The following is a 72,089-nucleotide window of genomic DNA, read 5'->3' as shown; positions in this document are numbered from 1 at the left end:
AACTGGTGGTTGTGGAGGATGGCAATGGATTGTGTTTTTAAAGATGGCCGCCAGCCCATTTCCCGTTCCTGCGCGATGACGTAATTTCCGGGTCCGTTTTTGGCAAACACGGTAATACCGTGCCGGTATTACCGTGCTGGTATTTAGGGGTTGTTATGAGGCGGTAACGCCATGGGCAGGCCCCGCAATGCCGGTATAGGGGGGTTGGTGGCCCTTTACCGGCATGGCGGTATTGCCACTACCGGCATGGGGGAACAAGCATGCTCAAACACTCGTAATCACCCGCTGTTAGCGGGCTTATACGAGCACGGACCCGCTCATTCCGGCATGCCGATAATGGACCCGCTTTTACCGGGCAACTCGTAATGAGGCCCTCAAGAGGCGGTGAGCTTGTAACGGGGTCTACAATGAGCACACACAATAGGAATCACAGATTACACTGAGACAGTGGCCCTCATTACGACCCTGGCGGAAAGCGACTGACCGGAGCGCCACAGCGTAAATAGCGTTTCCGCCATTGCACGAAGGAGCAAAGTGCGGCCCATTCCGACCCATCGGGCACGAGCACCACGGCATGGCGGAAGTGCAAAGTCCGCGATGGCGGAAATGACCCCAAAACGGCCCACACCGCCGCCGTACGGCGCCCCAGGTGCAATACCGCCACCCCTCTTAGCGGTCACCGCAGTGTGCGCCTACCGGAAAGTACGGTGCCCGGAAATATACGGAAACGGAAGTCAAAACATGGGCCCGGAACGGGAAACATCCCGGCGTACACCTATAAATACACTAAAACCACACAACCACTAAAATCACTACCCTGAAACACACCCCAACCCGTCAACCACCCTAGCGAAACCAAGAATAATGGGAAAAGCAGCGAAGAAAGCGTGCGAACGCAAGCGGCAGGTCCACTTCTCCCGTGAGGAACTCACCGTGCTAACAGAGACCCTCCAGGAGAATGCTGCCGTCGTCTTCTGCACGCAAATGACCAGGACGGCACTTGCAAACAAGAAGGCCATATGGGCTCTGGTGGCACAGCGGGTAAGTGCGGTGGGGACCGCACCCCGCACCCCACAGCAATGCCGCAAGCGATGGGACGACCTGCGGATACGCGTCCGCAGCATACTCTCTGCCAACCGCAACATTGCCACAGCCACCGGGGGAGGTCCTGAATCACCCATCAAGTTGACCCCCTGGGAAGAAATCTGTGCCTCCACCATCGGAATGGAGAGCATAGAGGGAGTCGGAGGGATGGAGAAAGGAGTGCAGACATCCGAAGATACAGGTAGGTGGGCCAGAAAAAACAATGCCAAATCCACACAGTCCATCCATGTGAAGTACCATGCGTCCACATAGTGCAACAGAAACACATGTCCAGGAGAACGTCCACACACATCGGCCTGATAGCGCACGTTAAAACCCACAATAAATACTTAAATAATTAAAAACCCATAATACACGCACTACACGTGCAGCAGGCACACCCTAACTGCAGGCTGCCAAACAACTGCACCCTCACTCCACACACAAATCAAAGCACCTCCAAGGGCCCGGCCCAAATCACCCTCAGGTACCACCCCAATGCATGTGATACAATGCCATTCCAATTCCCACAGACCCACCAATAACCCTCGCCCTCCTCTACTCCACCACAGGGTCCGATCCAAACGACGAGCTACAGGACACCCCTACCAGCACACCTGCAAAGAGGGCCAAGACCAACGGCCAGAGACCCTCCACCTCAGCTGCACGCATCAAGACACGGCAGCACAGCACAAATCAGGTGGCAGCACAGAGGAGGGAACATCAACAGGCACCCCAGCAGCCAGCATGCCCACAACACCACCACCACAGGTCCCCCCAATGGATGCCACAGAAGGCACTGCCTCCGGTGGCAGCAGCACCATAGGTGACACCCCATTGATGGCGGCATGCTCCGACACAGAAAACGGGGATGCCGAAGTCAGATCCATCCATGACCTGTCCCAATCCCCCTGTCTGTCCCATCCCGTACAACATGAGGATACCATGCAGGGGCACCCACAAGACGACGACTGGCCATCCCCCACAAGCCCTGTGGCAATGCAACATGAGGACAACAGCCCCTCTGTGACACCCCCGCAAATGGCCTTGGCCCAGCAGAGGCAACAGTCCCTCGACCAGTTGATCGAACAACAGCAGCAACTGGCCACGCTCCTCAAGGACCATGCTGATGAATGTGGGGGCACTAAGGCAGACATAGAAACATCAACTGAGACACTTAGGGCACAAATCGAGAGTAGCACCGAGAGCCTGAGAGTCCAAATGGAGAGAAGCACCGAGAACCTGAGAGTCCAAATGGAGAGAAGCACCGAGAGCCTGAGGGGGGAACTGCATGCAACGGCCAAGGACGTATGTGCCGAACTTGCCGCAGTGCGCCGTGTGCTCACTGAGCTCTCGCAAACCCTTAGGGACATGCATGGACGTGAGCAGGCAGACACATCATCCGTTGCAAGCTCCGTCCAGGGCAGCCCCCAACGTAGATCTGGAAGGAACCTGCGCTCCACAGGCAGGGGTGCCCCTGATACCCGCAGAGGGGGCTTGCAATAGCGACAGCCCACTGACAATGAGCATCTTTGGACACTGGTGTTCGGGGGGGAGGTAGGGGGGTGGAGGGGGTGTGTTGGGCTCACTTGGGTGGCGGGTCGATAGGGTGTTCAACATGACATCACATATGCCATAAAAAGTGCACGATCAACCAATGAGATGTGTGGACATTGATCTTTGTGTACTAGGCCATCATAGGCGTACAGTCCATATTGTGCATGTCCCAGACACACGCAGTGCCACGAGTCCCGTGTCCATGTATCAGCCACCAGGCGTGAGTGCTAGAAGCATACATCAATGAGATGCTGACGAATGTCACGGGCCTCCGGTGCCTCGCAGACTCCATGAGGTGCTGCCACATCCCCACCCTCATCATGACCATCTTCAGGTGCTTGCAGTTCTGCGTCAGGGGGCATGGGCACATTTCTACGTACGCACATGTTGTGGAGCATGACACATGCCATCACCATCTTTGCAACCTTCTCATGGCGGTACAGGAGTGCCCCGCCAGACCTGCTGAGGCAGCGGAAACGGCCCTTCAGTAGGCCGAATGCCTGTTCTATGACTACACGGGTACGTGAGTGGGCATGGTTGTAGTCCTCCTCATGCTGGTCCCGTGGGTTCCGGACTGGTGTGAGGAGCCATCTCTTCAGTGGATATCCAGCATCACCTGTATGTGGACGAGAAACGTATGATGTGGAATGCCATTGATACGTACGCACACCCCCCCCCCCTTCCTGCCAGGTCATTGCCAATTCACATACCCCACATCATCATGCATGTAATGAGACTCACCGAGTAGCCAGGATCTGTTCCCTGCGTGTCGCTCCATGTAGCGTGGTATTGTAGAGTTCCTCAAGACCATAGAATCATGGGTTGATCCAGGGAATCGGGCGCAACAATGTGTAATGATCCTGTTGGAGTCACACACCATTTGTACATTCAGGGAATGGAATTGTTTTCGGTTGCGGTACTGGGCCTCCATGGCATGTGGGACGACCAATTCCACATGGGTGCAGTCGATGGCACCAATGCAACCCGGTATGCCGGCAAGTGCATGGAATCCCACTTTCGTGTTTGTAATTTCCTGCTCCGAGCGTGGTAGGGAGATGTAGTCGTCTGCGTGCTGCAGGAGGGCATCGAGCACTTGCAATAGTGTCCGTGAGAACAGTGGCTGAGAAATGCCATGCAACTGTCCGACTGTGTGCTGGTAGGTGCCTGTGGCCAGGAAGTGGAGTACAGACACCACCTTCAGTAGGGGTGGGATGGCGGTTGGGCTATCTATCATGCTGACAAGGTCAGCCTGTGTCATGTCCACAATGGCGGCTATGGTGTCCCGGTCCAAACGGTAGAGGGTGTGGATCTGCTCATCAGTGAGGTTGAACGGATGTGCTCGGAGGCGTGGGATTGCGGGCTGCCTGCGTGGTGGTAGTGGCTGTGCTGGTGGGCCTTGCTGGCCCTGCCTTGCCCTCCTCCTCCTCCTGCGTCTCCTCCGTGCGGCCGGTTGTAGTTGGTGTTCGTCTTCCTCTTGGAGTTGGAGCACTTGCAGTGCTAACAGGTCCCCCAGGGCCAACATCGCGAGTCCTGCCGGTAGCATTTCGGTGTGGTTGTGGGAGGAGACTGGCTGTGCAATTCATGTGTTTTCAGGCTGTATGGCCTCCACCTGTGGTGATTCATTCCACCTGTGCAAACTGCCCTCCCCTTTGGCCGAGCACGTCACGCGCACAACGCTGCAATTCGGGGAATGGTATCTTGCTATTGCTATCATGTATTTGTACCCGATGGCCGTGTTGGATTGGTTGTTATGTTCATTCGGCTATGGTCCCATTGTTTCCCATTCTATCTGTGCAGTCGCGAACAGACTTGTGAAGGGTCAGTGGAACGTAGTACTCGAGTAACGGTGGGCCCTCATGCATCACTGTACCGAGTTGCAACGACGGGCGGGGCGTCCCATTCGTGGGTGAAGGCAGTTGCCATTTTCACACACAGCCGCACTCGATGGAATAATTAGTGATTTCAAACGGCCACAGATGCCTTTCCGACGTGGTGTTGCAAATGAGGAATTCGAAGGGCGGCGCTTTCGGTCTTCAGCTGGCGGCGAGGAGATGCCCACAGGTCTGACTGCAAATATAACGTTCTATTGTTCAATGTCCTTGAGACAGGGCCCATGGCGAGGGAGCAATGATTGATATGAATAGTTTGGGATGCGCATTAGCTACGTGGGCGATGAGGCCGGCCGTTCCCAAATACATGTTACTTCACAACACTGGAATTACGGGCTGGGGCACTGTGGATTTTGCAGGCTGCATAACGCACAGACTCAATGGATGTTTCTAATGTCATGTGAGTAAATATTCAGGCGTTTTGATCCCGGGATGAGGGAATGATGAATGGATGCATGGGCAGGTGATTTGATACAGAGTTTGCCATGTACAGGGCTTCTTGGGATCTATCCGCCTCCCCTACGCTATGTGATGCAGGGCTGCCATAGTGGGACCATCGTCTATCTGGCCTTGTTGAGCCCTCCCTGTCTCGAGGCGCCCTCAGACACTTGTGTCCATGCACATTGACATTTCCATCTGATGGATTCTGTTTTGACAGACGCATGCACAGGTACACTCGTTTGTGATGGTGTTTGCACCTCGATATAGATGGTTATGAGTCGCAAGTGGTTTTGGGGTGGTGATGATCCTTTTGAGTGGGCTAGCATGCATATGGCTGTGGATTTCGTGTGATCATTGAAGTGAGTTGTTCGAATGTAGTTCTGATGGCCATTCTGTTCTTTTTCTTTTCTTTTGGTTGACAGGTATCTCCTCCCCTTTTGCCACTGCCATCTGTATGCCACTCCTGCAGATGGATTTTACTCCCGACACCTGCTGCTTCGTGTTAATCGGTGGAGCAGCATTACGATCTTATGGGACGATCGCCAATGGCCCACATGCCCTTACGCAGTACTGGTGTCTCGGAGCAACATTTCGGCCTTTCAGCTGGACTAGTGCCTCCCCATTGGGACAGCCCTGCGGTTCTGTGCGCTTCCATGTTGCCTTTTCGTACGTGAATGTGGCTCTGTGTACCATGGGGGTACAGGGCGACACACAAGTAGTGGCTGGTCATTTCTTGCGGATGCAGCCCACAATGGTGATTAGTGTTTTGGAGTTCATGGCCTGATGGCTGTATGGGCTTGGTGTCTTTGATGTGCATAAATTGCTATTCTGATTTGGCCCGTGTAGCGTTTTTCTTTGCAAGTGATGTGGCATATGCCTATTTGGGGGGCGATGTATTGTGAGGAGATCTGCATTGGGTTCCAGCTTCGGGGTTTAGTTGCGTGGTACTGTACTGGGCGCGTTTGCCTACTAAGCCCGTGAGGTCAGGGATGGGGGCTGCCTATATGACAGTTTGAATGTTGTCATGCTCAGGGGCGGGGGATTGGGTTTTGTGTAACAGATGCCGGTCAGCCAGGTGGACTGGTGGAATGATGTGATTTTCGGAATATTGCTGGGCACAGGTGCCTGTGTTTGCGTGCGTTTCTTGGTGGGGGACTGTGGTCATGTCCATTGGGATGGCTTCTGTATTCGTGCCATCTGTGACCTGCAGCTCCCATTGGCCCCTCTTGTGTTGCTTTTGTTCGTTGGCATGCATGGGTGCTTTGTACATTTCAATGGTTGCATTGTGACTTCATTGCACCTACCGGCAGTTGTACTTTGTGGGCAGGGAGCGGTGTACAGGCACTCAGTGGGGCCGTTTACGGTTGATTCGCGATGCCGTACTTCTCGCCATGGCGGAATGGTACATTCCGCCATGCCTGATGGCGTTAGGTACATGTCCGCTAGGGTCGGAATTGGCGTACCGTTGCACCATGGTGGTGTTTGCGGTTTGGCATGGCGCGCGCGCGCGTGCTTGGTGCAGTTAGCGTTGGCGTTCACTACGGTGTCGCTAATGGCTTCGTACTTTGCGGTGACGGGTCATAGTCGCACCGAGCGCTATTCGATGGCGGTATTGCATTTCCGCCATCGTTTTTCGATTTCCGCCAGGGTCGTAATGAGGGCCAGTATGTATAAAAATACAATATTTATTTATGGCCAAATAACACTATGAAAATACTACTAACAGGTAGACGTATCACACAACACTAATAATAGAGTACATATATACAGTTGCTAGAGTAGGGCATAATACACATAAAACCCCTGTAAAAGAAAGTTCAGATTAGTTTATGCACTAAAGGTCCACAGAGAATTAACCTAACTTCAAAAGTCCTTCCGTAAATTGCTTGGGGCCTTATGCCCTTATGCCCAAAAGTTCAGGAAAAGTTCAGACACAAATGAAGGTAGGGTATCTGTGGTGCAGTGAATGGTTCCAAGGGTTAGAGGACAGTTTATTTTAACTAACAAAAGTGTCCCAAACTTTTGGAAGGCTTGCGCGATCAAGCAATGGCAAAGCCAAAGTATAGCCATGGTCTAATAAAAGTTATCAAAACTTTGAAAGGGAGATTAGGGGCAGGTAAGAACCACTGTAACTCACCCCCCATACTCTGATTCTTCCCAGGACTTGGCAGGTAAATGGAAGAAGGTCTGAGGTAGCTTTTTCCGCCATCAGCCTCAGTGCTTGATTTGCAGGGGTTGAAGTTTCGAGCAGATTGCTGGTCAGTGCCTTTGGCTGGTGCAAGGACTCTCGGACGAAGAATGCAGAAAAACATGATGCAGGACCCCCCTCAGGACTTAACTGGACTCAGTTAAGCAGGTTCAGACGGTGGTCACCGCAACACGGCGCTGGCAAGGGACTCACTTGTTGCAGTCGGACTTTACCTCCTATTTCCTGTCCCCTTGATTCTAGGACTCCGACATTCCGCGGACGTAAGTCTTGTAGGACAAGCTGAGGATCCCCCATGTTCCAGGTCTCAACACGCAATGGCAAAGTCAGCAGCACGGTAGCCCAAACTCAGAGCTAGTCAGCCACAGGATGGCCCCGGGACACTTCTGACGACCCTTCTTCGGATGAGGTTTCCTCCACTCCACAGGTTGCAGCTCTCTCGCAAGACTGCTGAAGATCAATAGCAAGACAGGGCTCCTCCAGGACAGCAGCAAAAGTTGATCACCAGGCCTCCTTCAGACGGGTCTCAGGTGTCTTCACAGGTCTCACAGCCAGACAGGAGTCTTGGCTCATTCACGTTACTTGGGGATCTCTCTAGATTGGGTGCAAGGGTCCTCTTATATCCTAAACACTATAAGAGCTAAACCTCCCACTAGCCAATAGCAGAACTAGTCCCACAAATACGCCAGCAGTGGTCCAAACAGGACCACTGGCGGGAACACTCATGCATAACACTCAGACACAGTGAAACCAGTTTGTGGATTTGGACCAGACAGTCCCAGCCACATCCGGCCAGCAAACACACATAGCCCTCCAGTAGCCTGCTAACAGCCTCTGCCTTCTATATAAGAATTTTCCTGGCCCACACACGCCAGAAAGAAGGGTAACAACCAAGATGACCAAAGGACAGTCGAAAAACCTTGTGGCATGACCATGTTTGGTCACTAGCCACAGTTAGTAGCCATACAGGGTAAACACGGTAAGGCTAAAACAAAAAGCACCAACAAATGGTGAAAAGTCGCTGCTGCCACCAGCTTGTCCCTTTAGCACACCTAGAGTAATAGAAAATCATTTCAGTGTTAGTCTAGGGCATAAAACAAAAGTGTACTCCATTGCACTGCATTGTAAGATGCATTGTACAATGATAAAAACTTACCACAAGTGATAACAAGTTACTAAAAGTACTAACAAAGTAACTAGACTAAGGGAACAATGTTTCCCAGTACTGACAGACTAAAGGCCATGTCAGTTGGCCCATAACAGATGAGCAAAAGACACTGTAGTGAAGCTTAAGGCTACACTGCACTGCAAAAAGTACAGGTCAGGATAAAAAATAAAAGCAAAACGTTTGGGGGTCCATATAAATGGAAGGAAAGGTGCAGTGAAGAGAAATCTTTCCTAACAGTCCCGTCCATCCAAACTACTCAGACGGCCCTGAGGGTGCAAAGGTCAGCACGAGGCAGGTGTGCAGCTCCTCTCATTGCCACCCTCCAGCAGGTGTGGCTACCTGGTTGGTCCTGCCAGTAGCATATGCTTGTCTCAAAGATTAAGTCATACAGGTGTAAGTACACACGGCTGGTACAGTGAAACTGTGAATGGCTCATCAAATCAGTTATGGTTCTATTCACCACTTCATCTGTCACTTAGCTAACTGTGGTACAGAGCTCATACATGCTGAGGAGAGGGATGAGTGCATTCAACAGACCAAGACCAATCCAGGCTTGCCTGCCCGCTTTGGTGACTCTATATGACATTTGGCCGATCACACGTCCACGTGACAGGTAAAATACATAAGGATATCCGCCTAATCAACTTTTGATGGTACTTTCCGTGCCTTCCATGGTGACCACGGGTAACAGGGAATGGAGAGGGAGCTTGAGAAACAGCTACCACCTCCAAGGAAGGTGGCAGGAGTGGAAATCACCTACTCCTAACCCGGGGAGGTAGTGATGAAAAATGACAGTACAGGACTGTTTGAGGCCCAGTAATTGGAATTAGTCCACATTAAATCCCTTAAGGAGGGTCCATTGGAGGGCAGGTCTGTGCCAACAGCCACAGTAGTTCCAGTTCCAATAGTGTATGTTAAAGTTGCTGCAGTGAAAAAGGTCTTAGTTGGATCTTCGGATGAAGCTGGCGGTCTCCTACGAGGCGAGCTACCGCCTCCTCAGCCCCTGCCTCTCTGCACCCCTTGATGCTCTTCAGTGAGTGCCCTGGGGGTCCAACGCATTTAAATTAGTGTGTTCAAAGCAGGCAGGCCACCTAAATACATCAGCTAGGTATAATGAAATGGGACTCTGATTCTATTTTGTTGTTTTTCAGAACTGGGGCCATGATTGAGATGGATGGCCCAGGGCATTTGTATTGTGCAGCTAGAGATTAAATTCTTGGACCGGCACAAGATGAAACAAAGCAAAGCATTTGCCAAGAATGTTTTCTTTGATTAAGAACAAAAGTCAGAGGGTCAAAGACAATCAGTTACTGTTGTAGTTCAGACCATAAACTTTGCCGGCCAGCAATTCGACAGAGCTGTTCCTGTGACTCTCCGAGCAGCTTTCTAGAAACCAATGTCTTTGGTTTCCGAGGGGAGTATGGTTGCAAAGGTGGAACTTAAAGGAATTGGCAGAAGCTCACCACCAGGAGTGGAGCCTGCAGCTTAATTTGACTAAACACAGGACACCTCACCAGGTCCAGACACATAAAGGATTGACAAATGGATAGCTCTTTCTCGATTCAGTGGGTGTCGGTGCATGGCCGTTCTTAGTTGGTGGAGCAATTTGTCTGGTTAATTCCAATAAGAAACTAGACTCCTCTATGCTTACTGGTTTCATGACCCCCAGCAAGCAGCGTTCAACTTCTTAGAGAGCCAAGTGGCCTTCGCCCATACGAAACCGAGCAATCGCAGGTCTGCGATGCCCTTAGATGTCCAGGGCTTTGTGCACGCTACACAGAACGGATCAGTGTGTGTCAACCTGTGGGTAACCTGCTGAATTCTCAGTAAGTGCAGGTCATAAGCTTGTGTTGATTAGTCCCTGCCCTTTGAACACACCGACCGTCGCTACTACCAATTTGATGGGCTACTGAGGTCCTCGAATCGGACCTGCCGGGATCTGCAACAGCCCTTGTGGAGCACCAAAAAGGTGATCAAATTTGACTATCTTGACGAAGTAAAAGTCTAAACAAGGTTTCCGTAGGGGCACCTGAGGAAGGATCATGACCAGTGGAGCAGCCAGAGGAAGAACCAGAAACCTGACCTCGGTTTCATCCCAGACGTGCACACCCACAGCCCAGTGCACCCCTTGCGCTACGGGTACGCCAGTAGAGCAGTCCACAGCCAGAGCGCATGGGGCACCAGGTGCCAGGGAGCAAGATCCCTTCCACCGGAAGGGTCCGTGACTCAGCAGACAGACGGGGGCATCCAGCAGAGTTGAGTTAACCTGCACAGCTGGGCCTACTCGACGGGCGGGCATTGAGGTTCTGGCCCCCCACTGCCATGGGTGAGTGATGACCAGGCTCACCGGCACAGTGAGCAACCTTCCCTCATGTCCAGGTATCTGGAATTCAGCCCTGAATTCAGCTGGTGTTTGAAGACTCTATTGGTCCTCCCCGACCCCAACACTGCCTCCTTCGGCCCTCTTCTCTCCCCCCCAAAAGTGGAACAGGAAGTCACGATCAGGCAAAGATGAGAGGATCAGCTGGGATGGCCGGTAGAGGAGCCACCTGCCATCATCGCTGTGGGAAGGCCTGTGGCGCTGCACCTGGAACCCAATTGTTTGGAACCCTAATGGTCTTGGCCACACAGACAGAACAGGTGCACTACCTCCCCCAGCCTCTCCAGGTTTGGGCTGACATTTGGGAAATAAAGTCGCCTGTGTCTCTTGGCGGTGGGTCTCTCGGTTTACATGTCGATGAAGAATGAGGCAAGCTGTGTGAATTAATGTGAATTGCAGGACATTGATCATCGACTCTTCGTATGCACCGTGCGACCCTGTGGTCCTCCCGGGGCTATGCCCGTCTGAGGGTCTCTTAAACATCAATTGACTCAGGGATTCTCCCTGAGGGGCAGCTGCGGCCATCACAAGAACCCCATTCTCTTTGTCACACTAAGTTCAGACCCTGATCCCGATCAGCACCTTCAAAGGATCCCTGCATCTGGCACAGAAGTTTGTTGCCAGCGCATCCTGGCCTCCCTATTTACCCAAGTTGTGGGGTTTGTGAGAGCCAGATGCTCGGCATGGCCCAGTGGTGGTGGTGGTAGTGGTCTAAAAACCTGATGCACCTTCCCCTACCCCAGGGCAGCTGGCAGTGCTGTGTGTGGCTGCCTGTGGTGTCCCACAGCTGCCGGTGTAGGACGGCCCTGGAATGCAGGCCTCATGACTGCGTCCGGTGGGCAACCTCTCCCCAGGAGCACTTCTGTGCAGATCAGGATAGCGCATACTCAGCGGCGCCGGAGGTGTGGACAAGGTAAACCCCCCAAAAGCCCTCGGCCTGTGGCCAACCGCCCTGAGCCTTGGCTCCCCGACTGTGAGCTCAGATCAGACGTGCTGACCTGCTGCATTGAGGCATATTTCTAAGCTTAGCAAATAAAACTAACCAGAATTCCTTCAGTAACTGTGAGTAAAGAGGGAAGAGCCCATTGTTGAATCTCCATCCAGCGGTAGGTGCAGGAAATATGGTGTACAGAAGACTAACTCCCTGGTGCTGCTCAGGGGGCCCAAGTCCTTCTGATCAAGACTCACCCTGCGCATGGTGTTAGGCCAGTAGCAGCCACTGGCATGCCAGAATCAAGTCTTCTCGGAGTCAGGATCCTTGGGAATGCAACCCAAAGCGGGTGATGAACTCCATCTAAGGCTATATACGAGTGCAAGACCGATAGCCAAAAAGTACCGTACGAGAAAGTTGTAATGTACTTTGAAAAGAGAGTTCAAGTTGGTGTGAAACCGTTGATAGGTAAACAGGTGGTGTCCATGCAGTCAGGCTGGAGGATTCAAAATGGCGGGCAGGTTGGTCACCCGGAATGGCAGATCCCCTCCCAGGACCACTGCCTGGGTGCACCCAGACCCTGCAGGGCACATTTCCTCTGTGGCAGTGTACCGCAACCGGCTCAAGGTCCGCTAGGAAGGCCCAGGGGGGCAAATGACTGTCCGCTCCAGCAGAGATTGTTACCACTCCCTGACAGCAGTTTAGCCATGTCTGCTGGGCCATGGGCGATTGACTGCCACTGTGCCCTCCTACAGCAACTGTCCTGGCCCCTCTTGGTGGTCATGGAGCAGAGATGGGAAACAGGGCCCCCTGCTCCCGTTGTGACCGTTGCCTGGGGTGGACTGTTCTCAATGCCCCCCAACCATCTTGCGCTGCTGGGCGAGGAGTTGCACAAATGGCACCAGGGGTCTGCAGTGAGGTTGTTTATGCTTCCGACCTGTCTTGAAAAACAGACGATGGTCTAACAGGTGAGTTGGAGGGCCAAACAATAGCAAGTGGCACAATGGAGGAGAGGACCGGCGCGTGCCAGCTGAGGTGGTATTACATCAAGGCGTCACGGCGGTCGCACCGCCAGCTCGCCTCGCCTGCTTTGTCTAGGAGGTGCATGAGCGTGTGTGATAGGACCCAAAAAATTGTGAAGAATGGCTGGGCAGGGTGGAGCCAGAGGTAACTTTGGTGGAGGTCCATAGAAGTCGTGACGTGCAAATCGGTTGTCCAACCTGGGTATTGGGGCGAAAGGCCAATCAAACCATCTAGTATCTGGTTCCCTCCATAGTTCCCCTCGGGATAGCTGGCACTCGGAAACCCCAGTTTTATCTGGTAAAGCAGGTGATCAGAGGTCTTGGGGCCAAAACAATCTCAACCTATTTTCAAACTTTTCATGGGTGAGAACCTAGTTCATTGGCATGGAATTGGCCATAGAATGTGAGTGCTCAGTGGGCCATTTTTGGTGGATAGAACTGGCACTGTGGAGTGAACCGAACGCTGGGTTAAGGCACCCAATGCCAACGTTCATCTGACCCCATAAAAGGTGTTGGTGGATATAAACAGCAGGACAGTGGCCATGGAAGTCGGAATCTGTGTGTTACGACTCACCTGCTGAATCAACTTTCCCTGAAAATGGAATGTGCTGGAGCGTCGGGCCCATACCCAGCCATCACCAGCCGTGACAGGTAGGAGGGACACTGCAGTGTCTATGGGAAACTCACACCAACCCTGGGTGCACCCGCAGGGTTGCGGGCTGTGCAGGGAGCACTCATCTCCCTTTCCAGTCAGCCTAGTAGACCAGACGGCGTAGGCTCAGCCAACGGAGGCAGAGTGGCTTGGCCCAGCTCGTGGGAGGCAGGGAAGAGAGGCTGGGCTTCGGTTCATGGATGGCAACTTAAGCCCATGCCGCAGGACACATAGGTGGCAGTTTTAGCCCCAGACCCTGGGCAAGGAGGTGGCAGCTTAAGCCCCAAACCCTGGACAGTTGCCTTAAGGCAGGCACAACCTGATGGTCGCCCACCCATCTAGTCATGGATGTTGGACTTGATGGCCTGAGTCGTAGCTGGCGCAGCTGTATCCCACATTTGTCTGCAGCCAGGATCCATGAGTACCCACTTTTTGGGGGCTTAATAGTCATTGGGAAGTGTCTCCTGTGGGACAGAGCTGTGGTGCAGGAGGCGCACAGGCTCCTCCCTGCTCATACCAGGGCCTGAGAGCAGGTGAAGGCCAATGGGCCTAGCCACAGAGGGAGAGGCTAGGCAAGCCCAGCGGCTGAAGCCCCATGTGGGAGCTGGGGTCCGATAGTAGTCCAGGGAAGGGCTGCTGGGCTCTGCGAGGCGGTCGGGTCTGCCTCTCAGGAGTGTACTGCTCTAGGATGCTGCTGTCTAAGCCATGATTGTCAGGTTTTCCTGCCCCATGTGTGACTCCTCATGGCAGTCCAGTTTGTGTCCTTTTCCATGCTGCATATCTATGCAAGCGGACAAGGTGATATTGCGAGCCACACAATGGTGGAACTGAGACATGTGCCCAGATGCACTTCCCATGGTCCTGCATGCAGGTTACACTTGTGTCACTCTGGCATTGGTATTGTGACATGTGATGATCTCTTAAATTGTGTATGTGGTCACATGTCAATGTGCTGGGTTAACATGTGCGTGTCTCATGAATGTGACTCATCATTGTCCCTTCACTTGTGTGACAGTATTCTTGCTGATTGCATGGGCATGTGTGTGTCTGTCTGTGTATTTCTGTGTGTGTGTGGCAGTTGCTGTTTGACTCATGCTGAATTCATGATACTGTTAATGTTGTGTATGCCAAACACGTATTGTCACTGTTGACTGATGTCTATGTACTTTGTCCCCTTTTCCACAGTTGCTCCAGCTGACGAAGAGGGCGGAAGCAGTGCTGTGGAGTGTAGAAGCAGGCATAGGGCTTCCAGAACCAGGCGCAGACCCCATCCATGGCCAATCGTCACCTCCTCTTCTGAGAGCGATGTGGCTAGGTGGTGGCCATTACCATCTGGCCAGGCTGCCCAGGAGGTGATTGTCATTTGGGACACCCCAGCAGCAGTGGTGCTGCCACACAGGGGCTAATATGGACGGAAGCTTCTCCGGAGTCATCTGGGTTGATGTAGGGGGAGGAAGAGACCATTGCAGCCCATGGAGTCAGATGGGGGCATCGAGGAGGTTGTTAAGGCTGCACCCCAGGCCCAGAGACATGAGAATGTTCAGTCCGCACCTGAGATCTCAGCACAACCTCCTGTACTTGGGAAATCTGCTGCAGCAGCGACCTCCTTCCACGATGCCTCCACCTAGATCAATGTCCCACTTCTGGCCGGTGTGGCCATCCGAGATGTGGTGCAGCCCTTGCTGGCAGGTATAACGAGGCAGATAGCATCTATTTGTGATGCCGTACATGCATCTCGCAAGGAGCTTGTACAGCATCACGAGCAGATCTTCTTCCTCGCAGAAATGGCGACTGAACTGCTCTCAGGTGGTCTCTCTGGGCTGGCCACTGCAATGGCCCCCTCCTCCACTTCCTCATCTGTGCCACAGTTGTCCTCCAGTCAGGCTTCTGTAAAATCTACCACCTCGCCTCCCCTGTGCACCAGCCTCACCATCAGCCAGTCTGGTTTTGCCGTCATCCCTGCCCGAGGTGGAAGTCCCTACAACAGCACATGAGGTAGTCACTGAGCCTGATCAGGCTCCCACACATGAACAGGCAGAGGATGGACAGCAGGCACTTCAGGGCAGTGCAGGTGCTGTACTCTCCCGACAACTGTCATCCGGTCGGAGGAGGTATCTATGCAGCAATCACAATGCCCGGCAGCAGCAGATGGCTACACTGAGGAGGCAGTTGCTGCAGAGCATTACCACCCAGAGGAGGCAAACAAGCACCCACTTGGTCAACGTGAGACAGGAGGCACACAGACACCTACAAACCATGGTGTCCATCTATGTTTGGCATGAGAGGCAGCAGGTGGTGGAGAGACAACAAGCTAGGGAGGCAGCCATTTTGAGAGCCAGAGCCGAGGTGTCAATGAGGTGGGCAAGGAGGTGGGCTACCATCCTGGAGGATGCTTGCTGGGAAGTGGAGGAGGTAGACAGGTGGATGTTGGACAGCCTGCAAGCTCTCTAGGTAGCAATGGCAGCCCACCTACAGGCAGAGGATGTGTCTAGTGAGCCTGCCCTGGTCGAAGAATTGTCAGAAATTGGAACAGAGTAGTTCACGGCCATTGTAAATACTTTATAGTATTAGGTTTTATTTTGGACTTTTTGTTGTTTTTCTTCATGCGCATGTTTACCCTTCACTCATTTTTGTGTACATTTTTATTTTCACTACAAGTTTTCATACTGTTCATATCGGACTTCTTGCGGTCTCTTTTTCAATGTGCTGTGAGGTTGACATCATGGAAGAAGACACAGATAACAGATTCAATGTATAACAAAGTCTTTTTATTAAAGAAAATGTCAGGGTGGAGTAAGGTCTCACTAGCCCTATGCTAAGGTGGGATGTCCATACTTAAAGAAACTAAGGAAAGTCTGTGTCAGAAAGTTCAAATGAAAGGTCTCTCTGTGTCCAAAACCTATGTTTGTCCTCACAACTAAAACAACTGTTCTTTATTCAACAGGTAGAAGTTCTCTGGTCTAGGCGCAGCTTTTGGCTCGCACGATCCACCCGTTACAGGTCACGCAACCAGGAACTTCTAGCTCCTTGAGTACTTTAATGTTAAGCCAAACAAGTGGTTTCTCAACCTATACTCCAAATTTACACTCAGTCTTTTATTCAATGTAGTTTCCTGTTTGTCTTCAGTTCATTGTTTAATATTAGTAGTTGTGCTATTTCATATAAACTCAATGCTCCAAATGAATAGTCTTTGTCTTTCTTTTCAAGTTTTGTATATTTCACCCAGTTCGGGATACAATAAATGCAACGTTGTTGGTTTCATTCAATTCAGAGTTCAGTAAGAACAGCGTGACTTATTTTGTGCAATTCAATGTTCAATAAGTGCAATATTGATTGTTTCATTCAGTTCTATATTCAATAAGGGGCACATTGCTTGTTTCATTCAATTCATTCTTCAATAGATGCAAGTTTGCTTGCTTCATTCAATTTGGTATTCAATATGAATAACTTTGCTGGTTTTCAGGGACCGTTATGTTGTTCACGTCCGCTTGGAGCTCTTAGGTGCTTCTTGTGTCTCTGACACTTACCCAGACCGCCAGCTCCATTCTGGGTGGATTTTCCCCTGATGGGAAATCCTGTTCGCCGGGTGCAGCTTTGCCTCCACTTTCTGACAGCACCTGCTCCCGCCTTCCCTTTCAAGGGATCTCTTTCCTGCAGAGTCACACCAGCAGGACTCCCAGAATCTGAATAGGTGTCTCAGTGTCTCAGCTTCTTGCAGAGCTCCTTCTGCTGTGTCTTTCTGTTCCTTTGTTTCTCTCCAATGCATCTGAAGTCCACCTTTTATACACCTGTGGTCCTTGAATGGGCTGCAGGTGTATTCCATTAATTAAGGGTGCCTGACTCTGATTACAAAGACATGCCTGACTTTCATGCATCTCCTTCACCCCAGTACCAAGGTGGTGAGAGTAACTTGTGTCTATTACTTTTAGTTGCTTCTTCCTCGTCTCAGTCATAGAGTGGGGAGAGTGGGGAAAGTGTTTGATGTTCCTAACTCTCAGTTGTTCTTGCTTATCTCAGTACTGATAAATTCCCCAAGAGGGGAATAAAAGGGAACTGCTTTATTTTTGGGAATATGTCCCACGACGTATCCCCTGACATCAAAAGAACGTCTGGGGCTTCCTACAGGGAGAGACTTTCCCCCCGAGAGCGCTGTCTGCAGAGCAAAATTAACCTGTCAGACCAGGGGCTCAGGTGAAAAGGCCGGGCAGCAACAGAGCTAGAGGAAGGAAAAAACACATAGGTACACTGATCAAGTTATGGAATAACAATTGATATGGTCCTTATCCACAACACACTTCCCCACTCTTACCTGTAGTCTGTAATGGAAGACCAGAAACCTACGTATGCTGCAAAGCCTTGAGTGGTTGAGAGAAACACCAGATGCCGTGCAGAAATCTTCATGAAGGCTGTAAGTTGTTGATGACCTGACCCGGGCCAAACGAGGGCGCAACTAATGGAACTAGAGTCAATGTCAATCCAAGAAATCCCAGTGAAGAAAGTTCCCAATAAAATCTGTTGAGATAAAAAAAAGTCACAAAATCCACACAAGTCCGTAGAAAGACACCACGATACAATCCAGTACTTGAAGTGTCCCACAAAAAGTTCAGAGAGCAAGTATAGGGTGGAGGATATCCAAGAATAGGATTGGGGGTAATGTGGAGAACAGCAACTGAAGGACCCTAGCCAGGAAGGGATGGAATAGGGGAGTGAGGCACGGGTAAAGGTAACACACATGAGGAACCGGCGGTGATTAATGGAAGGCGTGTCAGAAGACTCCTAATGCTGAAATGCAGGGTCCAAATCGTAGCTAGAACAAAGTGCCGCTGAGTTGACTGAAAAGGCAAGCGCTAGGAGCTCCAAAAGTGAAAATGCGAGTGCGTGGGGGAAGAAGGAAGCCAAGCGCCAGATAACGATCGGAGAGGAGAAAAAGCAATCCATTAGGAAATTGCCAAAGTTCGTAATCTGGGAGGTCAGCCAAAGGGGGAAAGGGAATCAAGTGTCACAACAAGGGACAAAAGTCAAAAAACAGGTCCAAGATAACGAGGCAGGAGTTCAGGAAACGAGTAAATCGAGAATATAAAAAAAACAGAAATTCACGAGCACAGCAACCTTGCCGGGCGAAACGCGATGGTTAAGGAGCGTCGACCGGCAACAACAGGGAAGCTATGAACTACTGCTTCCGCATCGCGCAGGAGGCGTGATGACGTACTTTGTAAAGAGGATACTGGGAAGTGTAGTTTACAACAGAGGATGTCTCTGACAAAGACGCCAAGGAACCTGCCAGCGTCTCCGTATTACTGGCCAACGCGTTCCATGGCACATAACGAGGCGCTTCCTGACATTTATAATGACCCATAAATGTCGGGGAGCGTTAGGCAGGTTGTTATGAGGATAACAGTGAATACTGTCTTTTGCCCCAAGAGACTTTATTCCCAATCCTTCTTCTCCTCTTTCTGGTATGTCTGGGTTGATAATATCTCATGTTCTTCTCAGGGACACACGGACATGGGGAACAATATTCCATAACCACCTCTGGGATAGGGTTTCCTTTCCTGAAAGGATAAGGTGAAATGCTGCATCTCACCTGGGTGATCCCCCTTGTATGTCCAACCCCAGGGTTGGGATCCAAAAGCAATGGCCTTTCCCTAGTCACCTGCATATAAGCTCCAAGTGGAGTAGATGTGAGAACACCGTCTGGTTTCTCACATACCTTTCCCTTATAAGAATGGCTTGCCACACAAGGGATTGTTGTTACTTAATTTTGAGAGGGTGCTTCACACTGTAATTTTTCCTGGATCTTAGTCCAGTCCTGTATCTCATTATCTATTTCAAATGGATTTCCTTGCCAAGTATTAGATGGTAAAAAGGAAGTCTGCGCAGAATTGACTTCCTGTAATAATTATGGAAAATTACGGAAGTCAGTACTAATAACGGGTTCACTTGATAACCCAGGAGTAAGAGATAAAGAAAATAATTAATTTTCAATAGCTTTTGATATTATTTGTGCCTTCTGAGAAATCCATTGATCGAACTACGGCAGCTCCGCTCCCAACACCAATTAGGCTGGTAAGTTGCAAATGACAGCCACTACCAGATGTATCTCTTTACCCAGGATGATAATGGGTATCTGGGCTTCTGGGTAGGTTTCAGGATGGCCATGCACACATCCTATTTTTTCTCACACTTTTTGCTACATTTATAGGGAAGTATTTCTGCTCATAAGGCACATTTCCTACTTCTACAATCTAGTTGGGCCCAAAAGGTTTTTCCTTCCAAGACAGCAGGAAACTGATAGGAGGTCTTGTTTCCGTTACATAAGAATATATCTGGTGGTCTCTTATTTTCCTTCTTTTTATTGTGGCTTTCTATCTGGTCAATTTTCCATTATAATAGGCTGTATGTGTGATTCCTTATCTGATGGCACGCTTCTCTTATCTCTCTGAATTGAATTAGATGGTTTGACTGACAGTGAATAAGATAGGTAATTTTTTTGTAAATTATTATTTTTTAATTATTTTTATGTATTGGTTTTCTGATATGATACAACATAACATAATAACCAGCAACATTTGCACTTCCACTACCACTCATTCCCCTCTATTCCCTTCTCCCCCTTTCCCAGTACACTAGTAAAGAATGGAATATAATGTGGGCTTCAAAGTATTCCCGGTATCCATAGATTGTGCAGACAATATTGTTCATTTTAATCTCCATGGAGGAAGTTCAGGATTGCCGCCCATTCTATTGACAATGTGGTCTTTTCCCCCTGGATTGCATAGGTGACCCATTCCACGGATACGAAGTGCCACAGTTTATAGAACCAGTCCTTTATGTGTAGAGAGTCTCAGGTTTTCATTTCTGCACCTCCACTAGTAGGGCCGCCATCTGAATGATGTAGTATGCTTTCCTTTTGTGCTTTGGTCATAGTCTGTTGTCCTGTTCTGCCAAGCCCAGTAGCTGTTCCCCATAGTTGCCTGGCACTGGCACTCAAACATTGATCGCATGTTACACTTAACCTCATCCCAGAAAGGTTGCAGTTTGGGGCAAGACCAGCAGACATGCAGCCAGTACCCACTTCTGCCACATTCCCTCCAGCAAGCGTTTGGTGTAATTGGCGTTATTCTCTGAAGACGTTCATGGGTATAGTGCCATTGAAACATTACTTTCCCTGATCTGGATGGATCTGGACAGACAGGGGATATCGGACCATAGGTTTGCCCATGCTTCATCTGAGGGTATCGTCCCCAGTGTTTTCTCCCATCTAATTTGGCATGGTAGTTTTTTTGTGGGGGTTTGTGTGTTAAGAATTTGTATAGTTTTGAAAACAGACGCCTATCCCCTGAGTTAGTGGTCAGAAATTTCTCGAATGGTGTAAGGGCTGTCAGTGCTGCTGATCTATTAGAGGGGGGCATCATCCAGTGGCGTACTTGAAAGTATTGGAATCTATCGATCTCTTGTAGGCCTAGTTCTATTTTGCGTGTGTAGAATTACTTAATGTCTGTCCCCTGAAATATGTCTTGAAATTTGGTACACCCCGCTTTTTTTCCAGTGTGAGAATGAGTAAGTGTCTAACCCTGGAGTGAATTGTGGGTTGGGGAAGAGCAGGGTTAAGGGGGACGGGAATGTCATGATCTGATGCCTATGAGTCGCTTGGTGCCACGTATCTTCAAATAGCTTTGCAATCTGACTAAGATGTATGTTTCGTGATGTATATATCCTATACAACCATAGTTTTTCTCCCATTTGTGGGCCCACTATTGCTTTTTCCATTTGCCCCCATCTCTTGTCTGAGTCTTCTCTGACCCACTCTTTTATTACTCTCAGTTGGGATGCTTGAAAGTATTCTCTGAAGTTTAGGAGCCCCAGACCCCTCTGTTTGGTGGTAGCATTAAGTTTTGAGCGCTATTCTGTTTTTCTTTTCTCCCCCAAATATAGTCAGAGATTGTCTTGTGAAGGGCACGAAAGAAAGTGAATGGGATCAGGATCGGGAGGGTCTGGAAGAGATAAAGAACCCAGGGTAGGATGAACATTTTAATCAAGTTGATTCGCCCCAAACATGAGACTGCTAGGGGGTTCCTTTTCTGCAGTTGTGTCTTTATATCCGCCAAAAGTGGTTGAAAGTTTGCCGTGTATAGTCCTCTAAGTGTGTGCGTTATGGTCACCCCCAGGACTCGGATTCCCTTAGAGACCCCGTGGAACTGCTACACATCCTTGGCTTTTGTCAATTCGTCTTGTTTAACCAATACTTTCAGAATTTCTGATTTGGCAATGTTAATTTTTAGACCGTCCACTGTACCGGAAGTTTCAAGTTTGAGTAATGCTGCAGGGAGCGAGGTAACAAGGCTGGTGATAGTGAGCCGCATGTCATCCGGATACGCCATTATAAATGTGATACCCTTGATTGTATCCGAGTGTCGAATTTGTGACAGTAGCAGTTCTCGATATAGCATGTACAGGAGAGAGGAAAGGGGGCATCCGTGTTTTGTGCCCCTTTGTAGGAGAACAGGACTAGAGAGATGTCCATTTATTAGTAGTCTAGCCATGGGGTTATTGTGGTTAGCTTGAATCACAGCGATAAACTTGGGGCCGAAGCCCAGTGCTCGCAGATTATTAAAGAGAAAGGTCCATTCAACTCTGTCGAATGCCTTCTCCGCGTCAAGTGACACTAACAGTGCAGCATCCCCCTTAATGGCATGCTCTCCGTATATTGTCATGTGTCTGGCAGTTTTTTATTAACACTGTTTGGTCGGGGTGGGTTAAGGTAAGCATTAGATTTTCGAGTCGGTTCGCAAGTATTTTTGTGTAGAAGTTTGTGTCAATGTTTATCAGCCCAATCGGGGGGTAAGAGCCACATTTCACTGGGTCTTTCCCTAGTTTGGTGAAGAGGATTATTTTGGCTTCCTCCATTGAGGCGGATATCTTGCCTGCCGTGTTGCGAGAGTTAAATAGATCGTTTAATTTAGGGGCCAAGATTGTCTGGAGTTTTTTATAAAAAGAGGCGGGGTACCCTTCCGGGACTGGTGATTCATTAATCAGAAGATTTGCTACCACATGCAGAACCTCTTCCCGGGTAATATCCCTCTCGAGCTGATCCCTAGCTGGGCTGAGCATCTTGTGTAGTGGCATAGCCTGTAGATAGTTCTGCTGAGCTACTTGATCCTGGTGTCTGATGCGTATAGGGCTGTTTAAAAGGTCTGGAATTGTGTTGTGATGCTTTCTGTCATCATCACCCTTTTCGCCGTTTGGTCTTCTAACCGAAGATGGTTTGGCCCACATTTTTGCTTTGATGTAGTATTTCTGTTTCAGGTAAAGTACGTTTTTTTCAGCTTTTGTGGTGTGTATGAGGTCCAATTTACCTTGAATTTCTATATTCTCTATGGAGGCCAGGGCTAGCTTCAGTCTCCATCAGTTTCAGTGTGTCTTTTACTTCGGTTTTGTGGTCTAATCCTTTTTTTTTTTAAGTTTCCCTTTGTTTGCTTTGGCCGATATGAGCTCCCTCCATAAGGTTGCCTTAAAGGCATCCCATATAAAATCCCCTCCTGCTTCGCCATTTGTGTTCAAGTCAAAGTAGTACCTAATTTTGTGTTCTAAGTTCTCACAGACAACCTGGTCCGTGCACAGTGCGTTAGGGAATCTCCAGCTCCATAGTTTAGGTTGTAGCCCGGGAAGTGTAAAGTCCAGGGTTATCGGAGCATGATCTGAAATAGTGATAGTGTGGGTGTCAATATGTGACATACTTCCTACCAGCTTAGTTGAGCACCATATATAGTCTATTCTTGAAAAAGATTCATGGCTATGGGAATAGTGCGTGTATGCAGTTTCATTCCTGTCAGGTTGGTTCACATGTCTCTTAGTGTAAGCTGTGCAAATTTCATTTTGAGGGCATGTGATGGTGGGGTTGTTTTGTTCTAGAGCTTCTATCCTGGAGTGAAAGTCACGCGATCTTTATGTCTCCCATCAGAATAATTTGCCTTTTTGCTGAATTGTGCCAATTCTGTGAGAGCTGATTTCAAGAACCCCTCTTGGCCTGAGTTTGGGGCGTATGTAGCGGCCAGTGTTAAGGTCTTTGAACCCATTTGTTTTTTTAGATAGAGATAGCGTCCCTCTTTGTCAGCTTTTCTGCGTGAGACTATGACTTGAGTACCTGTTTTGAATGCAAGGAGGACTCCCACCCTTTTTTTAACCTATGTCGGTCTTGGAGCTTAATATGTGTTTCTTGAAGTGCTATAAGATCAGGCTGGTGTGTCCTGAGGAGGTGTTCTAGTTTTCTCCTCTTTGCCGTGGTGTTTAAACCCCTAATGTTAAGAGTTAAACATCTGAAGGTATGCCCATTGCTTGGGAGTCAGGCTTAAGGGTTATCCTGCAAGATTATGACCATCTGTATATGCTTTGACCATTCCCCTGTGTACAACATAATTTCCCTGACTCAAGGCCCCCAGAACACCCTAAACTCCCAACTCCCCCCCAACTCCCTCCCCTATGCAAACTTAACATTTCCACCTTTCCTCTCCCCCTGGTGTAGGCCACCCTCGCTAATCTTACCAAGGACTCGGTCCTCAGAGGTGGACTACAAGTAACACCAGGAGCCTGTGCGGGGTATCCTAAAACCCCAACCATATTTTCTTATGTGGATTCAGTGGTGATCTCCACCATAGCTTAGCTTGACTTGGATATGCGTCCCAGCTCAATGCTATGTTACCTGCTTCAGCCGCATCATCCCGATTCAGATGGGTCTACTGCCTTCTCTGTGCTCAGGAATGGGGCGGCCCATAGAGCCTTTTATGTTTTTTCTGCAGCCCCGTTCCATTAGGGTCCATTCCCATGGCTGGGGTCCCCGAGGGGTGTACAGCGGGCCGTGTTCGGCCCTTTGGTCGTCCAGATGAATCTGCATTATCCGGGCTCCCTCCTCCTTAGACGTCACCCTGTGGTGCTTTCCCTCCCAGTTGAATAGAAGGACAAATGGGAAGGTCCACCTGTATGTTATCTTCTTCACTTGTAGGTGATCTAGAGGTTCGCACATGTCCCTTTAGTTTTGTAGCATTAGTTGGGAGAGGTCTTGGAAGAGTTGGATTTCTTTGCCATTAAATGTGAACGGTGTCGACCGTCTGGCTGCTCTTAGGATCTGTTTCTTTTGTGGGTAGTTTGCCAGAGCTGCCAAGATGATTCTAGGGCGTGCACCTGGATCCTGGTGTTTTGGACCCGCTCTGTGGAGGCTATCAATTGGGATATCGTCCTCTCCCCATGAGTTCATGAGGTCCTTAAAGATGCTTATCATCACTTCTTTCAGGTCTGCTTCTTGAACTGTTTCTGGAAGGTTCCTGACACAGATGTTGGATCTTCGTGATCTATTTTTGAGGTCGTCACATTGCAATTCCATACTGTGTGTAGTCTTGCCTAGGTGTTCTAGTAACTCGCCCGAATTCGCATTTCAAAGGCCAGTTCTTGTAGTGCTTTTTCGTTCATGTCCATCCTTTCCTCGAGAGATGAGACATCTCTTCTTATTTTAGATAGTGCTGACCTAAATTCTGTGGTGAAGGTGTTGAATTGCGCTTGAAGGGAGGAGGCACATTTATCCTAGAACTCGAGGAAGCAGCACTCTATGTCTTCTTTGAAGGCTGCCATGTTGGTGACTGATGTATCTGATGGGGCTTCCTGTGGGTGTTGTGAGCTCTCTGGGTTTGTTTACGCCTCTTTGGACCTCAGCCCACAGTTCAGGATTGGGTTTTCTTTGGGGGTGGTGTGTTGTGTAGGCTTCTGCAGTGGTTTCCTTCCTTTGGAGCCTAGCATTTACCGTATTCCTCGCCAGGGGCTGGGGGGGTCATTGTGCCCCTTAAGGGTCTTTGTTGCTGTTGCGCTGCTTCCATGGACCCGCATTCGGGGTGTTGCACGAGGCATCATGGTTCCAACTGTGGCATTCATAGGCAATTGGACTTTCCCGGCTAAGGATTACCTGCTCTGTCAGTGGGATCAGGCTCCCCAGGGTCTGGATTGGTCCTAGTGCTGCCTGGGGCCGGCAGTAGGCAGTGTGGGTTAAGGGCAGTCCCCCCCTCGTGACTTATTGTCCCCTGAAATGGCAGCCAGCTTGTGTACACTGTGTCTTGGTGGGGCAGACGTGCTGCTGGTGTGTCCCGCGGCACTGTGTTGACAATTATTGAAGGCTCCCCCCTAACTGGGGGTCCATTGCAGTGCTTGCCGTGTTGCAGTTGCGGGCATCAGTTGAGGAGGGGTCGGGGCTACTGGAGTGTATTGAGGGTCAATTTAGGTGCCGGTGCTTCAGTTTACAGCCTCACAGGCTGCTCTCTTACTGCATGTGCCACTCTTGCCTTTACCCCCTTGACCGCCAACTGGGTCTCTTGAGCTGGTCCTGGGGGTGTTTTGGGTCTGGATGCCCTTGCTTTTTCCTGGCCCGTGAGTGCTGCCCCTGGGGGGGTATGGTTCCTCCCCTGGCCCTAGGGGTTCCAGAGCGCTATAAGGTGGCGTCTGCCTGTGCTTCGCGATGCATTCCCACCAGTTTACGGATCTTCGGTGTGTGACGCCTGCGCCTTTCACTTCAAATCCCAGGAGGGAGGAGGTTGCTGTGCCGGTTGTGTATCAAATTGTTATGTGTGGCCGGTCCCGGGCGATAGTGAACTTTGGTTAGCTGAGTGTAGGAGTGTGATCATGAGGAGCTGCCCCCTCGTCACAGCGTCCCTCCTGCTCTTCACGTCTGCTTCATAGGCCCGGGTGCCCGAGCCTCGCAGCACATGTCCCTGGTGGGTCCGTTTCCTTGGAGTGTGCACGCTGAATGTTTTTTCGGGTGGCGCTGGGACTAGCCGCAGGTGTTCCCCATGGGTTTGATCCACTTAATTATGTGTCTGGAGTTGGCTGCGCTGATCTGGGTTTCTGCATGGGACAGAGCTCAGCAGACTACATCCTCAGTGGTAAGCAGCCATCTTGGAATCAAGATAGGTCATTTTTATGTAATGCACAATATCTTGCCACATGCCCATACCCCTTACAGGAAAAGCATTGTTTGTAAGGGTCGAGAAGGGGGTTCATAATTGGAGGATAGCCTTTTTCTTCTACCTTTAGGGATTCACCCTTTTGTTTTTGTTTTATCTTTGTTATAATCAAGTGGAGGTAAATAAGTATTGGATATTTCGAAATGGATAAAACAGTAGATGATAATTCGGTACAACTACCTGGGATATTTCTAGATATCTTCCAGTGAGGGCTTTCTCTTACTACCCTAGAGAAAAATTATTCTCCCACGTTTTCATACCTTAAACTACCCACCAATGGGCCCACTTCATTTCCATGGGGTCATCCTAAAAATTCAAAAAGATAATTTTCAATTAATCTCCTCCAGAGAGAACAAAACCTTTAATTCTTTCTCTTCCGTGGATCCCATAAAAACCTATGCCTGGGGGAAAGCTTACTTGTAACCCTAAAGAGATCATTAATTTATCTCTTCTGGGTAACTGACATTTGTGCAGGCACAAAAGATCAACATCATTCCAGTCTACAACTTTCCTAATGGGAAGAATGGCTTGAGGGGTCAAAACCTTAAATTGAACTCCTAACGAATGCCTCTTATAGTGGAGACGGTGATAGCTGTCCCCCACAGCCTCACTTTGTTGGTTTGAACAGTTGAAAAAAAAGTTGTGGGCATCCTCCACCCTTTTGGTTCCTAGTCCCATACTATGTCTTTGGGATTTCGAATTAGCAGGGTCATAAGGGAGCCTAATAGTTACCCAAAGGCTCTGAGTTTCCTCATCAACTTTTTCCTCTTGGAGTTTGGGGAGCATAGCTCTCTCCAGTAACCCTTGAGCGATCTTATGGTCTTGATGCATTTGAAATGGGTTCTTCCCATGGTTTATTACCAAAATCTTTACATCCCTTCGGATGTTTGGGTCTATGACACCTGCTAAAATATCAATCCCAAAATCCCAGGTTAACCTTAACTTGGATGCCATTGTGATGTAAGTATCTGGAGGTGGAATCAATATCCAATCTGTGGGTATCAATGGTCTTTCCCCTGGACGAATGGTCTCATCCCTACTGCTCAATTTATAACAAAGGATTTTTATTAAAGAAAATGTCAGGGTGGAGTAAGGCCTAACTAGCCCTATGCTAAGGTGGGATTTCCATACTTAAAGAAACCAAGGAAAGTCTGTGTCAGAAAGATCAAATGTAAAGTCTGTCTGTGTCCAAACATATGCTTGTCCTCTCAACTAAAACAAACCAATGTGTAGGGATATCAACCATAAACAAAACAGTGTTCCAAAAGTACATTTCTGAGCTATTTCCAGCTCGGGCTTAATCTTCAGCTTTCTTTCCCCAAATATCAACAAGTTCATTAAAATGTTCAGTTTTACTTCTTGTGGACTTGTAGTAATAAAGTTCCATGCTTTTATAAAGGTCAGGATACCCTTCCCCAAGTTCAAAATATTTCGAGGGTAACACGTCTCAGGACTCCTTTCCCAAGTTCAATATTAAAGAATGACACAAAAACAAGTATCTTGAGGATTTGTTCTTAAACTGTGTTTCATAAATTCTTTGCAGTTCAGGGTTCTCTTCACCAACCCTGGTATGCACCAATGATAGCTTTCATTTTCAACAGAACAGCAAACAACCTTATTGGCTAATTGTGTCCTCTGGTTTTGGCTCAATTGTTAGACCACACGGTCCACCTATTACAGGTCATGCAACCAGCAACCTTGCATTCACTTTCAACAGTTCTTTATTCAACAGGCAGTAGTTCTGTAGTCTAGGCGCAGTTGTTGGATTGCACGATCCGCCCTTTACAGGGCACGCAACCAGGAACTTCCAGGTCTCCTTGAGTACTTCAATATTCAGCCAGCCAATGGTTTCTCAACCTAGACTCCAACTTTGCACTCAGAGTCTTTTAATCAATGTAGTTTCCTGTTTGCCTTCAGTTCATTGTTTAATATTCGTAGTTGTGCTGTTGCTCTTTCATATATCTCAATGTTCAAAATGAATAGTCTTTGTCTTTCATTTCATTTTGATATTCAATAGGTGCAAGTTTTGTATATTTCATTCAGTTCAGTATTCAATAAATGCAACTTTGTTGCTTTCATTCAATTCAGATTTCAGTAAGAACAATATGACTTGTTTTGTGCAATTCAATGTTCAATAAGTGCAACTTTGCCGGTTTCATTCAATTTAATATTCAATAAGGGCAACATTGCTTGTTTCATTCAGTTCAGTATTCAATAAGTGCATCTTGGTTTGTTTCATTCAATTCTATCTTCAATAAATGAAAGCTTGTTTGTTTCATTTGATTCGGTATTAAATAACATCAACTTGGCCTGTTTTCTTCAATTCAGCATTCAACCGATGTAAGTTTACTTGTTTCACTAGAGTGGGGAATGTGTGTGATGTCTCTAGCTCTCAGTTGTTTCTTCCTCCTCTCAGTATTGTTAAATACCCCAGGTGGGGAATAAAAGGGAACTGCCTTATAATCACCCATAATGGTCGAGGAGGGTTAGGCTGGTTGTTACGAGGATAAGGAGGAATACTGTGTTTTGTCCCAAGGGACTGTATTCCCAATTCTTCTTCTCCTCTTTCTGGTACATCTGGGTTGATAATATCTCCTGTTCTTCTCAGGGACAAGGGGACATGGGGAACAATATCCCATAACCACCTCTTTGATAGGGTTCCCTTCCTGAAAGGATACGGTGGAATACTGCATCTTACCTAACGGCATCCCACCTCCAGTCCCCAAGGATCCTCCACCCAGGTGATCCTACCTCATATGTCCAACCCCAGGGTTGGGATCCAAAAGCAATGGCCCAAGGGGAGTAGATGTGAGGACGCCCTCAGGTTTCTCACAGTGCACATTTACTTTTTCTGTGTTCTCCCAGTGCATATGTTCTATGGTAGTCATGTGGGTTGGGGCCTCACTGTGTGTCATGTTGTTCCTGTGGTGTTTGCTGGGGACGTGTGCTCATCCTCCATGTGTGTGATAGTTGTATCCATGCTTGATGCCAGTGGGTGGTCTCTTTTAGATTTGGGGAGGTAACATGCTTTGGGATTCACGATTTTGACAGCTTTGTCAAGTCTCCAACCCAGATCCCAAACTCTGCCACCTCACTATAGGGCCCAAACCTGACCGCTGGCACCCAACCTGGTCCTAGCCCTATTGCCCTCTTTGCCCATCTCCCTGGTCCACCTCCACTCCACCACACCTACTCCCCACACCCTACACCTCCCACCCCTTTACCCCTACCCACCCTGACCAACCTCTTTCCCCTAATGCCCTCCCCTGGTGACACTGTCCCCTTATGACCCGCCACCACACCCTCCACTCCCACTCCTTCTACCATTCCCAACCTGACACACCCAGCATTTGCAAGCATACCACACCAACTCTCTTGCGCCCTCATCAACGCCAGGTCAGTCTCCAAAAACAAACTCCACATCTTTGACCTCATCACAGAAGAAACTCCAGACGTCCTTTTCATCACAGAGACGTGCTTTGCTGATGATTACGAGCCCATACTCACTGTTTCTCTGCCATCATCTTCATCATCCTCTCCCGCTTAGACTAAGCAAACTGCCTTTACCTAGGGGCAATAGCGTTTCAGCTAAGGAAACTGCAAAGAATACAAAACACTGCAGCCTGCCTGTTCATTAGCCTGACTCCCAGAGAACACATCAGCCATACACTAAGAGTCATCCATTGACTCCCTATTAGTTGATGCACTACCTTTAAAGCCATGTGCATCACCCACTGGGCCATTCACAACACCGGGCCAGAATTCCTTCAAGACAAAGTCACTAGTTACCACCCCTCAAGGAATCTAAGATCTCACACAGCATCTCTCCTAATGGTCCCTCATTATAACTCCTCCAGACTGGGAGGATCCTCTTTCTCCGTCCAAGCACCAATCATCTGGAACTCCCTACTCCTGCACATTCACAATATTGACAATCACATGCCATTCAGAAAGGCCATCAAGAGCTGGCTTTTCCCTCCCCCCTCTTGAAACCCTCCCCCACTCTACACTCTCTATATAGGCGACCAGAAACATTGACACAAACACAACACTCCTACCTACCAATACCCCACAGAGACCAGCAGCATTCACAGGGGCACACCATAACAAACTATCATCCTCCTCAAACACAACACTCCTACCCACCAATACCCCACGGATGTCGGCAGTGCTTGCAGAGTCACATCGTAACAAGCTATCGTCCTCCCCTCACCCTCTCAACTCCCCAAAGAACCCCCTACTCATCCCTCCAGGTCCTCTCGCACTGCTCAGACTTTCGTTCCAGGGAGATCATGAATAGTGAAGCTAGCCAAACACATTAGACCAAAGAAAAAGAACCCTGCAGTTGAACTCTATATAAGCGCATGGTACTTATAACATACACCACGTCTATGGACACAGGCCACAGTCACGGCCATCCATGCACCCTAGAATGCAGCTATGGCTATGCTATTCCAGTCTAACAGCACACATAGCCATCCACACTGAAACCCCTAACGTACCTCAACACCTCTGCCTGCCATTAGTATACAGGCAACAACCAAAGAAAACACTTTGGTCTTGATGGGCACAGATCGAATCTTCAGCATTAGCACTCTGTCCTAAACCACCAACAGCACCCACCCACGTACCTAACCTCTGGGGTGCTTACTGGAGCCTAGCTACCCCACCTAAATCCTAACCCGGCAAAAATGCACACAAGCTTCTTTTAATTTAAACTCTTAGAAACTCCTACACATGCACTGTGGTCACTGAGGGCGTTCTAACCACAAAGAGCAATGAGGCCATACAAATGGGGAAAGGGTGCTATATAAATGATGAATACAACACAATACAATATATCTGTTGCTTGCCTACATGCATGCTTTGTAATACAGGCATGTTGTTGACTTGTGTACATGGTGTGGATGTGTGTGAGATTCGAATGCTATGGTTGAGTTTGAACTCCATTGCTGAATGTGTTCATGTTTGTTGGGCGATGTGTGCTGTTAGTGATTTTCATGGTGGCATTCTTATGATTGACTTGGACATGTGCACATGTATTTCACATGTGGGAGTCGGGCCATCAGACAGCTGTAGGTGGTAATGGTTGTTTATCTGATTCCATTTATTGTGCAGGGGAACTGCATGTTTGGTATCGGTGGGTTAGCATTGTTGGAGTGATGTATTTGGTGTGTGTGTAATGGTGTGCATACGGGTATGGTTGTGGTGATATGTGAGACATATAATGATGGTGTTTGGGGTCTCTCATTGGGGATGGGTACTCACTTGTTCATGTGTATTGCCATATGTTCCACATGTTTTAGTTGTTTGTTGTATCCGGTGACAGCTCTCTCCATTCACTGCTGGGGGTTGAGTTTATTGTACATTGAGTTTCTTTCTAGTCCACTGATGTTTAAGTGTTTCTTCGGCACTTGCTTGTCAATGTGGATGTACCCACACTTCATTCAATGGTATGGGTATTTAGCATTGTGGGTGTTGAGGTGGAATGTGGCCTCACTGTGGATGAGAGGGCTACACTCATCACGTGTGCACTCGATGGTAGATTTCTGTATGCCTTCCAATGTATGACCACCCACCCACACACATCTGCAATCACCCACTACCTGTTCTCATATTGTGCATCACCTCTGCCACTGCAATGCAGCTGAGTCCCTTGATTGATTGTTCAGTCTAGCTGGAAACATAATGAGTCTCCTTTAGTCACATACTCTGACAGCCTTCACATCACCAAACCACAAGCCTGTTCTGCTTGGGTCGCTAGCAGGGACGTAGACACCCCTACCTACCTTTTTACAGCCTAAAATGCACACATGCATTATAAATCACTTGGCCCCATCTCTGATTCCTCGAACTTCAGTCCTCCAAAAGAATTTACCTACAGCATTTTGAGGCCATTGCAATGGCACAAATGCACTATACAAATGCCATATTGCATTATATTGCATTAATATGTCACCTGTACATGGTGTGGTCAAAGTGAAGCTGGTGCAACAATATGCTGTTGATGTGCAGCTGAGTGTGGTCTACCAGAGAGTCATGGAATAAGCTACCATCCTGGATTCAACGGCAGTGCTCCCAGTTGATCATGTTGGAGGAGGATATGTGGTATGTGTACTTCATAGTGGAGGCAGGCCAGAGACGTTGTGGTAGATTGTTCCTCCACATTGGACTAGTAGGGGTGCAGTCTAGGGGGGCTGCCTGGGGTTGTGGGGTGGAGGTCAGTGTGGGTAGTGGGAGGAGGCAAGACGTGAGGGGGCTGCCAGGGTGTGGGGCTGGAGGTCACTGGGTGTAATGGGAGGAGACAGGACTTGAGGCGGTTGGCTGGGGTGGAGGTCAATGGGGGTAGTGGGAGCAGGCATAACTTGAGGGGGCCACCTGGGGTTTGGGGCGGAGGTCACTGGGTATAGTTGGCATAGTGGGAGGAGGCAGGACTTGAGCGGTATGTGTGGGGTTTGAGGTGGAGGTCAGTGTGGGCAGTGAGAGGAGGGCAGACTGGCAGGGGCCTTGAGGGGGTTGGGACAGAGGTCAGTGGGGGTAGTGGGAGGAGGGTGGACTAGCAGGGGGCTTGAGCGGGTTGGAGCAGAGGTCAGTGGAGGTAGTGGGAGGAATCAGGACTTGAGGGGGCTGCCTGGGGTTGGGGGCAGAGGTCTGGGGGGGTAGTGATAGGAGGCAGGACTTGAGGAGAGCTTGAGTGAGTTGGGGCGGAGGTCAGTGGGGTAGTGGGTGGAGGGGTGACTAGCAGGGGGCTTGAAGGAGTTAGGGTGCAGGTCAGTAGGGTAATGGAAGAGAGGGTTGGCTAGCAGGGGGATTAAGGGGGTTGGGCTGGGGGCTATTGGGAGGAGAACAAACCAGCAGAGGGCTTGAGGGGTTTCGGGTGGAGGTCAGTGGGGGTAGTAGGATATGGGTGAACTTATGGCTTAAGAACTACAAAGGTTCAACTATAATCATTAAATGTGTGCTTTCTGTAGTTCACTGAATTTGTGCACCATTCATTACTCACGCCTAACATATTCAAACATTCTCTTTATGGTGAATTCTATATAAAGAAACTTCTACTAACTACGCTGACGACACCCAAATCCTCCTCCCCCTATCCGGTTCCCACCCAGAGGACACCCTGACCATCAACAAAATCTACTCCACCATCCAAACCTGGAGGGCCACCAACCACTTATGCCTCAACGACGAGAAAACAGAGCTTATACTTGTGGGCTCACCCTCCCTGCTAAAAAAGCTATGAGGGGAATTCACCTCCTTCCTCATCAATGATATGCAGATTCTAATATCCACCTCAGTAAAAACCGTGGGGGCTCATGTAGATGCTACCCTCTCCCTCACAAAGCAAGTGAAGGCAATCGCCTCCTCGGCCACCTGCAAAACGAAACTCTTTAACATAGCCAGACAATTCCTCTCCCCCAGCAGGCTGCCTAACCATTGCAAGAGGCATCATCTGAGCAAGACTTGACTATTGTAACATCCTCCTCGCTGGTATATCGCAAAGTAATCTGGATAAACTACAGGTCATACAAAAAAATGCTCATTGGGCAGCTCTGAATATATTCCAAAGAGACCACATCTCTGACACCAGGAAAAAAAGTCCACTGGCTAACTATCCCGGAACGAATCATATTTATAATTCTCTCCATCACGCACAAATGCCTATCCAACACTGCCCCACAATACTTCTGCCAGAAGATTGAGAGTGCCACGTCCACAAGACCAGTAAGGACAAGGTATGCCAACCGACTAAAGATACCAAAGAGAAAAGGGTCAAGAGGAGCAGGCTCCAGTTTTCCGTCAGTCACAGCTACACATTGGAAGTCCCTTCCACCTGAATTGAGAGCAGAGACCTCTTACTCGCCCTTTTGGAAAGCCCTTAAAACCTGGCTCTTCACCTAACAGGTTTACCCTTGTACTGGACACCCTTGTCAATCTCAATTCTCATCAATATGCTTAAATGTAACTGGTTGCAACAGCGCCCTGATGCCCTTGGGTTTGGGCGCTCTACAAATGTAAAAAATAAATTAAATACATAAACAAGATATATATTTCCCCCAAAATCCTGGCAGAACTAAAATGTTTTGCACTTCCTTCTGCCATAAGGCAGAAGACAGCTGCAAAAGGAAGTCAAAGATCACCTCTTCTAGAAGGCACTCAGGAGAGTGGCTCAATTTCAAGAGCCACAAAGGATAGATAAAATATATCAATGGCAAATGAAAGTGCATAATCGTTCAATCGTTTGTTTTTGTTGAAGCACTGACCACACCAGGCAAGTTGTAAAGAAGATGTATTGTTAAATCTTGCTAAAGAATAAGAGGCATAGATGAAGACCCCCACCCAGCTCTGCAGCCCTCAACCAACTGCTGTTCTCAAACAATAACAATGCTGAGGATTCCATAGCCTGGAATCATCTGACATCACACATAACACAGAGTGGAATTAACATAAGGATGGCTTATATCCATCTTATACATACAATGCAAAGCTTATGCTCAACACACCCCCCCTCCGTAATCTAAAAAAAAACAATATTTTGATTTCATTGGTTATTCTAACATATCTACACAGTCATGTACATTAAATAGTGTCAGAGATAACATTGAAATACCATATTACTGAATATGCAACACTCTATAGATATTTATTTCACTTCTTCATTTTAGCTACTCTGGACATATTCCATATCTGTCCACTCTACAGTCTCACAGCATTTTCGAACACTTGGGCAACTCTAACTGGATCAGAATAAAGAGGCTCACCCTTTCTGGGAATCAAAGCCCTCCTTTTCCTGATAGGATCTCCCACTTCAACCACCGTCCTTTTTCTAGGAAACTTTGCATTTGTCTTTTTGACCCATTTATCTTTTCGAGCATCCATCCTCTTCCTTACATCATCCACCACATTGTCCGTTTCTCTCGGCCTGTCCAACCAAGCTGGAGACAATAAGGTATTTCCTTTTCGACCTCTCATCAATTCAAAAGGGCTGACCCCAGTTTCAACAGACGGTGCCATTCGCAATGCATATAAGCGTTCTTTTACTGCAACTTTCTTATCTATTCCACATGCACTAGCCCCTCTGATTCCTTCCATAATACACCTGTTTACCCTCTCAATCATTCCATTCCCTTGAGGATAATATAGCACAGTCCTTTTGTGCTTTATCCCACACTTGTTGACATATTCTTGGAACAATCTCCCAGTGAACTGTGGACCATTGTCCGTTAGAATACTTCTTGGTAGGCCTTCCCTCTCAAATATATCTTCTAAGAATCTCACCATATTCTGGCATGTTACTTCCCTCAACACCCTGAATTCCGTCCACCGTGAAAATGTACCAACTAAAGCAAGTACAAATCTTCCTCGCCCTCTACCCATATCAACCGGCCTAATACATCTATTGCCAAATCCTGCCATACCCCTTTGGGTACATGTACTTTCCTCACCGGCTGGGCCACAGCTGACACATTTTTTCCTGATTTGATACAATCAGCACATTCTCCCACTCTTCTCTCAATTTCTCGGTCCAGACTTGGCCACCAGTAGTCGGCTTTTATAATCTCTTTAGTTTTATACACTCCAATATGGCCTTGATGAGCAATTTTTATCAATCTCTCCCTTAAACATCCTGGAACAACCAACTTGTCCCGCTGATACAATAACCCTTCTTTCACTGATAATTCAAACCTCACCTCCCACAGTGCTCTCTCTTCTCCAGATAACAGCCTCTTCTCCGGCCATTCCTCCCTGACAAAATTCATTATGCGCTTCCACATTTCCTCTGACTCAAGCACTTGAAGCCATCCCTCTCTCTGTATGACACCTTCTACGGTTGCAAAAACCATATTGCCTACCTCCTCAAACTTGTCATGCTCATCCACATCATTCTCTACTATTCTTACTCTGGAAGCATGATCAGCTTGTACATTCTCTTTGCCTGATACTATCTCTATGACAAACTTATGACATTGAAGCCTGGTTACCCAGGAGGCTGCTCTCCGAGGGACTTTATCAAGTCCTTTGCTTTCAAAAATTGCTTTGAGAGGCTTATGGTCAGTCCTCAGGGTAAATTCTTGTCCCCACACAAAATTTCTGAGTTTGTCTGTACCCCAATGACATGCCAAGGCTTCCATTTCCAAAACGAAATAATTGAGTTCAGCACCTTTCAACATACGAGAGGCATGCATCACAACTGCTTCACTACCATCCTTTCCCAACTGGGACATCACAACACCTATCCCCGTATCACTTGCATCTACAGAGAGAATGGTCCTCTTTCTGGTATCATACATGGCTAAAGGTTTTGCCATGTCAATCTTCAATTTCATTTCACTAAATTCCCTCTCACATTCTCTGTCCCATTCAAACTCCACTCCCTTTCTCAACAATGCCCTCAGTCTAGTAACACTATCGGCATACTTTTCTACAAAGTGATGATAAAATTCAATCGAGCCCAGAAATGATCTCAATTCTGCTTTATTTCCCAGTGATTGCATTCTCACAATACCATCCACCAAGTGTCTTTTCGGTCTTAACCCATCTTCTGATATCTCATGACCCAGGTATTCTACTACTTGAGTCGGGAACACACATTTCTCCCCCGTAACGTGATGCCTCTTCCTTTGAATATCTCCAACACCAACTCAACCTTTTCTTTTAATTCCTCTTTACTCTTCCTGAAGGGGCCCCTGAGGGACCCTTGCATATAGAAACAAGGCACAATCACCACACACGAACTGATACGCCAGACACAAGGTTGTATTCCCAAAAATCTAGGGTTTATTGCAAAGCAAATAGTCTCAGTTGGCCAACTGGTCCCACGCCCCGCGACATGTGTCTACCAGACCTTGGGGGACGCAAGAGCGAGAAATTCATAAACAGTAACATGTATACAAAACAAGCATCTAGTAATCAGTAGTGTCACAACTTATACCGCCGCTACTGCATTTCCTTTGAACTAGGCACGATGATTGACAATGGTGACGAGTATGACACCTTCACACATTCATTTAGTAACAGTTTGCAATTTTGTAAGCTCACAGACAAAAGTCTTTGTTTTAAAGAACACAATGCTTCTGTTTCTACAAGCAAGCTGTGCGTAGGGAGAGACACATTCCACGCCTTGCTATCTCCTCATTTCTATTCGTGTACTGCCGGTCAACTTGCTCTCCAGGGCTCTACCGGGCTCAGGAAAGGGGGGCCGCAAAGAAGAGCATAATTCAAGTCATTTACAGGGCGATAAATGGAATTAATGTGCGCTGAAATTTTCAGCGCAAGCGTGCAAAAGCGTGCAAAAGCGTGCGATTCGCAGTGCCAGTGCGAAAATCGCAGCGAAACCCGCGCAAAGCGATTCATGGAAGTCCGTGCACGTGTAAATCCCAGGATTTGCGCCAAATTCTGCGTGGCGCACGCTGGTGCAAACGTCTCCAAACAGCGTGCACTACGCGCACAGCAAAATCGCACATAGCGCGGCGCGCACAACAAAAATAGGAGGAACAGAGGGCGTGACACGCGGAATGGGGAACAACGTGTGAAAATGTGGGCGTCACGAGGGAAGTACAGGAGGCAAATGCGCGGAACGCCCACACGCACGTTCAGAACACTTATTCATGGATTTGAATGGGGCTAACGCGTGCGCCAAAAAAGAACGCTAACCCGGAAACACGTATGCCAGCAGGAAGCAGGCGTATGTGGACCCACGCAGCATAAAAGTGCGCGCAAACAAGAAACAAGCTCAGGCGCCAGGATGAATATACCATTCCTAGCAGCAGTGGTCGTGGGATACCGCAGGAGGAGGATAGTCAGGCCCAGAATTTTCACACCTAGAACCAGCCTTTTTGGGATGCCTGATGACCAGGTGTATCGGAGGTACAGGTTTCCACCTCACATAATACTCGACCTGGTCAGTGAGTGGGAGGATGACCTCACATCACCCACCCTGTGCTCCAAGCACTCAGCCCCCTGGAGAAGGTCCTCAAGGTACTGCACTTCTTGGCCACTGGATCATTTCAGCGGACAAGTGCTATAGTGGGGGGGTTGTCACAGGCCACGCAGTCACGCTGCCTACACCAGGTCTTGGCCATCATGACTGCACGCCATCAGTCCGCAGGCACATATACCTGCCCAGAACACCTGCAGAAAGGCAGGCTGCCGTCCAGGATTTCTACGGGGTGGCACAATTCCCCAAAGTCCTAGGTGCCATTGATTGCACCCATGTGGCTCTACGTCCCCCCATGGCATCAGAGCACATCTATAGAAACCGCAAGCACTGGCATTCCATCAACGTCCAGGTAGTATGTGATGCCAAGGGAATCATCACCTCAGTATATGCCAACTATCCAGGGTCCACCCACGACAGTTTTATTTACAGAATGTCAACCCTAAACCGGGACCTAGAAGCTGGGCTGCATGGCGATACATGGCTGCTCGGTGAGTATAAATGCCACAGCACATGCATGCATATCAGATACTGAGTAATGTCACAACCCCACTAATGATACCCATCTCCACCTCCCCAGGGGACAGTGCCTACCCTCTGAGCACCCACATGATGGCGCCAATTCGGAACCCCACCACGCCACCCGAGGTAAGATACAACACAGCCCACATTGCAACCCGGGGCATAGTGGAGCGCACATTCGGAGTTCTCAAGTCACGCTTTCGCTCCCTTGACCGTTCTGGCGGGCAGCTGTTATACCCCCCCCCAGTAGTGTGTAGGATCATAGTGGCAGTATGTGTCCTGCACAGTGTTGCAACACGCCGGGGCCTGCCCGTGGACATGGTGGTGCCCCCACATCCCCAACCACATGCACGCCCACTGCGCATGGGAGGGGAAAGGGCACAGGGTGAGGCAGCCCGTACGCAGCTGGTGGCTAATTACTTCACCTAAAATTACACCCCTGTGGAGTGCACACAGCCCTGGCACATACCATCTGACAATCAATGATGATGACATAAGGGACAGTCAACTGTCTCAACCATACCAACCTGAGATTAGTCACCTGGAAGTGTTACATTGTGTGCATCCCTACCTACACAAACACCACCAATGCTGTTTCATCAAAAGACACACTTCTATGCTGCTAAATTCATTACCCCCTTGCAAAATACAACATGACAACAGTGCCATGTCACCCAACCCCTCCCCAGCACCGCCACCCAACACACCATGGAATGTCATGCTATGTGAGAGCAAACAAAGCAATCCCCAAAACATGACACAAGTGTCACAAAGTACAGTGTCCCTAATGGAAACTGGCCACACACAATATGCTCCCAGTAATGTAGAACGAACAACACACATGACCAAATACTTACCAACAATACAATGCAGCTACACAACCTCAAACATAGCATAAACATGACAGTACTAAGTTAAAGTAGTGGTAGTCTTACAACCTGATTATGCCAGCACATCGACCACTTCCATATGTACAGTGCTGCTGCCACGCAAAAGTGTAAGTGCACTGCTTACAACATGAACTCCATCTCAAAAGTAGACGGCCTTGTGAAGACATGAGGAATAGGCCACAAGTGCATCAAGTTCTGGATCATTAAAGCAAGGCTTCCTTGAGGTACCGGAGTGTGTAGCCGTGTCTGGGGTCTCAGCCTGTCGTGCCAGAGCACACTTCTTCCTCTTCTTTAAAGGTGGAGCAGAGCCATAGTGGCTTATGCCACTCTGGTCAGTAGGGGCAGAATCACTGGTGGACTGGGTAGTAGGAGTGTGGGAATGGACAATGACCATAGGTCTTGATGCAGGCATTGGTTGCAGGGTAATTTTGGTGTGGGGGAACGTCAGTTTGATGGACCTGGACTGACACTGTCCTGGCTGGGAGAGTCAGAGCTGGGGAGGATGGAGCTGCAGCTGCCCCTGCAGCCTCCCCACCCTGCATACTTGGGGCAGCAGATGACATAGCTGCCCCAGATCCACATGGCTTGGTGTCAACAACTTGCACCGCCACATGTGGCCTAGACTTGCTGACCTGGAAGTCAGCCAGGGAGTCATCCTGTTCCAGGTCAGGTGCCACAATGTTTCCCTCAACCATGGGGGGGCATGGGTGTCCCTGATTGTTCCTCCACACATGGGGGTATAGGGGCACCCTGCAAATCCCGGCCACGTCCCCTACCACGCCCTCCACGACCACCTTTTGAAGGTCGGCCACCTTTGCCTCCCTTACCGCTTGGTCGCCTCCCAACCATGGCACTGATGTTGTTGTGCGTATGGGAGTTGCAGTAAACTATTGTCCTGGGCAATTGGGGGTCAAAGGGGTAGGATACCAGATAGAATTTGTACCCTAGTGCTCTAACAAGGCTGTCTGTGACCCCTGGGGGAAGATGACGGGTCACGCAACGCACAGGCAGCCCAAAATCAAAAATTAACGTGCACGCAACCCCTCGTAGACCACGTGCATGAAAAAATGAACCCGCACTACGCTGTGGCACCCAGAAACAAAAAACTAAGCGTACGCGTAATACACGCAGCCTACAATGACCTCTGAAGGGGAACGCGACACACGGGGCAAGCACAGTTGCTAAGTACGTGCGGAACTCACCGCTTGCCTGGAAAAAGAACGTGAAAAATACGCACATGTGCGCGTTGGCAACACCCCCGCCAAAAGAAGAATTGTACGCTGTCTGAGGCGACAGGACAAAAGGAGAAGTGAACTCTGTTTGAGGAAACAGGCCCAACAAAAATTCAGAAAAGAGCTGTCAGAGGTAACAGGGAGTACGAACTAGAAATGCTGTGAAGTAATCGCGTGTGAACCAACAAGAAGTACAGATTTCACCCACTCGCTCTCCACGAAAAGCACGTACAAGGAAATGGCGTCCTACACGTAGCTTTTAAACCGGCCCACACATCCACGTCAAATACTCGTGTACGTGGGCGCTTTCCTCCAATTACACGCGATGACACTCGGACGTGCAGTTTTTCCATGTGTGCTCTGTCATCACGTGCTATGAGGGAAACGCCCGCGTGCGTAATGTAACTTATGCGCTTCCGCGCTAAGTGCCTTTGGTCCAATGAAATCGCGTGCGTGTGCTGTCGCGCTTACGCGCTAAGGCCCTTTCCTCGAATTACACGCTGACGTGCAATTTTTTCACATGCCAAATCCCTCCGTATCAAGCTGGCCACGCAAAAACACACGGAAGACCACGCTCCTGCCCAGAAGGCCGAATTACTGCCCCCCAGATCCCTGAGCATGCTCCCACCTGCCATCTGCTGCTGCCTGACTGCTTGCTGCCCTTGTGCCCTGCCATTTGCTGCCTGCACGTCAGCCAGGGGTGTGGTTGCTGTGACCACCCCTGCTGGAACCGAAGACTCCCGACTGGGATTCCATCGCTCCACAGCCCAGCCCAAGGACCCAGTTGTCCACCCACTCCTGCCTCTAGGGTTGCCATGTCCAGCACAACACCATCTGGCAGCACTGGCAACCCCCAGCCAGAGAGGCAGAGGGCCACCAGCTTCACTGCCACCGAAGTTGGTGTCCTGGTGGAGCAAGTCCTGGGGCAGTATGATGCCCTCTTTGGAAGTTCGCGCGCCGACAATGAAGGACGGACCAGGATCTGGATGGACATCGTGGCTGCCATCAACGCGGAGGGGGTGGCAGTCCGCGACTTACATCATGTCAAGAAGCGCTGGGAGGACTTCAGGTCCAGGACCCTCAACAAGGCCCGGCGTCTCGCTAAGGCAGCGGATGCCAAGGGGCGCCGGGGCCAGCTGTCGAACCATCAAATGAGGGTCCTGGAACGCATATGCCCAGCGCTCTACGTCCAGATCCTTGAGAGGCAGACCCGTCTGGAGTCGAGCGGTAAGTATACATGCATTTTGATAGTACGCTGTGCGTGTCGTGGTGTGCCAGTAGTGTGCAGGTTGCACATGTGTTTATGTAGGGCTATGTAGGGATGTGTATGAACATGGGCGTGAGGCTGCCACATGTGAGTCCTCTCAGTTGTGAGACACATTGATGGTGTATGTGTTGGTAAGCATGCTGGGCAAATGTAGGTGTGGGAGCACACATGTTTGAATTTCTGTGTATGTACATTGGCATGGTTGTGGCATGGATGGTGGTTCATAATGCATGTATCTGCACTGTGTACATGTGCATGTATGTGTATCTGACAAGTGTGCAACTGTTATGCAACATGGATACACGTGACACTGATATGTAGAAGGATGAATGGCAGATGTGACATGTATAGCGATCTCATCACTGCAACAGTTGGAGGAGATGTAGACATGCATGTAAGTGTGGTGGCGTGTGTGCCTGTCTGGTGCACTCCTTGTGTTTCATGTGATGTCAGGCTCACCTTTGGCTGTTCATGCTGTTGTATGTGTATGGATGGTGCTACCCGCAATATTGCTGTTGAAATGTTCATGTGTGTGAGTTAAAATGACATGTGTGTCGTGGAGTGTGATGCCGTGTCTGTAGTTAAACAATGCCACTCATGTGCAACTGTCATGTGTGTATCAGTCCATTGTACAGTGCCCTGATGCCTGTGTTTTATCTCTCCCTGTCTGCAGCGTCAACTGAAGAAGAGGGCGGAGAGGGAGCTGTGGAGCACAGCGGCAGGGATCATCCCGCCAGCCGGAGACGCAAGGCCCGGCTCCCCTCCCAGGTTGTCATCTTGTCGGGGAGTGAGGAGTCCGGTGCCACGTCCCAGGCCGCAGCTGCCGAGGATAGGTCCACGAGGCAGAGGTCGGAGTTGGACTCCTCGGCAGCAGAAGGGGCAGCTGAGACCCAACAGGGTGCGACGGAGGAAGATGGCACAGAGTCATCCAGGTTGGTGGGGGGTTTGGTGGAGGAGGAGGCCGTGCAAGGGACAGACACAGGGTCTGGAAGTGGGGAATCCACTGGTGCTAGTGGTGCAGTGCAGGGGCAGGGACAGGAGGCAGCACAGGCCACTGTGGAGGTGCCTGTGTGTAATCCTGTCCCCGATCCTGTGACTGCATCATCCCGCACCAGCAGGGATGCCTACGTCCAGACCTGTTTTCAGGGAGGGGATCCGCTTACAACAACTGGCCTTCCTCTCTCTGCGGACGTGGCTATCCGGGACCGGGTTGAGCCTGTCCTGGTTGAGGTGGCATTGCGTCAACGGGCCATGCGAGGTGACCTGCAGTCTTTTCATGAGGAGACTGCACGTCTTCTCGAATGGCTCGTTGACCGCGTTGACCTATTGGGACAGCTCACCAGGGCCGGATTCCTACGTTTTCTGGACCTTGTTCCGACCCCCTCCTCAACTGAACCCCCTATGCCCCAGTCGTCCTCCATGCCATCTTCCCACCCATGTATCACCTGGGTACCCTGTGGAGCTGCCTCTGACCCTGCGGCCAGGCTGGTGGAGGACACATCCCTGCCACAGTCGGGAGTCGGACGTCCAGAAGGGGTAGCCACCTCAACAACTGCACCCCAGCCGGAGGAGGATGTGCAGGCAGCAAGAGCCAGGGCACAGGCAGAGGCACAGCAGCAGTAGCAACAAGGTGGGAGCCATCATGGCTCGGGCCTTCGACATCGGAGGGGCAGGCATCGACCAGAGGTCAAGAGGACCCAGGACTGGAAGTGTCTTCCGTGTGGCAGTGGTTAGGCCATTCTATAGATGTGGAGCAGCAGCGGGCAGAAGAGGCACGGCTCACGATGGTCAGGGTGGAGAACTCCATGCGGAGGGCCCTGAGGCGGGCCTAGTGCCTCGAGGCAATTCGCAGGGAGTTGGAGGAGAACATGTCGTCGTCCCTGCAAACCCTCGGGGCCATGGAAGAGGACCGCCTCCAGGACATTGAGCAGGAGTTCGATGATGCCTTTGCCCGGGACATCCAAAAGTGAGCCGTCGGACTAGCCCGCTGCCCTTGTAAATAGTTTTTAGAGTTAGGTTTCCTTTTCGTTTTCCTTTAATTTGTGGTCAATGGACAATGCCACACAAATTTGTATATAGTTATATTTTTGGGTAGTTTGTTAGGCAGGATTCATTTGTTTGGTTGGGATCATGGACCCTTTACATCCTTGGACAATTCATTTTTTTTTTTTTGCATTATGGGCATGGAGCAATGGATTTATTTTTCTGGACAATGGATTGTACATAGTTGGACTATAGATTGATTTCTCATTTTTTTTAATTATGAACATGAAGCAATGGAGATTTTTTTTAACATTTCCTTTGGATTTGCGTTGTTGGAGGGTGACTTTGGACTGTTTTTCTTTCAAATTTATTTGGATTGGTTATCATTTTCATTCAGTCATCTTTTTCACATGCTTTTCATTTCATGTTTCATATTTTGGTATGCTTTCATTTCATTTTTGATTTCATGTACATAATACAGTTTCATTTTTTAGTTCCATGTGTGGGATTCGCTTATTGGGTTGATGCATGTGAAAATGTGGGTTTACACAAGCAATGCCAACCAGTGTATGTGTGACGGACATGTGTTGATGTACATAGTTGACTTTTGGTTTGTGTCATGAGATCGGCATTTCACTGCTGGGGGGTGGGGGTGCAGGGGGACATGAGTGGGGGCCTGCTGGCAGGTGCCCCACAGTGCTGGGAGTTGGGGGTGCAGGGAGACATGAGTGGGGGCCTGCTGGCAGGTGCCCCTCAGTGCTGGGGGGGTGGGGGTGCAGGGGGACATGAGTGGGACATGAGTGGGGGCCTGCTGGCAGGTGCCCCTCAGTGCTGGGGGGTGGGGGTGCAAGGGGACATGAGTTGGTCATCAGTAGTGCAAGGTGACATGTGGCTTGGCTGGGGTGCATGCCCATGGTGTATGGGCTGCCTGCGGGACATGACCAGGGGTGCAGGGTAGTCCCCTGTGGTGTGGGCTGCCTGCAGGGGCCATGGAGGGTGTAGAGGGAACACCTGGGAGGACCCACTCTGCCAATTCACATGTAGGACTCCCCGGCAACCCCGGAATACACGTACCCTGCTGAAATCGCGTGTGAGACTTCGCGTGAACCCCAGGAATACAGTACCCCACTCGCACAGGCCCTATCGCAAAAGGGCCCTGTGCGAGCGGGGTACATGTATTACTGGGGTTTGCGGGAAGTCTCACACGTGATTTCAGCAGGGTACGTGTATTTCAGGGGTGCGCAGGAAGTTTCACACGCGAAAGGGCCTGTGCGAGTGGGGTACGTGTATTCCTGGGGTCGTGGGAAGTCTCACATGCGATTTCAGCAGGGTACGTGTATTTCGGGGGTGCGCAGGAAGTTTCACACACGAAAGGGCCTGTGCGAGTGGGGTACGTGTATTCCTGGGGTTCGCAGGAAGTATCACATGTGATTTCAGCAGGGTACGTGTATTTCGGGGGTGCAGGGGAGTCCTACACGTGAATTGGCAGTGTGGGTCCTCCCAGGTGTTCCCTCTACACCCTCCACGGCCCCTGCAGGCAGCCCACACCACAGGGGACTACCCTGCACCCCTGGTCATGTCCCGCAGGCAGCCCATCCACCATGGCATGCCCCCCAGCCAAGCCACATGTCAGCTTGCACTACTGATCACCAACGCATGACCCCCTGCGCCCCCAGCAGTGCAGGGCACCTGCCAGCAGGCCCCCACTCATGTCCCCTTGCACCCCCACCTCCCAGCAGTGCAGGGCACCTGCCAGCAGGCCCCCGCCCATGTCCCCTTGCACCCCCACCCCCCAGCAGTGCAGGGTACCTGCCAGCAGGCCCCCACTCATGTTCCCCTGCACCCTCACTCCCCAGAAGTGCAGGGCACCTGCCAGCAGGCCCCCACTCATGTCCCACTCATGTCCCCTTGCACCCCCACCCCCCAGCAGTGCAGGGTACCTGCCAGTAGGACCCCACTCATGTCCCACTCATGTCCCCCTGCACCCCCACCCCCCAGCAGTGCAGGGCACCTGCCAGCAGGCCCCCACTCATGTCCCACTCATGTCCCCTTGCAGCCCCACCCCCCAGCAGATCCAAAAGAAATGGTGTCCAAAGTCACAGTCCAACAAAGCAAATCCAAGGGAAAAAAGAAAGAACCATTGCTCCATGGTGAAAATAAAAAAAAGAGAACAATCCAATGGTGAACTATGTACAGATGAACAATCCAGGGTCCATGAGCCCAACTGAAGAAATGAAACCTATCAAAACTACTACCTAATAAAATACTATATACAAAAACGTGGTGCATTGTCCAAGCGCAACCAAATTAAAGAAAAAACGTAATGAAACCTACCACTATCTAACTATATACAATGGCGGCGGGCAAGTCCAGCGGCGCACTCTGTGGTGTCCCGGGCCAGGGCATCATCGAACTCCATGTCTATTTGCCAGAGGCGGGCCTCTGTCCTGGCCCCAAGGTCATGCAGGGAGGCACTCATGGCCTGTTCCAACTCCCTGCGAGTTGGCTTGAGGCACTCTGCCTGCCTCAAAGCCCAACACATGGAGAACTCTGCCCTGACCATGGTGAGCCGCGCCTCTTCCGCCCGCCGCCGCTCCGCACCTATCTGCTGGCCCAACCGGTGCCACACGGAAGACACTCCCATTCCTGGGTCCTCCTATCGTCTGGCCGATGCCTGCCCCTCCGATGTTGATGGCCCCGCGCCATCATTGCTCCCACCTAGAGCCTGCTCCTGCTGTCCATGTGCCGTGTCTGATGGTGCCTGCACATCCTCCTTCAGCTGGTCTCCAGTTGTGGTGTCCACCCCTGCTGGGCCGCCGACTCCCGACTGTGGCAGGGATGTGAGCTCCACCAAGCTGGCTGTGTTGGTCGGGCCAGGTCCACAGGGGGCCCTGGTGGAATCTGGGCCGGAAGACGGTGTGGAGAACGACTGGCGCATAGTCTCCACAGAGAAGGAGAGGTCCGCCAGAGTGCGCGACACATGTAGGAACCCACCAACCAGGACGGAGCCCATACGTTCGAGGGACCCCTCGTCCACAAGTAGTGGAGAGGCAGATGACATGGCATTCTCCCCTACCTGCAGACGGGCCTGGGAAGGGGCCTCGCTGCTGGTGCATGCTGGTGCAGTCACAGGGTCAGGGACAGCGACATGCACAGGCCCCTCCGTGGTGACCTGTGCTGCCTCCTGACCCTGGCCCTGGACTGCACCACTTGCACCAGTGGTACTACCCCCACCAGGCCCCATGTGCTCAGTAGCGGGCTCCTCCTCCTCTGTGGAGACCACCAACCTGGCTGTCTCCACCCCGTCTTCCGCCATTGGAAGCCCCTGTGGGGGGCTCACCCGGCCCTTCCGCCACAGCCGTTGTGGCAGACGCAGCACCAGCCCCCTCGCTCCCGGATGATGGTAATTCCTGGGAGGGTGGCTGGGTCTTGCGTCGCCGCCCAGTGGAGGCATCCCCGCCGCTTGGCTCCACAGCGCCGTCTCCGCCCTCTTCTTCACTTGACGCTGCGAAGAGGGAGACATAGAACACAAGCATCAGGGTACAGTACAAAATACCCTAGACAGGAAGCAATAACACATGAGTGGCACTGTCAAATGTCACTTCCATCCTGTCATTCCACAACACATGGGTGAATGCACACAACACACATGCAGAAACAGTCCTGGTGCCTGCAATCAACATCAACATCCATGTAGAAGGGCCCCTGTAAACCAAGATGTTGCCTTCAAAGTCACATGCATCCATGACGTTTCAAAGTCACACACACACTTCTCAGGCACACACACACACATGAGCACCATACATGTACATGACATCAGCACCCCTTCCTCACCCCCCCTCCATGTCCAGGAACAGAGACAGCCATGCTTTCATGTGTGCATTCTGCATAGAGCTCCCCATGTTGCATTAAAACACATGCACCAACCATGTGGTTCACACATAACTGGTCTCACATGCATGACAATGATGTCCCTGCACACACACATCCATACATGGCCTATGTCACACATACAGGCAAGCATCAGACTACCAGCACACTGCAACATGCCCTGTCTCACACAGCAATGCTTGGCCACTTACCCCTCAACTCCAGACGGGTCTGCCTCCGAAGGTTCTGGGAGTGGAGCGCTGGGCCTACGCGTTCCAGGACCCTCATCTGGATGTTACTCATGCGTGCCCGGCCCGCCTCCATGAGGCGCCGAGCCTTGTGGAGGGTCCTGGACCTGAAGTCCTCCCAGCGCTTCTTGACGTGCTTGATGTCGGGGGTTGCCACACCCTCTGCGTTGATGGCAACCACTACGTCATCCGAGATCCTCTCCCGTCTTTCCTTGTTGGCGCATGATGTTCCGAAGAGGGCATCATAATGCCCCAGGACATGCTCCACCAGGACACCAACTTCGGTGGCAGTGAAGCTGGTGGCCCTCTGCCTCTCTGGCTGGGGGTTGCCAGTGGTGCCAGATGGAGATGTGCCCGACATGGCAACCCCAGAGGCAGGAGTGGGTGGGCAACTGGGTCCTGGGGCTGGGCTGTGGAGCGATGGTATCCCAGTCGGGAGTCTTCTGTTCCAGCAGGGGTGGACACAGCAACTGGACCCCTGCAGATGGCTGATGTGCAGGCACCAAATAGAAGGGCATGTGGGCAGCAGACAATCAGGCAGCAGCAGATGGCAGGTGGGAGCGTGCTCGTGGCTCTGGGGGGCAGGAAAATGGCCTTAAGAACAGGAGCGTGGTCTTCCGTGTGTGTATGCGTGGCCAGCTTGATACGGAGTGATTTGGCACGTGAACAAATTGCACGTCAGTGTGTAATTCGAGGAAAGGCCCTTAGCGCGCAAGCGGGTCAGCACACGTACGCGATTTCATTGGACCAAAGGCCCTTAGCACGTAAGAGCGTCTGTGACGTATCGTGCATGGGCGTTGCCCTTTCGTGTGTAAAACTTCACGCGAACCCCAGGAATACACGTACCCCACTCGCACAGGGCCCTTTCGCGTGTAAAACTTCACGCGAACCCCAGGAATACACGTACCCCACCCGCACAGGGCCCTTTCACGTGTATAACTTCACGCGAACCCCAGGAATATACATACCCCACTCGCACAGGCCCTTTCGCATGTGAAACTTCCCGCGCACCCCCGTAATACACGTACCCTGCTGAAATCACGTGTGAGACTTCCCGCGAACCCCAGTTATACACGTACCCCACTCGCACAGGCCCTTTCTCGTGTGAAACTTCCCACAAACCCCGTAATACACGTACCCTGCTCCAATTGCGTGTGAAACTTCCCGCGAACCCCAGTAATACATGTACCCCGCTCGCACAGGCCCTTTCGCATGTGAAACTTCCCGTGAACCCCTGTAATACACGTACCCTGCTCCAATCGCGTGTGAGACTTCCTGCGAACCCTGTAATACACGTACCCTGCTGCAATCGCGTGTGAAACTTCCCGCGAACCCCAGTTATACACGTACCCCACTCGCACAGGCCCTTTCGCGTGTGAAACTTCACGTGAACCCCAGTAATACACGTTCCCCGCTTGGCATTTGCTGTTTGGCAGCCCTGTAAACTGGTCAAGGGTTAGCGCAGCCTTTTGCACTAGATTGGGGATTTTGACGGCTTTTCCTTGTGCGAGGGCGTTCTTGGGGGCGTAACTGGCGCTGCTGCAGGGTTGCTGCACCACTCTGCGCCACGGCTGGTTTTGGAGGCTAAAATCCATGAATACGCTGTGCGCGGAAATCGATTTTAGCGCACGCGGCTGGCGCAGACATTCGCACGCGCACACTGTGCGCCAGCCGCGTGCGCCACTCGTGCACGAAATTCTATGAGTTCGCTCTAGCATTTCTACTGTGCTTACCGAGACTAGCTGGCACCTGCTGTACTGATTAGAATGCCTTGCTGCTCACTCTCCAAGGATATGTGAGGGAGGGGACCGGTGTTACGATCACCTGGTTCCACGGGGGCGCCACCCAGCAGTTGGGGTTCAGATGTCCCTTCTTGCGATGCCCAGATGCGACCAGTGGAAGAGTTCTGCCTGGAATACAGGTAAGCTATGTTCAGGACTGGGCAACCGGGGTAAACAGCCTCCCACCTCCCTGTAGGTCTGCGACCCTTCTGGACTTCTCCTCACCTTGTTTTAGATGTTGGTGGGTTCTTCGTCCTGCTGTCTGGGCAGGGGCGCGTTGAGCTTGGTGGGCAATGGCGATCGAGTTGCTTCATTGATGCCAGCCCGTCTTGAGTCTTTCAAGTAGGTCTTATTGCTGTGAATATTGCTGTTCTTGCATGCCTTTTAAACAATGTCTTTTTCTTCCTAGGTACGTGGAAGTCCAATATGTGGCAAGGCGGAATCTGTGTTTCGCCTGTAAGTATGGGTGTTTTTGGAGCACCGTGATGCAGTGAGAAGGCGCTATGCGCTGCGCTTAAGATGCCTTGCCTTTACTAACCTGTTATCTTTTCCTCTCCACAGGTCGCGGTACTCGGCCGGAGTATGGAATTTCTGTTGTGATGCTGATTGAGGAGCGGCCGGCGAGGTAAGCCTTTCGGCACAGTTCGTCAATTGTACAATGTCTAATGCCTTGTTTCTTCTCTTTTACAGGTCTGTCGATCCAGAGGAGTGCTGGTTCCAGGATGATGGTCGGAAGAGCTGTGGACCGCTGGCAATGAAGTTCAGGTAAGCTGCTACCTTTCTCTCACGATGTCTTCTCCTTTCCTTTGCAGGTGCTGTCCTTACGAGGTTTGTGGCTGAAGCTGAACACGGTGAGCGTTACGTTGCAGTAATGCAAACTAACGCGAAGCGTGTCAGTCTATTCGGGTGTAGTTTAAATAGCTTCAAGAAAGAAGTCCTGGTAAAATAGTCCCCATGGTACCACACCCAAAAACACAACACTGCAAGCCTGGTTTCAAGGAGCCAGGTTATGAGGGTGCCTCCACATGACTGGCCTTAATGAAAAGTAGTTCCCAAGCACAAGTCCATATTCAAACATGAGCCTGGCCCCAAGAAGGCAATTTCTTGGGTTTAGTGGGGACTGGAATCAAGAGTCTCCCTGGCCCATAGGTTGGCCAGGGGGTCTCCAGAGTGTGGGTTGTGACAACTGGGCATTTCTGTCCGGGTTACTGCGTTATGTTTCAACATGCCACTCGCGGCCTTGCTTTGTGCACCAGTGAAGAAGAATAATATTTTAGCAAAGCAGTTTTACATGAGGCAAAAAGGCACCGTGAGAGAAAACAAAAAGAAAACAAAATGGCGATTTCAGTCACCTTAAAATGGCCGCACCATTGTTAAGCTTTTGCTACACCTTTCTATTACTAAACACATGAGGCGATTGGTCTTCGGCCAACAAAGTATAGTGCCTTACGATCGAGGGGGTGTCTATTCTTTCTGGACTGACAAAATCCTCCTTTTGGCCGTATGCCAAATGCCTCGTCCATACATTGCATCCTCCTCCGACCGAGTATCTGAATCAGATTCTGAATCTTACACACTACTGGTCTCTTCTTAATTATCATCAATATCAATTGATATGAATTCTTTTACTGTTCTTGATTCATCATTCCCATGAGTATTTGATTTAATAGTGCTCTCTTTTTCTATCATATGTACACACGCTAGATTATTTCAGTGCATATTGCAGGTAGTATGCAGCAACAACATGTCATGAATATTCTTAGTACTGCTACTAGGATCGCAAATAGTTTCCATCCCCACGAATATAATAACTCACAGAACCAGGAGCCCATATCCCAACCCCCTTCTTGGGTATGGAGTTCAGAGCTCAAGACATGTAGCTTTCTTATCGCTTCAAAAATCGTGGGAGAGGAGTCGTTTACAAATACACAGCACGCTGATCCCACGATTTTGCAAACACTGCCACGATCAACCAGGATTACTTCAAGCGCCATTCTATTTTGTAGTGTCATTAACCTAATCCCTTTCTCCTCTAATGTCATGTTGTACAATATATCTGTTGTTCCATTTATTGTTTTTTCTAAGATTCTGGATAGTTGTCGTATTATAGGAGTTTATTGCTTGGGCCAAAAATGGCATAGATGATTTTGCTAGGTCCTTTACTATTAATCCGTCTTCATTACTCCTCCGTGGCCTAGATCTAGATAGTTTGGCTATGTCTGTTGTTTTTAAAAGAAACACTCCTGGGAACAAAAGTCCCAAATAACAAGTACCTCCCCAGTTTCTAGGCAACCAGGGATACGCTTTTTCCCCATATATAAAATATACAGGGTCACCTACATACACTGGTTCTACTTCCCTATTAAGAATCGCTGTATTCATACATCTAGTGAATGTCCCTACTGAATAGGAGCCCTTCTTCTTTAAGCAAAAAGGAACAGAACGTGGGCTGTAGTTTACTGTATAGGAGGGAGGCACTGCATCTTTATTTCCTTCTGATCTGATACGAAATATGATTACAGATGATTTTTCCGGCATGAACAATCTATCGTGTGGCATTGGTTTGGGTGTAGCTTTTGGCATTATCATTCGTGCTCTATGAAATATGGAGCAACCTATAGGCCTCATAATTATCTCCTCAAATTCATTCATGTTTGTGCTATCTAATTGACCCGTTTCACTTTTATTCCATTTCCCATAATATAATATACTCAGGGATGCACTGCATGCAGAACTTAATGTTAGTGGCTGCACGTACCAACCTATTCCTTTGCCACCATGTTGTGGCAAATGAGCACACACCCAACAGTTATTCTTTTTCAAAATTGAATGTGTCATATTCATTATTTGCAGTAATGTGTTGTTTCCATAACCTTCCCTATGTTTTTCTTCCATTGGGGATAGAGTGTAAGTAATTACTTGAACAGGGTTTTCAGTGGTGGAGATGTTTATCTTGGACAAGAACATTTCTAATGGGTGCATTTCTTCCAAATACCAAAATACCAATACCATCATTATTAGGGCCAGTATACTCATTATACACATTATTATCGTTAAGCTCAGCATACAATTTTTTTCGACCATTTCCTTTCTGTGACCTTTTATGCGCTATGTTTAATTCATTATCAGCAGTGGTGCAAGAGGGGGCAAAAGTTGGTTCCAGCATTTTTCTCTCACGGTCCTTCTTCTTCTGCAGTGTTCGTTGTGAATGTCTCTCGTCGTTGCACTCGTTGGAATGTCAATAAGTTCGATAAATGTCAACAGTCTGTTCTGCCAGTTCTTAGCCCCCTTGATTGCTACACGCTGGGCAAGATCTCTGTGCATCTGCACATTGCTCAAAGAACTCCAGAGCAGTTATCAATTGCCTTCGTACCATGCGCGCCCCGTTCGTTCGCATGGGTTCAGGAAACAAGGATTTTATGTTAGCACCGAGGCGCCTCATTTATTGGGCTGTCCGATTTGTACAACCCTCGCGCCGCTCTCCTCTAGGCCTCCGGTTCCTACTTCATCTGAGAATAGGAAACAGAGGCAACAAAAAGATCAACAGAAATGCAGGTTTGATCACTCCTTCTTCCTAGGCCGCAAATTGTATTGCCTTGCTCCTGGTATCGTGTGATCAATGAATAGTGCAGATGCACTTCCAGACTCCAGCTCGGAGTCAGCCTGTGGCACAATAGCAGATGATGGTGGGCACCACAGTGATGATGCAGCTTTTGTTTCAGGCTGCGCCGCAATGAAAGAGGGTGGCCGCCAAAGTGGTACACGTTCTATGCCTGCCAGCAGTGATGCAGATTCTGCTGAACAACGTTGGGGCACTCCTTGCCCTTCCTCTTTTACAGCAATCTTTTCAGGCTTTGTTTCAGGATCAGGCAGATTTTGTGGCAAAGAACTGACAATCGTTTCTTTCGTTTCTGGGACCGCTGTCTCTTTCTGGTATTCTCGATCAATCAGTTTTTCAGACGGCGATGGTACCTTCTTGGCGTGTGTCGCATGTATCCACGCCTTCCTCCCATCCACCTGAATTGCCGTCTGCGTAGTTAGGAGGATCAGATAGGGTCCACGCCTTCTGGGTGCTAACGATGTCTTTCGCTCAAAATTCTTGATTAACACCCAGTTTCCTGGCTCCAGTGCGTGTCCCGGGCCAGTGTATCTTATTGGCAATGCCTCCTGCACCTGCTGATGAATCAAACACAATTTCTTTTTAATTAAAAGATTACAATAAATGCTGAGCACAGGGTATTCGAGTTCCCTCAGCCTTTTTGGCTGAAGTGCACACCAAACATTCGCCGGACTCCCCATAACGATTTCGTACAGGGAGAATCCAGTTCTTGCCTGCACAGATGGGCGCATGCACAGTCACTCTAGCGGTAATGTATCTACCCAGCTTAACTTGTTTCCTGCGCATATCTTGCTTATGTTAGATTTCAAGATACCGTTGTGGCGTTCAATAAGACTGGCAGACATGGGGTGTCTAGAACAATGGAATCGCTTATCAATCTGGAGACCTGCACAAATCTGTAATATTACTGCGCCCACACAATGTGGACCCTTGTCTGACCATATGACACGGGGCATGCCAAAACGGGAGAAGTATTCCTTAACATTACTTTTGCCGTGCTCATGGCAGTGCAGTCTTTCAATGGATATGCTTCCACCCATTTGCTAAATGCACATATGACCACCAGAACATACTTCAAGTTTTGGCATCTCTCCATCTCTATGAAATCAAAATGGATTACCTCAAAAGGCATAGAGGGAGGGCCAAAACTGCCTGTTGGAGTCACCGTTCCCTTCGCCACATTGTGTTGTAGACATGTGATACAATTCTGGACCAACCTCTCGGCATTTTTCTTTATGTGCGCATTCTCCCATACTTTGGCTAAATGTTGGACTATCTTTTTGGCACAAATATGAGTAGGGCTGTGGGCCATCGTGACCATTGCAGTTACATAGGAATTGGGAAGCATCCAGTTCCTACTCTTCTTGCCTACCCATCAACCCTCCAGATCTAATTCAGCAGAGCCCTCAGCCCACCCTTTAATTTCATCTGCAGTGGCCTCTGCCTGCATCTCTTTGACAGTGGCAATTCCATTCTCTATCATGCAGGGCACTTCCTCTGACTGTACTGTTAACATTTTGGTATTCAGGTCAGTGGCAGTTTTTTTTGCAATTCTGTCTGCAAATGCGTTTCCCTCTCCCACTTTGCATGTTACTTTTTTATGCGCCTCGCATTTTACTATTGCCAGGTGCATTGGACACGTAAGTGCAGACAACAATGGTACAATCAAAGGGCCATGTTGTATTCTAGCCCCATGTGATGTTAGGAAACCTCTCTCAGCCCACAGTTGGCCAAAGTTATGAACCACGCCAAAGGTGTATTGGCTGTCAGTATAGATGTTTACACTCAGATTTTCAGAAATCTCACAAGCTCTGGTCAAGGCTATTATCTTGGCCGATTGTGCAGAGTTGTAGGGGATTCTTTTACTCTCCACAATACTTTTTAACGTGGTGATAGCGTAAGCAGCAGTTGATGTGCCATCCGGCAATTTAAAACAAGAGCCGTCACAAAACAACTCTCCATCTGGCTCTTTTTGTCGGGTATCTGTTAAATCAATTCTCCCCTTCGTTTTTTCCTCAGTAACCATTAAGCAATCATGGGGAGGTGATTCATTCCCATCAAGTTTTCCCCTGGGTAGTGGCATTAATTCAGCAGGATTCAAAGTGCTACACCTCATAATTTGGATGTGTGGCGCAAAGAGGACAATTTCATATCTAGTCAATCTAGCAGAGGTGAGGTGTTGCGTCTGCGTTCTATTGAGTAGAACGTCTATGGCATGTGGCACCATCAAAATTAAGGTGTGCCCCAATACCATCCCTTCCGTTTGTTTCACCGACGCAGCAGCCACTGCAACAGCTCGCAAACATCGTGGTAGTGTGCGCGCTACAGGGTCCAGCGCAGAAGAAAAATAGCCGCATGGCCTATTTCTTCCAAATTGTTCCTGTGTCAAAACAGCCAACGCGCAGCCTTCACTCTCGTGTACAATCTGAAAATGTTTTCATAATTTGGTGTGTCCAAATCTGGAGTAGAACACAAGGCAGTTTTGAGCACCTCAAATGCTCTCTGACATTCTTCATTCGACTGCAAGGGCATCACAACATCCTTCTTTGTCAACTCCACCATTGGCTTCACAATCAGGGCAAAATTCACAATCCACTGCCGACAATAGGAAGCCATGCCTATTATAGCTCTGACTCCTTTCTGCGTTTTTGGAATAGGCATACCAGAAATGCTCTCTATTCTCTCTGGCGTCAGTCTTCTCCCTTCTTTTGAAAGGAGGTAACCCAAATAAGTTACCTCCTTTTGAGAATATTGAAACTTTTTGAAACTCGCTTTGTGGCCATGTGCTGCCAAGTGTGTTAATAGTAAAACAGTACTCTCTTTACAAATCTCTTCTGTATCTGCAGCGATCAACAAATCATCTCTGTATTGTAACAATACACAACCTGCTGGTAACTCTAGCATGTCTAGTTGTTCTTTCAATGCTCTGCTGCAAATACTCGGGCTTTCTGTGTAGCCTTGTGGAATGCACGTGAATGTAAACGATCGTCCTCCTAACGTGAAGGAGAACAGATATCTACTTTCCTTGTGCACTGGAATGCTAAAGAACGCATTCTTCAAGTCAATAACACTAAAATACTAAGCTGAGGCAGGAATCATGGTCAGAATTGTGGTAATATCTGGGACTAACAGGAATTGAGGATCTACCATCATGTTTAATTCACACAGATCAATTATGAAACGGTACGGTACCTCATTACCTCCTTTCTTATACACCGGGAGAATGGGACTGTTACATGTGCTGCCTGTAATCTCTTCAATCACCCCCAATTTTACCGAATCAGAAACAATACTTTTCAATCCTTTCTCTCCTTCTACTGAGATTTTATATTGCGGAATACGTGGTAACGTTACTCCTTCTTTCAAAGCAATTTTCACTGGTTCTATCTTCAAACATCCAACATCATAGCCCAAATACAATTTGGCAACTGACTCAATTCGCCTGGCAAAGGTTTAGACACATATTCAGATACCGGTACATTCTGTGGTGAAATGGTCAAAAATACTCCATCTGGTGTACAGTGGATCACTGCACTCAATTTCTTCAATAAATTTAATCCCAAAAGATTCTCCCCACAGTTCTCTGTTAAAAGGAATGGACAGTATTCAGTGAATGGGCCTAATGTCACTGCTACTGGTTGGGACACTGGATTTATCACTGGAGTTCCTGCGAACCCTACTGAAATATTCGTTCGCCCTGACAGTGGTATTTCTGGAACCAAGTGATGGTCTATTGAACACTTTTGTGCCCCCGTAACCACGAGGAATCTGTGCTCACTATTCCCGACTTTCATTTCTAAGTAGGGTCCTTTCTGATTCACGGGAATAGACACTGGCTCCAACCCCTGTCTTGGGCTGTCCTATTGAGGAAACAACACATCATCCGATGTGTAATCGCTGCTGTTATTATAGTACGCATTTGCATGAGTATCGAAAATGTTCCCGCCCCTTCCTCTATTCCCATTTTGCATGTTCTGCTGGCTCTGAATCTGATTAGAGGTTTGATTCTGAGCTTGGTTCTGATTTTGGGTACCATTCCCTTGACTATTTTGGTGCTGCTGCATGTTATTTCTGTTATGCCCATTTGCTCCTGGATGCCCCCTATGCTGTCTTCTCTGGCCGTACCCATTTCTATTTTGCAAGTGTGGACATTACGCTCGCCAGTGACCTTCCTCTCTGCAATACGCGCATTGATTCAGTCCCAGGGGCCCTACATGCATGTTCGAATTACCTCTGCCCTGGGCGTTTCCTCTACCTCTATTGTTCCCCGCTATCTGCTGGAGTAGCACCCTTGTCTTTAAATTTGTTCTATCCTTCGCCTCTTTCTCTTTCTCGGCGTTCACTCTGTTCTCATAATATTGAGCCAAATATAGTACTTCACTCAACGTTTTTGCTTGCCATGCACTTTCCGATATGTCATTATTAAGTTTTGAATGGGAAGTATTAACCCTCTCACATATTTATCGACAAATAGCCTTTTTCCCGCTTCTGTACTTACATCCTGTCCACTGAAATCTGTAAATACTTCCTCGAATCTATTAAAATAATCCGTGGCTAGTTCATCCTTGCCCTGAGCACATGCAGTCAATTTGTCCCATTGAATTCTTTTCTCTGGAACAATTCCTTTCAAATTCAGCATTATTCGTGCTGGTAATGCCGCCATATTTGGCCCTGGTTTCCCTCCCACCTCTTTCTTCCTATCCTCTAGTACTAAATCCGCCCATGTGGCGCCATAGGTCGTTGCATTATCCACTTTTCTTATTTGCTTCCATATGTCTGCTGGCAGTATTACTGGGAATATTAAATCTATGTCACCCATAGTGAGCACGGATGACTGCAAACAGGACTCTATTTCTTTATAGAATCCTGCAGGATTCTTTCTTATATCGGGAATCGTCTGTTTTATGTTGTTCACTTCGTGTCTGGAAAAGGGAACATGTACATATTGGGCGGTATAATGGGCTGGCGTTACCTGCGCCGCTACGGTGCCTGTTGCAGGAATCTCTACTTTTGGCACAAAAGTAGGTGGGACTTCTCTCATGGGAAATACCGCACTCACTGTTCCTCCCCCCTCTCTCATCTGTAGTAATGTTCCCAAGTCGAGTGATAAGGCTGTTTCTCCTTTTCGGCGTTCAAATGCCCTCTTTTATACTGCTATTATTTCAGGGGGGCTAGCTTTCTTCTCATTTATATCTTTGTCTATCAGATGTTCACCCATTATCTGCAGTGCTTTTCTTTTCATGGGCAAGGTGTATTCATCAAATATCTCGTGTATCTCCATTGTGGGAATACTAGGATCTGAAATCCATTTCAACGCCTCTCGTATACACACTTTTAGTCAGTCGCCTACCTAGGGCTCTACCGCTTCAGTTCTATCTCTCCTAATATCTCTACTACTATACCCAGGTGTGGCAAACATTTCAGCATATTCATTATCAAGTTCATTCTTGAGTTCAAATAGTCGGTCTACATGTTCCCTCATCTCTTCATCCCTCCCTCTACAATGTGCCAATGCATTCAAATCCAACAGTCGTTGCGGAGGCAGCTTCCCAATTAACTGTTTCCTTCTTGCCACTAAATATTCCCCCATGCATTCCAACACTACCTGTCTTTCATTGCTCCTCCTGAAGTCGAATATTGAAGCCATCGCTGACGTTTCATCATTCCCATCTATATACATTTCGGCCTGTTCTTGCAACTCTCGCTTCCTCTCCTTGCTAATCGCCCTACGAGTTACTCTCGTACATTCCCTTTGTTCAGCCCCTTCTTCTGTTTCAACAAGTTCAAGTTCAATCACGGAAAGGGCAGATGGAACAGAACCAATCTCTTGAGAGGGAGGTGCGGATGGGACAGTAGGACCGGGAGGTGACTGTTGCGGCGCTGACTGGCTAATGGGAGGCACTATTTGTGCAGTGTGTGGCTGGGCTGGGATTTGGTCAATTGGGAGGGGCTGAGCAACAGGAGGGGGCAGATCAGTTGCTACTGACGTGATCGTTTTAGTCTCTCTTCTTGGACCTTGCTTTGTGTCTGTCAATATTTTATCTATTAATTCGTCTGATGAATGCAACTCCCGTTGTGGGTATATCTATTCTATGCTCAATTGCTTGCGTCTATTTGACTTTCTCAAACTATCATTCCACTCCCCCTCTTCCTTTTCCTTTGCTCTCTCTGCTTTTGACTAAGGCCTGCATGCAAGTTTCTCTCTACTTTTCCAGCGAACCATTGCTTCCATTCTCCAGTCCCTAAGGATATCAAATGCTGCAGGGCATGCTTTCTTTTTCATCAACACCTTCTCCAAATTATCTATTCTCGTCATTTCAAAACTCCCATGATTCGGCCATTGAAGATCTTCCTGCATTCTGGTTTGCCTATGCCAAATCTCATAAAACATTATCGCTCCCACAGCATACTTCACATACATCTCATACGCCGGTGACCCCTCGGGTGGCCTGACCTGGCCAGTTTCCAAAGATTGTCCGCCACAGCGGAAAAATCCCGCTAGGGTGGACAATACCCCAGGCATGTTTTAACCTTACCTGGGCCTTGGCTAATCAAACTTACACTGGGTGTTTGATTTTGCAAAATCAACTCTCAACCAATATCAGGATCACTTTTGAATCAGGGTACGACTCACCTGATCAATCAAGTTGTCTTTTCAAGACACAATTTGTCTGTATACTGACGCAACCAATGACGTCGTGTCTGCGTATCTTGGCTCACTCTGCCGCGTTTTGGGACCCTCGCCCCCTTGTTCTCTGGCCGGGCACGTCGATCAGGGATCAGTTGTGTGCAGATCTGCAATGGAATCTCTCATTGCTTTCATAGGGGCGCCCCGAACACCTCTTGATCTCGGCTCGATCGTCCCGTCCTCGCCGTTCTCTCCGCCTTCCTTATTTTACAACGTACACAATGGAACAAGTGGGGGAGGGTCCCCATTCGGACGCCATCTTGAAGGGGCCCCTGGGGGACCCTCACATATGGAAACAAGGCACAATCACCTCACACAAACTGATACGCCAGACACGAGTTTGTTTTCCCAAAATCTAGGGTTTATTGCAAAGCAAATAGTCTCAGTTGGCCAACTGGTCCCACGCCCCGCGACGTGTGTCTACCAGACATCAGGGGACGCAAGAGCAAGAAATTCGTACAACAGTTACATATATACAAAACCAGCATCTAGTAATCAGTAGTGTCACAATTTATATCGCCCCTACTGTATTTCCTTTGAACTAGGCACGATGATTGACAATGGTGACGAGTAGGACACCTTCAAACATTCATTTAGTAACAGTTTGCAATTTTGTAAGCTCACAGACATAAGTCTTTGTTTTAAAGAGCACAATGCTTCTGTTTCTACAAGCAAGCTGTGGGTAGGGAGAGACACATTCCAGGCCTTGCTATCTCCTCGTTTCAATTTGTGTACTGGAGGTCAACTTGCTCTCTAGGGCTCTACCGGGCTCAGGAAAGGGGGGCCGCAAAGAAGAGCATAATTCAAGTCATTTAATGTTCGCTCTAGCATTTCTACTGTCACCTGCTGTACTGATTAGAATGCCTTGCAGCTCACTCTCCGAGGATATGCGAGGGAGGGGACCGGGAATTTCTGTCCGGGTTACTGCGTTATGTTTCAACATGCCACTCGCGGCCTTGCATTTTGCACCAGTGAAGCAGAATAATATTTCAGCAAAGCAGTTTAACATGAGGCAAAAAGGCAATGTTAGAGAAACAAAAAGAAAACAAAATGGCGATTTCAGTCACCTTAAAATGGCCGCACCATGGTTAAGCTTTTGCTACACCTTTCTATTACTAAACACATCAGGCGATTGGTCTTCGGCCAACAAAGTATAGTGCCTTACGATCGAGGGGGTGTCTATTCTTTCTGGACTGACATTCCCACATATCAACACATCGTCTTGAAAACACCATACACCCGATATATCTTTAAGAAGCTTATCCATATCTTTTTGAAAAACAGATGAAGCTGATATCAAACCGAATGGCATGAGACAGAACTGGTAAATCCCTTCATACGTAATGAAAGCTGTACGTTTGCGAGACTCCTCATCCAAATTAATCTGGTGATAGGCGCTAGCCATGTCTAGTTTGGCAAAAAAACTTTGCACTTCCTATTCGACTTAATAGTTCTCCCATATTTGGAAGAGGATGGCAATCAGCTATCACACACCGATTCAGTTCCCTTAAGTCGATACAAACTCTCAGATCGCCATTTCCCTTCTTCACTACTACCACTGGGGAAACCCACTCCACAGCTTTAGCAGGTTCAATAATGCCTTCAGTTTCTAACTTTCTCAACTCCTCACGCACTGCATTCCGCATTGACATTGGTAAAGGTCTGAGTTTTGACACAACTGGTACACTTCCCTCTTTTACCACAATTTTGTGTATCATCCCTTTAAGGCATCCTACCCACTTTTTAAAAGCTTCTGGGTATTTCAAAATGATATCATTCTCCTTACAACCAGTTTTATCAGTTTCCAACGTTACATTCAATACTTGTTCTTTACTGTTGGGATCTAATTTGATGCTCAAACCCCTTTGGTCCTTCCAACCAAGTAAAGTTTCACCCTTTTTAGTGACATACATTTTTCCATAGGTTGTTTTACCTCTAAACTTAAACTGAGTTTAACAACATCCCAACACTACTATTTTGCTTCCATTGTAACCTCCAGGATTCTTATCTGATGGCTGCAAATCTTTCATACGTCCACACACTATGTTTTCATACACTACCTTAGACATTAATGTTATTTTTGAACATGAATCCGCCAACATTTTCACTTGATGGCCATTTATCTCAACCCAAGCAGATGGGTGTTCTGATTCATCAACACCAGTACAATTCACCATATGCACTGTAACAATCTCGTTTTCTGACATTTCACCTTCCTCTGATGACATCACCTCACACTCATCAACCAACATAGTGCCTTTTCCTGCGCCAATGCGGTAATTCTTACAACAGTTTTCAAAATGCCCCCATTTCTTGCAAATAATGCAATTAGACTGTCTACGCGGACAAACGGGAGACGTTGATAAATGGCGAGCACTTCCACACCGGAAGCATAACCTATCATCCCTTTTAACACTTCCTTTCGTCCCATCCCTCTGCGCTGGTTTATTCCCCAGCTGACTTCTCCCCCCTTGCTCTGGTTGGGGTCATATCGCTTTGCAGATCTGGCCTTATGTTTCTTTTTGTCTCTTACGTTATCTTTCTTTTTATCTCCCACTCTCAGCACCTCACTGGACTGAGGCGCCTTTGTCTCTTTAATAGACAATTTAGCCACACACTATAACGTATGCTCAATTCTTTTGGCTATACCCACGACCTCATCCAGATTGGGGTAATCTTTTAGCCATACGTCCTCACTATCTTGTCGTTGGCACAATGTAGCATGAATTGATCCCTTATGTGTTCGTCCAATGTCTCGCCAAATTTGCAATTTATCAATAGGTGTCTCAAAGCTGTAATATAATCTTCCACAGATTCCACTTCATGCTGGAACCTCATACCTAAATGGTACAGTTCAAGTAATGTGCTTATTTTAGACTCAAAATGTTTATCTAACTTTGCTAGGGCATCATCAAAATCGTTCGATCCACCTTCCATATCTAGTTCCGCTGTGGCTGGGAGTGTATCATAAATTCTTTGGCCTTCATAGCCAAGAAAGTGCATCAGCATCGCTACTTTTCGCTCAACCGACATACCATTCAAACATGTGGCTTTCACATAATGAGGAAACCCCTTCTTCCAGGGGGCCCACTTAATCATAGGTGGACCTGGTGTGGGCAAAAACATTTGGGGCCCAGGGACACCTGACAAAGCCATTTGACGTCCAGCACTAAAATGTCAATCAGATTGCTAGTCTCCACTCAATCCACACACTTGCAGCTTAACTTGCTGAGATATCATGTTTCCCTGGTATGCAAACTGACGTGAGCAATATATTAGCTCTGCTTCAATATACCTTTGAGTCTCTCGTTAGCTTACGCCCTCACCTGTACACTATTATGAATGTGCTCAAAAAGTACACAATGCGCGCCGCCACCGCCTTCCCAATCGGGCGCTGGGCGGGTGAGTAAACACAGCTGATTCGCCTCCGCTTATCCGATCCAGGCGTACTTCTTGGTTGCAACTGAGGGCTGCGGTCAGGTGTCATGATCAGCCCTCGTCACGGGACAGAGGACGCGCATGTGGGTGGAGCCTTTTCGGTGCCCGCCAATGGCTGCCTCACTCTGAGCAGCACCCCCCAGGCAGCAGGACAGACCAAGCTCTCCATGTGGGTTAGCGGAGGAGGGGGAAATCTCCCGCCGCAATGCCTGGAATCCACTTGGGGCTCCCGAACAAACTCTCCCTGAGTTGCGTAAATGAAAAGGGCGATCACCCAAGTCGGCACTTTGCACGGGTCTCTAGCTGCAACAAAAGGATCTCCTTTTCGACTGCCGGAGCAGGGGGGGGGCGGTGACTCACACCCGCACCCCGCAGAGATCCATAGCTCCAACGCCGAGCTCCTCCTTCTCATGGTGGTGCGGGGAGAGCGATCAACTCCACAGAGTCGCCCTCTCCGACGGCAAAACAGCTGTTCAGGTGAGCGTAAAGCTGTTCCAGAAACTGCGTGATTCTGGTTGCTTCTCTAATCCGGCATGCAGCGTATTTCAGGTAGGAAGAACGGGAGTATCTCCTTGCCTCAGGGTTGGTGGTCCTCAGGTCGCGGTCTGGTGGCCCATGGATGCCATTTGCTTTAGCATCCCATCCTCGTTGCCATTGTTAAGCCACTGACCACACCAGGCAAGTTGTAAAGAAGATTTATTGTTAAATCTTGTTAAAGAATAAGAGGCATAGATGAAGACCCCCACCCAGCTCTGCAGCCCTCAACCAACTGCTGTTCTCAAACAATAACAATGCTGAGGATTCCATAGCCTGGAATTCTGTCAAATTCCTCAGTTCGTCCACCTCCAATGTTCTACATATGCCAGCACAACCCGAGTCAGGCGCTCGTCACGGTTATAACCTGGGCATTTGTCCATTAGTTAGACCATGTGTATCACCCATTTCTCATTCTTGCCAGCCCCTTTCCTGTCCCCTCTAGTAAGGTGCTGAATGAGACATTTTCTTTTGGTTTGGCGTAACAAGGCCGCAGATTTATTTTCACATAAATACAACCACAGCAAACAGATCTTGAAAATAGTTCCAAAGATGTAGCGACTGCTCCTTGTCCTGTTTCCCCCTTTTTATCCATGACCATTGCAGGCTCAACTCCCCCAAGACCTTCGAGTCTGAGAACCGCCTGCCCCTGCAGGTATTTGCGGACTGGGGGAGCGCCGTTTGTTGGGGGGAAGCTGAGCCCCAATTGCTACCGCCAGACGCCCCCGCCGTTTAGGCTCCCAGGAGGCGCTGTCCAGACTGGGCGAAGCCCCTTCCGGTTTAGCAATGGCTCATTCGGAGTCTTTCTCTTCTCATTGGTCGCCACAACACCGCCACGCCAAAGGTGGGTTACCGCCCACCGTGGCTCCCCCCTTTTCCTATTTTGTAGTTCTAGCAGATCTGAGTACACCTTGCTGCCCAGTGCAACTCCGTCTATCCTCCTTTGACCAGGGATTTCACCTTTGCCGGTTGTGTCTGATCTAGGGATACCTCCGTCCCCTCCATTTTTTCCGTCATACCTTGACCTACTCTCGCACAACCGGCTCATGGTTCGACCACCGCTTTGAAGCCAACTGCCTCACCTTTCTTCCAACCATCCCTTGGTAGCCCCAACTCTCTCACCCTCTGTGACTGCTATCCCCCTGCCCTTGCAGGTGTTTCTGGGCTGAGAGAGCGCCCTTTGTTCAGAGAAGCGGAGCCCTCGTTGCCACCACCAGACGCCCCTGCCGTTTTAGGCTCCCAAGAGGCGCTGGCCCGACTCCGTTCCTTGCATAGTCCAACCATCTCCTTCTTAGACACCACTCTCTCAACCCTCCATGCCTGATACCCACCTGCCCCTGCAGGTGTTTTGGACTGAGAGCGCAATTTGCTCGAGGAAGCGGAGCCCTCGCTGCCCCCACCAGACGCCCCTGCCGTTTTAGGCTCCCAAGAGGTGCCGGTCCGACTCCGTTCCTTGCCCAACCATCTCCTTTGTAGACACAACTCTCAGAACCCTCCGTGCATGATACCACCCTGCCCCTGCAGGTGTTTTTGGGCTAAGAGAGCGCCATTTGTTCGAGGAAGCGGTGCACTCGTTGCCCCCACCAGACGCCCCTGCTGTTGCAGGCTCCCAAGGGGCGCTAGTCTGACTCTGTTCCTTTCCTTGTCCAACCATCTCCTTCGTAGACACGACTCTCTCAAACCTCCGTGTCTGATTTTTTTTTTTTTTTTTTTTTTTTGGGCTGAGAGAACGCCATTTGTTCGGGGAAGCGGCGCCCACGTTGCCACACCAGACGCCCCTGCCGTTTAAGCTCCCAAGAGGCGCTGGTCCGACTCCCGAGTAGTGGAGTCTATACCTGAGGCTACTGTACATACTGACTTGCATTCTGGATCGAAACTTATCTTTTTTTTTTTTTTTTTTCTCGCCTCCTACTACTGGTGTTATATTGTTTCAACTTAACTGACCACCTCGCACAAGCCCCAATAAATTGCGCTGTGTATTAGTATCCTTCCTGGCCACTTCTGCAGCCCAATGGATAGCCTGAGCCATCTCCCCCGCATCAGTGCCCTTGCAACTACCAGGCCATGCAGTGATAAGGGACCCCACCATGCCCCAAACCTGAACAAACTACCTTGTAGGGTATGCCCTCTTGTGCATCCACCTCGGTGAATCAGCCACTGACCTGAGTGCCCCAGCCACCTTCACCCCCTGGCCAATTTAGACATGTGTCCCTTACCGTGAACCTTAGCATCTGCCCAGATATGGCCTACAGGGGTAACCATCTACCTCTGTGCCCTTATTTCCTCGCTGGCCTGTTCCCCCATCCTCTCCCAACCTGCTTTATAACATTTGGCACGTTGGTATGAGAGTAGGTTCTTTATAATGTGCTTAATACCCCAAGGTTTCCAAGCGCCGACATGGGATCGAACTAGTGTTGCTCTGTGTCATCTTGCTTCCAAGGCGAGCTTGCTCCCCCTGGGCTATCCTCAGGGAAGCAGCACCGCCTCTCTTAGCTTTTGCTCCTGCGCTCTATTTACTCCAACTCAACCCAAGCTTTATTTCCATTCAGTGCCTTAACCATACTAAGCACGAGTGCCCCCATGAGCCCCCCCCTGTTGACTCCGGGCTCTTACCCACTGCCCACTTGCATCCGTCCAGCCAATCCCAATGGTGCCACTGTGAGTAACCCAGTCCCCTCAACCATACCAGCGAACACTGAGCCTATACCATTCTGTGCATTGCCAATTGACCCATAGCGAACCATCATAAGTGCAAAACTAGCCCTTTGTCGTCCCAAATGCACATCACAGCTGCCTATACCGATGTAAGTAGTGAACACTTGCATACCGGTGCGTTACAACCGCCCTAAGTGGCTAGCGTTCCCTTCGCATTGTGGAAAGCGTGAGTCTAGAACATATATAGTTACCGCCTATACTGCATGCTCCCCCAAGCCAATATCGCCTCATTCCTTTTGCATACACCACTTCGAGTCCGCATTATATATACCCACACCCGCCAGCAGCACCGTTCCAGGCCCACCCTTCAAAGGCCTACTCCATCATACACGGAACCGGCACTGCACCTAGATACTCTTTCCCTGCTGGTAGTTCTAACAGCGACGCCACTCCGCCTGTGGTGAAATTTACACGTGTACAGTCTATAACACCACCAGGTAACCATTTGCCCAGGGGTATCGTATAATCACATCCTGCTTCCATCACTTAGACGCGTGCCTATCGCAACACCAATTCGTTTGGGCTAAACCGAGCATACTCTGTTTGCAGTAATCTTGGGCACCCAAAATCCGCTATCCCAACTCTTGCATGCGGACCATAAGCCCTTTTACCGCTGCAACACCCCTACAGCACAACGTCCCTCCCCCAGTGCCCGAACGCCCAGGATGTGGCTTTCATTTTTTACTCTAGCAGAGCTCCCACTGCGCGACCCCTCACTGTAGTCCCTCAACACTGCGCGCGGCCATTCCAAAGGTCCTGCCATTCAAATGCCGGAGTTGGGCATGCCTTTTTCTCTGATCCGTCCTTAATGCACTTAGGCCCGCACTGCGTCAAATGGCACCTGTTTGGCTGGCTAACCACCGACACCTCTATATGTCCCACACCGTACGACTGCCACAAAAACCTCCCCCGGGGATAGTTGTGCGCATTAATCCCCACATTTCCCCTTTCAACTGCACCTCATCCCGATTCCGGGACGGGCAGGGAACTGAAAGAAGCCCTGGCTATCGTTACTGGGGACCATAAGAGGCCCTGGAAATACTGTTCACCGTGGCCCCATATGACACATTTTCAGCAAGCCTAAATCTTTTCTTATGAGCACATTTGGAATAATCACACAAAAGAGGCCCTGTGTGCAAAGGCCCGCCGGGAAATCTCCCGGGTTCCCTCTAGGCCAGCCCTCCCCTGCCTAGTGTGCAGAGGCTCACTGAGAACTCCCCAGAATCTCCCATAGGCCTGTTCTCCCCTGGCCTGCGTAACCTCCTCCCCTGCATAACCTTGTGCTATGAATGTACCCCTGCAGCACCTTACTGCCCATTCTGCTGTGTGTGCGCGTGTTCCGCGCCCCAGCTCCGCCATACAGGTTACTCTGATAAGGCCAACAACCAGTTGCTCCTCCTACGAAGTATTTCTCCTTTCAGCCCCTGTTTACTGCACCGCTTCGTGTTGTGACCCCGCTCGTGTCCTTGTGGCCTTTCGCAAGCCTTGTCTGATCTTCCCGCCGCCTTCTTGTTTCCTTCCTGTCATGGTGTTTTGCAATAACTCCCGAAGGGTGCCAAGAATACCACCGCCACATTATGCATATAATTTCACGTGCTTACTGAAAATTAGCATCAGGATGTACTTTCAATCAACACCCCAGGTAAGATACCAATCGTCTTCCGTCGGACGAGCTAAAAAGGCACACGACACACCCAAATGTGCAACATGCATTTACCGTCAAAAACCCCGCCTTAAAAACCCTCCTACAGGCATACAAATATCTGGCAGTGGTAGCTTTCTCGCATTTAGCATCATGCTGTATTCCCAACAATCGCCCTTTAGAAGCCCATAGGGTATGAAAGTGACGTCTTGCGACGGGCGATGGCTACACAGGTACAAAAACGCCCTAAAATGCACCGAAATGATCACAATGCAGTCAATGGACAGAAACCCCCAAGCAGCCGACCAGGGAAAACAGAAATTGTCACATAATCTCTCGGCCCAAACCATTAGCTGCGACCAAACCAGCAAAACTCGCCGCCGGTACGAGATTATTACAATTGTACTTCAATGCATGTATAGCCGAAACCTAATCCGCGTATTATATTCCATTGCACCCATAAAACAAGGTGCTGCGCGGTGTCTTAGACACTTAACCATGCTTGCAATAAATTAAATCTTCTTTAAAATAACAGCGCTCCATCCCCTTCAACACAGTGTACATTCCCATGGTGTAACCATGCGCCTAGCTGAGCTGAGACAAAAAACTACACTCCGGCAAACTTTCGCCCTCGCCTTGCGACCACTTGTGTCCCCCGCCACTCTTTTGAACCCTTTGGTGGCCGTCCTAAGAGCGTTTTTCATCTCAACAACTCGGGGGCCGTAGTCGCTTCGCTGAACGCCTGTCCTGCTCTCGGAAAAACCATGCCCCCAGCTCGTCAGTATCCTCGGAAAACACCAAGCTCATCACACCGGACACGGAACCGAAAAAACAAACCCAGTATCCAAACACTTTGCACGACCCTGGCAATCTCAGCGCGGCTCTACATTACAACCTTCCCACTCACGACAGGCGTAGTACATATTAGGCGAGCCCAGCCGTTCTTTCCCCACACCAAGCTGCCGCCGCCTCCCGCCGCCATGACACTAATAAACCCCATTAAAAAATCTCCCACGCAAAGAAAGGAAACACCAATTCCCGGGGGGATCCAACATTAGATTAGAACGCCGATCTCCAGCGTACCAAGCACTTACCACGTGAGCCACTGGAGGCTGTGCCCGCTCTGCTCCACGAATGTGTCCAGCTCGCCTTTCATACCATATTCTGGTTCCGCTGCAATGGCATCCCCTCCTTCACTGGAACCGGCCGTCCTGCGCACTTCTCCTGGAACGGAAACCGCATCCCGAACAAGCCACACGAACCATGACCAGGAACAAAACGAAATCTTGCTGCGGCGTGCGACGTCCTCTGCTGGACGAAATCCTCTCCTGGTTGACGGGCGCCCGGCTGCTGGAAGAGCTGCAAGTGCTCCTGTGCCGGGCGCCCGCTGCATATGAAGCCCTTGCCCCTCCCCTTTCCATTGTTGCCCTTCGCGGGCTTCCTGTTGCGCTTGGCGCTCTTTTGACACTCTTGCCGCCCTCTCCCCTGCCCCCGAGGGGGGAGGGGGGACGAGAGAGCGGAAGGAGGAAGGCCCCTGCCCCGGTTATCGGGGTGCCTCCTCCATTTTCTTTCTGTATTTCCGTCGTCACCTTCATTCTCCATTATTTTGCCTCAGCAATAGCCATTTCCCTCAGCGCATTAGGGCCATAAAAACACATGGGCTTCGCAAAGATATTATCCTGTTTTACATGTGATCCCAATATTCCTCCATACAATCGCTCAGAGAACACCTGCTGGTTTAAGTTTGCCCTTGACCAATTTCTCCATTAAATGTAATTTTGTTCATCGTCCATACATCAGAAAATGCACTTTTTTCCTTGCTATCAGAGCATACCAAAGGATGTTCTTTTGTGCATCTCTTAATTTATTGCTTCAGCGGTCTATGCCACGTGCTTAGTCCTACCGCCTGAGTGCTAAGAACGTGACACACTCGCCCTGAATGCATTTACAGCTAATTGTCTAGCAGGAATGATTCAGTGCAGGGAGGGCAGCTATAGGAGGAGAGTGTGTGAGAAAAAAGCAATGTGTGCATTTACATCCACACACGATCCTCTGAACGATATAGGGCACTATTTGGTACCGCTAGTCGGAAAAAAAAGAATAACGCAAAGGCTGTGCCCGCCTCGTTTAATGGCGTGACTTCTTTTGTGAGTGCATTACTTGAAAACATATAAAGCATAGGACAACAGGTGCATGTCACCCGATGAAACTTGTAATCACCATTTCCCCCCTGCTCGATTTATCATCAATGCAGCAACATGACACTGAAACACTGAAACACATTTAACACAATAAGCTTAGTGTGCACCATCCAACTCAGATCCTGACATTGGCCTCAGTTGGCGTGTTTTGTTGGCCACTGAACAACAACGCGTCTGTGTCTACATCAAGCGCCCAAAGGACAGAAATGTTTGCAATTGGACTGTAGACAGTGCAGCTTTCCAATGGTTCGGGGTCTGCGCGGCTCTGTGAATAAGAGGGCAGTGGTATGTGTTCCGTGAGGAAGCTAAGTACAGAATGCTGGATTGAATGTGAGCAGTTTTTTTCAGTTGGCTTAAGGACGCTGGTGATTCAGGCCCTGAGTGTTTGAGCAATAAAGAGCCTCAACGTCAAGGGCGGAGGGTGGCGTGTTGCTCATTTATTGAGCTGCTGGTTGCTCAGGCAGTCACTCACCCCACACAAACACGCGCTTTCCCTCCTTTGATAACTGCAACGATGCTGAGCAAAGCATTGCTGACTCCTTGGTCATCAGATCGCGCCATGCGTTCACCTGACTGGAAACAAATGCACTTGAACTTTGATTCAAAACACAGACAGTTTCCTCTTGCCAGAGCAAAGAGTGACACTCACCGGTGTTGTGTATCATTCAATATGTTCGTATTTTAGTTCGTATGAACTTGAAAACTTGCCAAAGGTGACAGAAAAAAATCCCCAAAACGTATGGGAACCTATTAACACATGAGGGGCCTGATTTACAAAGTGTTTCACAATGGGATCGCACCATTGAAAGTCGCTTTTGTAAATCAGGCCCGCAGGGTGTCTAGCATAGACTAAGTAGTGTGACATCAGGGGCAGCGGACCCTACTAACTGTTAAGGAGAATTCTCATAAATGTGCTAATTCCCTTCACCTTTGAGAACCCCAGAAACTTTGCTGGATTTTGAGGACTTGATTTCTTGTCTGGAAAGAGTGTGAACTTTTTTTCCCACTCTTTTATGTATTTTGATGTATGTTTTAATCTTCTATTCTTTGATTATGGAGTTTTAAGATAACTCCATAGGCATCTTTTCATGTGTGTTGCACAGCACCCTTAGTGCAGAGACACAGGGATGTCTTTTTAGACTTCCCAAAGGTTTAGATACCTTCTCTGGGATAAACTACTGTTTCCCAGAG

Source organism: Ambystoma mexicanum, chromosome 2q, assembly GCF_040938575.1.
Source record: "Ambystoma mexicanum isolate Mex_15411 chromosome 2q, UKY_AmexF1_1, whole genome shotgun sequence".
NCBI lineage: Eukaryota > Metazoa > Chordata > Amphibia > Caudata > Ambystomatidae > Ambystoma > Ambystoma mexicanum.
Note: the sequence above shows the minus strand (reverse complement) of the source record.